General features: G+C 34.0%; 1 protein-coding gene and 2 long non-coding RNA genes across 4 annotated transcripts; 2 read left to right on the forward strand and 1 right to left on the reverse strand.

The window, feature by feature from the left end:
- Positions 1-14,179: 14,179 nt before the first annotated feature.
- Positions 14,180-15,043, forward strand: LOC150036247 (uncharacterized). The gene is made up of 2 exons (XR_016529882.1): positions 14,180-14,510; positions 14,602-15,043. It is a non-coding gene; the product is annotated as an uncharacterized LOC150036247 (long non-coding RNA).
- A 17,369-nt stretch (positions 15,044-32,412) lies between these two features.
- Positions 32,413-45,098, reverse strand: LOC120078335 (putative O-methyltransferase 3). 2 transcript variants are annotated; one of them, XM_039032576.2, is made up of 2 exons: positions 44,271-45,098; positions 32,413-32,988 (listed from the first exon to the last, which is right to left on the reverse strand). In XM_039032576.2, the coding sequence occupies exons 1-2, from the start codon at positions 45,042-45,044 to the stop codon at positions 32,689-32,691; spliced, it is 1,074 nt and encodes a 357-aa protein (XP_038888504.1). In that variant the 5' UTR covers positions 45,045-45,098; the 3' UTR covers positions 32,413-32,688. The 2 variants fall into 2 exon arrangements, with proteins under 2 accessions (XP_038888504.1, XP_090170353.1); XM_090314227.1 differs by lacking the exon at positions 32,413-32,988 and adding an exon at positions 36,473-36,991 and having other exon boundaries at positions 44,271-45,091.
- LOC150036248 (uncharacterized) lies at positions 32,995-45,087 on the forward strand. Its single transcript, XR_016529899.1, has 2 exons — positions 32,995-34,372; positions 34,476-45,087. It is a non-coding gene; the product is annotated as an uncharacterized LOC150036248 (long non-coding RNA).
- Positions 45,099-72,089: the final 26,991 nt, after the last annotated feature.

Here is a 72,089-nt window from a genome sequence, read left to right on the forward strand (position 1 = left end):
GCATAACTAATATGGTTTTCTCAGTTTTGGATTTTAGTTTCTCTTTGATTTCTCAATTAAATTTGTAATTGGCTCCAGTTTGATGAGCTTATATGTGTTCCCAAGAGTGTGTAATTTATTTGGATTCATTAGAGTTGAAATTAAGCTGTAATTCAAAGAAACAAGCGAAGAGTTTGAGTTGCAGATTCCAGATTTTCAGCCTTGGTTCATGACTTCGTTGAGCTTCAGTAGCTAAACGATCGTTTAGCTTCATGCATTAGATGATGTGAAGTAAAGCTAAACGATCGTGTAGCTTTGGGTGTTGATCAGTGAAGTGCTATACAATGGCGCTACACGATCGTTTAACTGTATTTGGGAACTAAGCGATGCATGGAAGTGTTATGCAATGGCACTAAGCTATCGTGTAGTTTCGCATGAGAACTAAGCGATTTTGTAGTTCTGAGTGGGAGCTAAGCGATGCTTGAAGCGTTAGATGATGGCACTAAGCAATCGTGTAGTTCGAGCGAGAGCTAAACGATGCGGTGGAAAGCTATTCGATTGCACTACACTATAGTTTACCTTTATACGGCAGCTATGCGATGCAGTGAAGAGCTATGCGATAGCACTACACGATTGTTTACCTCTTTGCAGCAGCTAAGAAATGCACCGAGGAGCTATACGATATCATTAAACGATTGCTTACCTTTATGCACGCTAAACGATCAACTTCAGACATTATATGATGGCACTAAGCTATCATGTATAATTTTCTGTGCTAGACGATGGAGTTGCACGATAGTGTTAGACACTAAACGATCGTGTAACATTGTCCGACACTAGACGATGACACTATGCAATAGAAGGCAGACATCGTGTACCCTTTTCAGGTGCCATGCGTTGGTGGTAAAGGATCAAGCAAACACTAAACGATCAAGCAAACGCATGACGATGGTCATTAATGCTAAACGATGAGCCTTAGCGAGATATTGAGCATGGAGCGAGGGCAACAGGTTCGATTGGTTCTCTTGGTGTTCGGTATGATTCAGCCTTAATGGTTTTTGGTTGGTTCAGTTCAGATGGTTCGGGTCCGGATCAAGCTATTTGAGTTCGTTTTGGAGTGGTTCGAACGGTCCAGATGCGGTTTTGTAATAATTAGGTTTTTTTTTTTTTTTTTTTTTGCTTATTTGTGCCAAAACTAAAACCATATAAGCTAGTGTTTAATTATTTATGCATGTGATATATGTTATAATTAAAAAAGTCTTGTATATGCATACAGTATGCCATATAAATTTAAAATCCCACCGTAGGAAGTATGTTACATGCATTGAAAGTATGTTATGAAATATTATAATATATAGTATGCATGTTAGGGTTTCTTTTGATTTAATATAATAGTTATATTACATATTGAATGCCTTTGTTATTTGTTGTGGATGTTTAGCGTGTCTAAAATTTTGTAAGCTGTTATAAAATTGGGTTAGACGTTTAAAATCCATAACAAAGAACAGTTGCATGTCATTTAGGTTAACCATTTGTTTTAATGGTTAAAATAGATCATTAAACTTATAAAACTAGGGTTATAAACTCAACCGATATATAATCCTGTCGAAGGCTGGGGGTACTTGAGTTGACAGTCTACGAAACACCTCCTACCTGGGGATTATGGTCAAATTATTGAGTGTTGGTAACCAATTTTATGAGTATACATAAGCGGTGTGAGGTAATTAAAACGGTTTATCACCTAGACATCGTAGATTTAAAATCCATTCATAAGTGTTATACTTGGATAAACCATCTAGACTTAGGGTTTTTTTTATTAGCTGAAAAGAACCTAAGTATAAATTTACCCAAACATTTAGAACACTTTAGTGGGAGATTAAAAGTTATTAGCTCTCACATCCTCAAGAGTTCACATCGTGAGATCCATGCTTGGCTTCGTGTCGATTTTACCTCGACTGCTCCATTTGGAAAGTGTTTGCATGGGTCAATAACAAGGTGAATTAGGGAAATCGTTCATAGTAAGTGGGTGAAGGAAATGTGTCAACATTGTCCTACGGTCTCCTCCATTAGTTTGAACCGTGAGATTCCTATATTGCATTTGTTGTCGTTTTTAGGCGACACTAGCTAGTCGTTAACCACGTAGATCTCCATGGAAGGTTGTAACATAGGATTCAGAACAACCCAGGCTTCAGTAAAATGAATAGGATTTTATAGTTCCGTCTTGGATATTGTCTTCAATTTTGGGGACGTACTCATACCGTTCTGTAAGATCTGAAAATGGCAGGTTTACACTTACAAGAATTACTAAGTGTTAGTAAAGTTCTTGACCAAAAGCGATAACTACATGACTATCGGAATATAAGTTATTCTGAAGATAGTATTTAGTCAAGAATTGTCTCACTTCTGTGAAGGAATTCTTGACTGCCCCTCGGTAGCAATTGTTCTAAATCACTTAAGTATCATTGCAAAAATAATGATTATGGGTACATTATCACTTTGCTAAAATTTGATTGGATTTAAAAGAAATTCACTTATAGAATTTGTTTATAATTTCATAATGACGAGTTCAATTATACAATTGTTGGCATCAGACAAACTGATTGGGGATAACTATGTGACATGGAAATCAAATTTGAACACGATACTTACGATAGACAATTTGCAATTTGTCTTAACAGAGGAATGTCCTCCCATTTCTAGCTCCAATTCCAACCGAACTGTTTTACAAGCATTTGATAGATGGATCAGAGAGAATGATAAAGCCTGTACTTATATTCTCGCCAGCTTATCTGACGTTTTAGCAAAAAGACACAAGAATATGAGTACTGCCAAAGAGATTATGAAATCTCTTAGAGGGATGTTTGGACAACTGTCCTTCACTCTGAGGCATGATGCTATCAAATACGTTCATAATAGTCGCATGAAAGAAGGAACCTCAGTTCGTGAACATGTCCTGGACATGATGGTCCACTTTAATGTGGCATAAGTAAACGGTACTGTGATGAACGAGAGAAGTCAAGTTAGTTTTATTATAGAATCTCTTCCAAAGAGTTTTCTGCAATTCTGTACTAATACATTGATGAATAAAATTGAATACAACTTGACTACTCTGCTGAATGAACTGCAGCTTTCCAGACTATATTAAGAATTAAGGATCTAGAATCAGAAGTAAATGTTGCTTCTGCTGAAAAGAGAAGAACGTCCTCCAAGTCTGATATTGCCTCCTCTTCGCAGAGTAAGAGTATTCCTACAAAGAAAGACAAAGCAAAAGGGAAGAAGAATCTTGTTCGCAAGAAAAGCAAGAAAACCGCTGCAGACAAAGGGAAATTTTTCCACTGCAACGAAGAAGGGCATTGGAAGAGAAATTGTCCTAAATATCTTGCTGAGAAGAAAGCAGAAAAAGCTAAACAGGCAACTTAGTTCCTGAGGACCGTTTACTCAACTTGACTAGTGAGAGAAGTTGCTACTGATGATGATGTTACTTGTTATTGTAATCATGTAATGAACATATTGTACATATTTTTGCTTTAGATGAAATGTTCATTTTCATAAAAATATATATGTTCTATCTCATAGCAACTCCTGTTAAGGATCAAATTGTTAAAAGCCATTTGTAAATATTCAGATATTTAAATGGCTGAGATCAAAGTATAGTAAGTTTAAAGATTTCTATGATTTGACTGTTAACAAGAGTTGTTAAGACAAGTCAGACGCATCTTGATCAAAGAGTTTAGAGTACCTCAATGTAGTGGGAGGAAAGTGTGCTTCCTTGTCATTATTGAGAATTAGATGCAATTCTGATATAGTTTAATAAGAAGCCTATTGTACTCTAATATGTTAATAATGATTCTCTCAGCTAAAGTGTTTGAGAATCATCTAGTAAGACTAGAAATACCAGATTAAATAACCTAGGGCAGGTGGGAGAAATATCAGGTATGCGATACTAAAAGGTAAACAATGGGTATGGAATGCACTAGTTTATTGTATTTATCTATAAAGCTTAGAGACTCAGTCTTATATATGGGATATATAAGTTACCAATGGAGTTTTAGTCCAAATAAAAATTTTTTAGGTTTTATGTCCTAAAACTTGAGGTTTGTAAACAGTAGAACTTATTCTGAAAATTCAATAAGTTGTTATTGAATATAGTGTTTTTTTTAAATCAAATAAACCTAAAGTCCCTTGACTATTACAGGAGTACTTGAACTTTATATGGAAACATATAAGTGGATCAGGCTCGAGTAAATAGTCAAAATGATCTATAATATATGAATAAGTTTGGGTACCTTATTCTGGTAACACTATTGGATGTGATCTGCAATGTAGTTGTTACAAAGAGTTGTAAAGTGCTACAAACGAAGTGATCCTAATTTGTTTATGTTGGGACATGAGGAGTAGGGGTGTCCTTATGCAAAAGGGTTTGTACAAGATCGAACAACAAAATCAGTCACTCTTAATTTATAATGTTCTTTACTATTTAAGATTGACTATTTCAAAGCGATGAACTATGTAACTTGACCTTAATCCTAAGCTAACAATAAATTCTTGTTTTTTCGGGATTATTATTTCATCTGCAAATGATGAGAGTAGACCAACGTCTCTGTTCAATAAGCCTCCCATTTTGGGAATAAGACCGGATGAATAGTTGGGGTCATAGCCCTGCAAGATGGAATTTACTCCTACCCGATTACGGTTGGTAGAGAGGTTGTTCCCTTTATGTACTGATTCTGGGTCTTGAACAAGAGGCCTCACCCTCTCATTGGCCCGAGAAGGATTCAATTTTTGGATTGGATCACAAATCAATTGTTCATTAGGGGTTCAGTGGGACTTGAGGAACAAGTGGTAATTTTGGGGGTAAAACAAAGATTCGACCGAGTCGTTATTACGAACAACCATTGAAGGGTTAACTTACTAATCATGGCTATACCGAGTGGACATAATATATCTACAGTGAGGGGAATTCAGTTATTAGTTAACGAATGGGGGTTAGTTCGGCCTAATGAGTTTAGCCGATTAATCTCGAATCGTTGGAGCCCATGATCTGTAGGTCCGCGAGGTTCCCCTACTAGCTCGTAAATGGATTAGCTCTAGAATAGCGTGATAAGTTAATTTGAAATGTTTAAATTAGAATTAAATGGAATTGGAGAAATAATATTTAAATATGATTTAAATATTTGAAGATGGAATTGTGTAAAATTAATTTAATATTTGATATTAAATTAATTGCTTATATTGTTTAAATAATTATTTATTAATTTTATTAAGAAAAATAATTTATGAAATTAATTTTGTAAAATTAATATAATTTTCAACTTTATAAATAAAATTGATATATGAAATCAATTTTGAAAAATTGAAAAAGAAAGAAAACAACAAAATGGAATTTGACATTTTCCATTACATCTTCAAGTAGCTCACAAACAACCCACCATCTTCAAGCTTTAATTACTCCAAGCATGAGCTGCATCTCATGCAACTAATCTCTTTGCATGATAGTCTGCAATATATTGAAGAGATTGGGGTAATTTTGAGGTAATACAATCGATAGAATTTTAGTTGAAAATTCGTGTGAAGACTGTGTTCTTCCTTTGGGTTGCTGCTGTGAGTTTGTCTCCAAATTCCCTTGATTCCAGCTTATTTTGAGTTCCACAACTCAATCTAGAGTACTAAGAGGATAGTAGGGAAGATCTTGGGGTGGTTTGCAACAAGATTTAGAGGAGATTTGCAACTGGAATTCAAGCTTTGAGGAAGTTCTACAAAAGTATGTCATGAAACCCATTTATTTTTGCTGAAGCATGCTTTAGTTTCTACCAAAATTAATGAATTAGAGTGCTTATGGATCCTGGTTTCTTCGGTTGTGCGATGGTATGTTCCAACAGTATATGTGACTTCCTCTCTTGATAATCCTTTCGTCAAAGGATATGCAATGTTCTTTTTTGACTTCACATAATTAATGAAAATCATTCCATTAGAGAGAAATTGCCTTATCGAATTATGTCTGCGCCTAATATGTCACGACTTTCCATTATAGACATTATTCTTGGCTCTCATAGAAGCCACTAAATTGTCACAATGAATACGTATTGCACTTAAGGCTTTAGCCACAATGGAATATTTTCAAGAAAAATTTGAAGCCATTCAGCTTCTTCTCCTACTCTATCAAGAGTATTAAAATCTGATTCCATAGTAGAGCATGCTATACACGTCTATTTTGATGATTTCCATGATACAACTACTCCATCTTAAGTAAAACTATACCCACTGGTTTATTTTCATCTCCATGCTATTAGAAATCCAATTAGTATCACTAAATTCTTCCACTATACGTGGATATCTCGTATAATGCAATCCATAGTCTAGAGTTTACTTCAAGTGCCTTAAAACTCTGACTAACACATTCCAATGATCATGATAGGAATGTGACCAAAGTCCCACATTAGTTAGATCATGGGTATATAAGTGAGGACAAAAATATCCATTGGTATGAGGCCTTTTGGGGTGGTTCCAAAAGCAACGCCATGAGGATTTATGCCCAAAATGGACAATATCATACTATTGTGGAGATAGTTGAAGGGTCGTTATCCCTATCAGATCATACCCAAGATTGTCGGTGTATCTTACTAACTTTCTTATTGAATAAGCAATATCAGGTCTTGTATAATTCATTATGTACATTAAGCTACCAATAACTCTTGAATATTCCAAAGAAGACACACATTCATCATTATTTTTATTCAATTTACAATTTGGATCAAATGGAGTAATAGTCGGCTTACTCTCAAAATTATGAAGTTTTCTCAATAACTTATCTATATTATGAGATTGAGAAAGTATGTATCCACTTGGATTTCTTATTATTTGAATTCCAAAGACAACATCAGCAAGAACAAGGTGTTCATATCAAAGTGTGATTTCAACATCCTTTTAAGTGCATTTAATAATACTTCTATTTGTGCCCATTACTAACATATCATCCATATACAATCAAACAGTGAAATAGTCTTGATCTACGATTTTAACATAGACACATTTATCACTATCTTAAATCTATTTGATAACATAGTGTGATCTCATGACATTGTTTGGGTGCTTGTTTCAACCCATAAAAAGACTTCACAAATTTGCAAACTTTATCTTATAAATCTTCATCTAAAAATGCAGACTTTACATCCAGTTGGTGTATTTAAAATTTTTGTAAATCTGCAATTGCAATTCATATCCTTATAGACACAATCTTTGTTATTGGAGAATAGATATCAAAGAACTCTAGCCCTTCTTTTTGGCAAAATCCTTTAGCTACCAAACGGCCTTTGTACTTACGAATACTACCACCAGCCTTTAGCTTTGTCTTAAAAATCCATTTTCTTCCAATTGGTTTACTTCCATGAGGTAAATCAACCAATACTAAGGTAGTGTTCTATAAAATGGATTTTTGCTCACTATTGATAATTTCCTTCCAATAAGGTATAGGAGATGATACAGCTTCTTGAAAAGTTTGAGGCTCACCTTCTATCATATAAGTTATGAAATAAGGTCCAAAAGAAGTAGCTTTCATAGCTCTTTTGCTTCTTCTAGATTTAGACTCAGTATTTTAATCGCATTGACCTTTTGAAGAGCTAGCCTCATTAATTCTTTTAGCACCATAATTTTATGTCCTTCTTCTTTTAAAGGAAATATATCCTCAAATAATTCTGCTTCAATAGATTCTATTATGGTATTATTAATATTAGATTTTTGTGATTTAATCACCACAAATCTATAAGCAACACTATGCGCTGCATAGCCTATAAACACACAATCAATTGTTTTAGGTTCAAGCTTGGTCTTTTTTTGGTAAAGGAACTTGTGCCTTTGCCAAACACCCCTACACTTTCAGCATTTTATATGACGGTAACTTTCTATTGCACACTTCATAAGGTGACTTATTAGTCTTCTTATTTGAAATTTTATTTAGTATAAAATTTTTTGTCAGGAAAGTTTCCCCTGCAAATTATGAGGTAAAAATGAACAATTTAACATGTAATTAACCATGTCCTATAAAGTTCAGTTCTTTCTTTCAACTACACCATTTTGTTATGGTGTAAAAGGTGTTGTAGCTTGATGGATTATACTATTAACTTAACATAATTCATGAAGTGACGATGATTCCTGTTCACCATCTGTATCTGATTAAGCAAGTGGATTTTCAACTTCTACTTATATGTTTTAAAAACATTAAAAGTTTCGTCTTTACTATGTAATAAATATACATAGAATATTTACTACGATCATCAATGAATGTGACAAGGTATCTCTTACCACCTCTTCTAGGAGTACTTTTCATGTCACATACATCACGTTGGATTAAATCAAATAACTATCAAATAACTCATTACTTCTTTCCATTAATGAAAATAACTTTCTAGTAAACTTTGATTCAACACAAAATTTTCACTTGTGTCTATTATCAATGCTAAAATTTGGCACTAGTCCTAAACATACCATTCTAATGAACAATAATTTACATGGCACAATCTAGAATGCCAAACATCACACAACTCAACAATATAAGCAGAAGAGTTGATATTATTAATATTCTTTGGCATTTGTGCCAGTACATTAAGTTTAAATAGGACATCACTTAGATAGCCTTTTTCCACATACATACCCCTTTTTCCATAATAAATTTATCCGACTCAAATACAAGCTTGAACCCATTTTTATTAGGTAAAGTACCTAAAACTATATTCTTTCGAATCTCTGGCACATGCCATACATCATTAAAGGTATTAAAGTATCTTTCTAGAAGTCCATTTTAGTAGGATATTTCCCTTGTCTTTCACAAAGACAGTTGAAGTTGATGCGTATAATTGTGGTGTGCTATGGTGTGAGTTTGCGATGATGTGTGTTATGCGGTGATCATGCAAGTTTTCCTAATAAGACCCAAGTATAAGCCTTCCTAGGTTTCCTGGTAAGTCCAGGGTCAAACACAGAGACTACTAAGTAGATATACGACAAACACATTGATTCTATTGCGGTAGTAAAAACAAATGAAGTGGATGGTGTTTTGATTAAGATTTTTCCAATGCGACGGAGTTGAACACAATGTGATGCAAGCGTAGAGTTACAATGAGTATGCGATGAAGGGGCTGAGAAAGGGTTTAGCTAACATTTCCTAAGATTGTGCATAAGTTATGCGATCATGCTACGCACAAATATTAGTACTACATTTCTCAATGCAGAATGCCATAATTCCTATTTCTAGGACATATGCGATGTGTATACAAAACAGTCGATAGGACTTATTTCTAAGCCTCTGATAACGGGCAGAAATGCACGATATTACAGTGCTAAGTTATTAAACAATGTAGGTTTGCGTTGATAAAATATATAAGATTGTGTCCAAAAAGCATTAAGTTCACAATATTACAGTCGCATGTGTTCATCACATGAAAATAGTTAACTTATGTATTTTTGTGTAGAATATGCGTTGACGTAAGGCGGAAAATGCGATCCAAAGAAATCAATGGCCGAGCGCATCAAAAGATCTCGTTACCACGAGGTTATGCGGTGTTTTGCGCTCGCAAATAACTGCTCAAGAAGGTCGCCGCAAAGAGCCGGTGCAACTTGGTGGGCGTATCCGGGTGAAAAGCGTAATAAATCACAATAGGATAGAAAGCTGTTGACGGTCGATTCTGAATTAAGTTGGCAAGCCATTAACGAACTACTGTAGCAAGTACACTTAACTTTTCGGTGACAAATATTCGGCGCATCAAATAGAGAATTAATGTCATCCCATCAGTGCAATCATAAGAGAGAAGAAGCCCTTCACCTCAAAGCTCTATAAATACCAAAGGCAACCTTCAGTGAAGAAGTTTGGACAGTTAGATAATTTTCCCTTGATAGAAATAGCCTTGTTTATAGTTTTTCTTTACTTCGAAGGCGGAGCGAGAGAATGGAAGAAATGCCGGAAGATCGCTCTGTTCAGCTCGAGAGAGAACCCAGAGGCATTGAAAAGCAGAGAGAGGGCCGACTCTCGCGAGAGCGAGACTATCTTTTGAGCAGAGTAAAGAAGAACAATGTAAAAGGCTTCAAGAGATTGCTACTAGGCTCTTTATTCTCATTTCGCATTGTTATTCTATATAATTCTATATCTATAAAATGCAACTTGCTTATCTACATCTGTTCACTCTCTTAAAAGCACGCATGAGTAGTTAAATCCATCGAATGGGTTAAGAAGAACTAAGCTAACATGACCTAGGATCCTTATTGCATGCGATCATCTTGTCTTATGTTGCGCCCAACACCCCTTTAGAGCTATTTGAGAGAGAGTCTAAAGAAAGAACCTAAGACTTGAGAGAGCTAGGTTAGAATCTAGACTCGAGAGAGCAAGATTAGATCTGCATAAGTAAGAGATAGGGATTTAGAGATAAGCTCTGTTAGCCAACATGCATCGCATGCACCCTAGAGATAGGTTATGATATTATGCGGTCGCCTTGTTTGTGTGTGTGTCATTTTTCATCGTATAAACAAGATTAGAGGCTTATGTATAGGTCCTATAGACTTTATCGCATATATCGCATGCGTTCTAGAACTAGAAGCCGTAGCATTTATGTTGAGAGATGATTTGCTATTGTATGTGTGTTGCATGATCGCATAACATGAACGCAATCCTAGGAAGTGTTAGCCGAACCCCTTCTCAACCCGTTCCCCACATATTCATTGCATCTTTCGTATTATCAACTCTTGTCTTACTTCGTCGCATACTTTTTATACTGCAAACAACAACCCAAAAACAACTCTTTGATTTATTGGTTATCGCAAATTCTTCTTAAAAATTATTACCGCATACTGTTTTCCTTAGTCCCTGAGTTCGACCCTGGACTTACCAGAAAACTCAGTAGGATTTATACTTGGATTCTGCTGAGAAAACTTGTTGCACAACACATTTTCCATCACCACAATTCCTTTTATAAAATCACCGCATAAAATAACGCATCAGCCTCTACTTTTGTCTATGCGATGATGAATGATGCATACATAAAGCAAGGTGCCCACATACAATCATTCCTATTTCTAGGGCGCATGCGATGTGTAAATAGCAATAGAACTTATGTCTAAGTTTCTATTTCTTGCTTATGCGATTTTAATCCAACTCTCTCAAGCCTAGATTCTAATCTGACTCTCTCAAGCCTAGATTCTATCTTTAGACTACTCTTTCAAGTATGTCCAAATGGTGAATGATGCATACATAAGACAAGATGATAGCATACAATATAAAATATTAAGTCATGCTAGCTAAGTACTTCTCAACCCATTCAGAAATTTAACTACTCGTGCATGGCATGGAGAGATTGAACATACATTGAAATGAGATTTCTATTTTCTGTAAATAAAGTACTGAATACAAAATATCAAATGGATTCGAGAGATAAAAAGCCTAGTAAGCAATGTTTTTCTTCCTGTGGCCTTTTACACTGCTCTTTTTCACTCCAACTCTGTTCTAGATATGTATTCTTGCTCTCGCAAGTGTTGACCCTCTCTTCTTTGTATCGCTTTCCGAAAATCTCTCGATTTGTCCGGGAATGATCTCTTGGCTTTCTTATCTCCTTGCTCATCTCCGTCCTCTAATTATATGTATGAGTATATGCGTGAATAGACTAACTGATTCTCTCTAACTCGCTAACTCCCTTTTACACTAGTGGTCGTGGCCTTCGGTATTTATAGATTTCAAGGTGAAGCAGTCTTTCTTGCTAATGATTGCAATGATGGGCAGCATTAATTCTCCTACTCTGATGCGCCGTTTAAAGGTCACCGAAAGTGGATTGTACTTACTACCGTGTGGCTTTTAACGGCTTGTCAACTAAATTCGGAATCGACTGTTATCAGCTTTCTGTCCCATCATGATTTATTATGTTCTCACCTTGATGCAAAGTCTTTATGCATCCGCCTTTTTAAGAAACTTCTCACGATCACATGACTTGCAATCACAATCCTCAAGCGTGCTGACGCATTGTGTCTTTGGATCGCAATTTCATATGTGCCATCGCATTGTTCCTACACAAAATAGGTAAATTAACTACTTTTATGCGATGAGCGCTTGCGATCCCAATTCTTTTTAGTTTAATGCTTTCAGACATGATATTGCTTATTTTATCATCACATTCTCTCATTATTTTACTTATTTGAGCTGTAATAACTTGTATTTCTACTAGTTATCAAAAGCATTTCCTATGTACAGCTTATCACTGCCATCTTGCTTCTCATATGTAACGAATAATGACTTCTCCTTATAAATGTGCGCACCAGTATCAATCCATCTTGCTTCTCAACATGAAGTTTGACAATGTGTGATCCCATCATGGTAGAAGTAGCGACATTGGTGGAGAAGTTTGTAGCCATCAATTTAGATATATTAATCGTCTTTAGATTTTTGGGGGGAACTGATATATATCTACATACACTAGGAAATTGATTACACCTCAATTACTTGAAACAATACATTCAATGTATAATATTCAAACTCAAACAAAAGTCAGATGGTGTAACAAGACTTAGATATAAAAATAATCAAAGACTTGAAAGAACCTCAAAACCTTTAAAGACATAAAACACAGTCGACGCACGCTTCTGGTAAGCGCTATCCTGATGACAATTATTCACTCTACACGGGCTGCAAGCAGACTACAATGATCATCTCAGTAGGATACAATGACTAATTCCAATAGAACTGCAACCTTGAACTAGTCGGATCTGGAAAAACTCTTGGATATTTACTCTCAACTCAACTAAAGAACGAAAGAAAGAAAGAAAGAAAGAAAGAAATGAGATAACTCTTAAATTTGGTATGGGATGCTACAAATGAAGAACCAAGTTGCTATTTATAAGCTAGAAACTTAGAAACTCTAAAAAATATAAAATAAAATCAACTAAGTAAATAAATTGAATCATTTGTCAAATTTAACTCAATTGTGTTGTTACTTGACTAAAATAAAAAATAACTCATTCAAATGGAAGAAACTAAAATTTTAACTTTCATACATATTAAATTTGTACATGAAACTTCATCTTAATTTGATGTTTCAATCTAATTTGAATGTTTTAACTTTGATTTTAATCTACATAATTAAATTCTTTTATTTATGTTTCAATATTCAAATGATTCACTTACTTTAACAATAAAAATCCAACAACTTGTTATTTGCCAAAGATGAATACTCGTAAGTTTAGAACTAATTTTAAATGGGCTCTACAGTCTTTCCTCACTAACAATGAAGAACCCAAGAAATGGGTACCAAAATCTTTTAGTTGAGCTTTCTTTGTAGGTATGATTCAAGAAGCAATTGTTGCTTGGACTTTAAATTAGGAATTAATAAAAATTGAAACAACTACTATGGCTTTGCTTGAATCTAAGAAAGGAAACTTTGCATATTTGATAACCTTTATTTTTTTTAAAAAAAATATTGAGATAATTATGCTTCTAGTAATTTTTATGAAAAGTATATCTTGAATTATTTGAAAAGTTTGAATTTGATTTCTTGCATTGTTATTTGATTTAATTTCATGAGGAAGCTTAGAAAATCTATTTTTGGCATTTATCTATATTACCTATTATTGGGCTTTTTGGTCAATTAGATGCTTGTATTTTCATAAAAATTCTTAGTAAAAGGATAGAACCTTGCCAAAGATTGTCATTGTTTTGATGGTTAAGATATGTTGTTTAATCTCTTGGATGAATTTGATTAGAGTTTATTAAATGCCCTTTTTAGCATTAGTTATGCATATTATATGACCTCCATTGTTGAATAGCAATCACTTTTAGCATATGTGAATTGCTATGTTGATTGGAAAAGTTGTTAAATCCTTTTTGCATAAGGGGAGTATTTATAGAATTAATATTTTCTTCGATCCACCTCTTTGTGACTTGTTAAAGATTGGTATAATCCTTTTATTTCTAATGCTATAATTTTCTCTTTGTGCACTACAAAAAATTTGGACTTTAACGTTGGTTCAAAAAATTAAAAATGGTTGTACAATGTTGGTTTCTTAAAAAAAAAAAAAAAAGTAGATCTTCAATATCGATTTTAAACAATATTAAAGATGAGTCTACAATGTCGGTTTAGAACAGACATGGTAACTTTTCATGTATTCTTTTTTTTCCTTTTAAAAAAAAATTTGTCTTCATTTTTCTACCTTGCTTCTCTCTCTTTCCAACAAAATCTCCACCAAAGCCCTCTCGCTGCCACTTTCCTTCACCATTTTTCACCACCATTGTCAGTCTGCCTCCGTTGTCAATACTTTTAGATCTGGTTGTCGTGCCGTTCCGTTTGTCAGCGTCAGCATCAATGTTAGCGACATGCAGATCCGTCAACCATGAGTCAAATCCGCTCGTCGGCACTGTGCATATTCGTCTGCCAGCGTCAGTGTCAGGGTCGATGTTGCGCAAATCTTCAAATCCGTGCAGATTTGTCGGTCGCGCAGTCAGATCCGTCGGTCATGTGTCAGAACCGCTCGTTTGCGTTTTATTTAAAATCCCTATAAAATCCCTACATGTAGACAACCCACAATTTTCGTTTTATTTTAAATCCCTTTCCCATTTCTCTTTTCCCATTTTTCATTTCTATATTTTTGTTCTATCAACAGTACACACAAAAATATATATCATAGTAGAAGATCAAGAAATTAAAGAGAAAGGAAGAAGAAGAAGAAGCAATGGGTAAATGATGGGAAGGCCATCTTGTTGTGATAAAGGTGGTGCGAAGAAAGGGCCATAGACTCCTGAGGAAGATATCATCTTGGTTTCTTACACTCAAGAGAACATGGGTGGGGCAATTGGAGATTCGTTCCACCTTGTTGTGACAAAGTTTGTGTTTGGAAGTTTGGAAGTTTGTAAGTTTTATTGTTTAGGTTTATGTATCTTGTCCAATTTATTAAATTGTAGTATTTTTTCTTTGCTTTGATAAGTATTAGTTGCACTTGGGTCGATAAGCTGTTTATGGTTTGTCGATTACTATTGAACCATATCCTTTAGCTATTGTTGTTAATGTTACAAAGCTTTAATACTCTTACTCTTATTATTGTTGAATGATGGAGTCATGCCTTTTATTGTTGTAAGCTTTAAAAATATAGTCACTACAAGAAATTCGGGCTTTAATGACGGTTTTAAACCGACATTAAAGAGCTTTAATGTCGGTTGACAATCGACATTAAAGATAGTGTGATTAAAGCCCTTTAATGTCGGTTTCCTTTAATGTCGATTTTAAACCGACATTAAAGGGCTTCAATAACACATCCTTCCATGTCGGTTGCAACTGACATTAAAGGTCTCTAATGTCGGTCGCAACCGATATTAAAGGTCTTTAGTGAAATTTCCAACCGACATTAAAGCCTTTTTTTTAATTCTTAACCGATATTGAAGCCCGAATTTGTCCGTTTTTTTTTAAATTCCGTTGCCGAATCCATTTTTTTGGTGAAAAAGTATAACATGACACATCATCATCGAACATTGTGGCTATGACATATTATTTATGTATGGATTGCAAATCTATTACATTTAATCCATAAATTCTGCTATAAAATTATAATTTAAAAGGCCGTATAATTCAGCCATTGAAAATATAAATTACAAGTAATACAAACATTATGAGTTTACTGTTCCTCTCCACTTGGTAAGTATAGATCCCTTCATAATTCTTCTTGAACAGACTCCCCCAGCTTCAGCAATGTCTGGTTATAGGCATCTTTGTCTGACCACTGTTGTTCAAAGGATCACAAACAAAAAAGGTTTAAGACAAAGGATTGAAAGTGAAAATGTTATCAAAATTCATATTCAACTAATCGTGTTTATTGGGATATGTGTATATATGGTACATTCAAGGCAAAATTCTTTATTAGAGTTCCCCAAGAAAAAGCATAAAGAGGTTGCGATACCAAATCTTTACTCCTTTGTTGCACCTGCAAAACAAGAAAACTCAATAGTTAAATAAATGAGAGAATCTTCTTTTTAAAACTGTGAGTCGTCAACTAAAACTTATTAAAACTGTGAGTCAAACATTCTTTTAGTATATTTAATTAGCATAATGCACATATTCTCAAGCCAATCAATCGTTTAGTTCATGCATCTATCGCTTAGCTCCAATGGCCCATCGTGTAGCTCAATCGTTTATAAACGATTTCCCGCATAGGCTATCGTTTAGCTACCGCGCCCATCGTTTACCTCCATCATTTAGCGTTGACGCCTTATCGTCTAACACATACGCCTATAGCATTGACCCCTTATCGTCTAACGCATTTGCCTATCGCTTAATGTCATCGCCTATCGCTTAGCATTCTGCTTATCATGTAGCGCATCTGCTCATTGTCTAGTACAGCATGGCTATCGTCTAGCGCTCATGCCCATCGCATAACGCCATCATGTAGTCTATCGCTTAGTGCCCGTGCATCTGCTATACGATCATCCAGTGCCCGCGCATCTGCTATACAATCGTCCAACCCGCCTACACGATTGTTCAGTGCCTGGCATATCTACACGATCATCTTACGCATCGCTTAGCTTCGCGCATCTGCTAATGATCGTCTACCTCATCGTTTAGCTCCCCGCATTGCTACACGATCGTCCAGCGGCTACCTACACGATTGTCTACCTCATCGTGTAGCACTACCCATTTGCTACACGATCGTCTATCCAACGCCTTACGCTCAACATTTCTCTTTCACTACTCTTACTCACGCAAACCCAACACAGGAGCAACTTTTGGCAACGCCTCTTGCCAATACTTCAACAAATGTATCATATACAAAAAAACCATTAATCAAATATAATTTCAAAGGCCATAGACACATAAAAAGTAGGCTCAAATCTAGGAGCAGAGAGACATATTGAAGTGAAACCGCAGCTGGCTTTCATTGAGACATTTACACAAATAGTTGAGAGGCGTAACATAAGAACAAAAATTTCTATGAGTTCAAGAAAGGAAAGAGAAGAAGAGCATACTCATCTGGACGAATGACGAATGGCAAACTTTAGATCGAACGACGAATGGTGGCACACGGATCAACGCGTCTGCTCATCATCTAGTGCAGCACGGCTATCGTCTAGCGCTCATGCCGATCGCGTAGTGCCATCGTGTAATCTATCGCTTAGCACCCATACATCTGTTATACGATCGTCTAGTGCCCACCTACATGATCGACGATCGTCCAGCGCCCGCGCATATCTACACGATCATCTAGCACTAAGAGGAAAGTTGAGAGGTGTAACATTAAGACATTTACACAAACAGTTGAGAGGCGTAACATAAGAACAAAAATTGATGTGAGTTTAAGAGAGGAAAAAGAAGAAGAGCATATTGATCTGAACGAACGACGAACGACAAACTTCAGATCGAATGACGAATGGCGGCACACATATCCGGGCAACTTCAGATCTGAACTTCAGATCCAAGCGACTGGGTGCGGTGGTGCAGGTTGCACGACGAACAGACTTGCATGGAATTCAGATCTACACCACGACAGACATGCACGGGTTGCACGGCGGCGCAGGTTACGCTACCCATTGGCAAGAGTTTGGAAGAGAGAAGTGAAAAAGAAGAGGGTCTGAAGAGGAAAGTGTGAGAATGAGAGGAAAAAGAAAATAGGGGGAGAGTGAAGAGGGAAAAATTAAGCGGGTCTTTAATGTTGGTTTAAAACTGACATTAAAGATACCCCTACAATATCGGAATAAAACTGACATTAAAGATCCACATTTTGAGAAAAAACAAAACCGACATTATACATCCGATTTCACTTTTTTCAACCGATATTAAAGGCCAAAATTCTTGTAGTGAGTACAGATTTCTAAAATCTTGAATATTGGAGTCATGTCTTTTACTGTTGCTTTAAATATCTTAAGTTTTGTATTAGATTCAGTGTTGGATTGCGATGACTATCCTACCACTATGGTAGTCGTAGCTTGGATGTTTATGGTTTCCATTGTATGGTTTATGGTAGTGGAACTTCTTAGGCATCCTTTGGTTATAGAATAGAATTTAAAGAAATATAACCGACGTTCATATTTTTCTGTTTTATTTACTGCGTTGGTGTATTTTTGTTTGTAGTTTTGGTTACTTTCTGTATTACTATTGGTGAATTATGTAGTCTTTTATTTTATTTTTGTATGGAATTTTGTTTTCATTCTCTTGTTGAGTATTTTTTATTTTTATAAGTTTAGTTGCTTATAAGTTTTTTTTTCTACGTTTATACATTATTTGTCTAAATGAATCCAATTGCACTATGGTAGTCTGTAGGTTATTAATGCATTGTGGGTTAGGCTAGTTCTTCATTATCATCATCTAATCTTTTGTTCTCTCTTGTTAACCATTTTTTGTGTATCTTCGTCAATTTGGATCTAATTCATCTTTGGAATCTTGTTTGAATAATTTGGGATTGACTATCTTCATATTAAATATTGACCCTTGATAGAATCTTTTTGTTGGAGATGTTTTTTATGGTTTCGTTTGATTGAACTCTTGTATCCATTTATTTAAATGCTTGAAGTTCTGTTGTTGCTTTTAGGGCGCTTTTTAATTTCTTGAAACTAAGGTCCAACTTATGAAATAATTTGGTGTCTTCTACATTTTTTAATATTAAACAGCAAATACTTTTGGTTCTTCCACAAAACAAAAGCTAATATAATATTTCTTCACGTGCTGAGCATCGGTGGAGCTACACAATGGAATTGCAATTTTATGCATCCAAACAAAAAGAAGTATAAAATTCAAAACTGTCTTTTCATCTAAGCTCTATTCTCCTTTATCAAACGTTACAAAGTTAAGCTAAAAGAGAATATATGTGGAATCGTCCCTTTAGCTTATTTAACTTTTCAATTTAGTAATGTATAGTGCTTAACATCAATTAACCTTTTGGCATTGTCGCAACCACTAATTAAAATCTATTTCTTTTGTAGCTCTCTTGTCTTCATCCTTGTTCTGGAACCGTTTAACTTCAAAACTTATTAATTATTTATTGAGTGCAATACTGATAAAGCTTATGCTTTTCTTGAATTCTATAGGTTTGGATTGAAATTTTAATCACTAGTGTAGCATATGATTACCAGTCAGATTGCTTGATCTTATTTTTGGTTGGCCAGGTATCTTATGAATCCCCAGTGCATAGAAAAAAAGAGAAATATTATTGATTTGAATGTGCATAAGCATATATATATATATATATATACTATTTTCCAATAAGTGAACAATGATAGATATTTAATATCAGATAATTATTGACAAAAAGTAGGTGAAAAACCAACATGAAGATAGATGTTCAATGTCAGTTGAAAATTGACACTAAAGATGGTGTTCTACATTGGTCAAAAACCAACATTAAAGATACATGGTATTGAAATGTTAGTCATATATAATGTCGGTTAAAAACCAACATTAAAGATAATCGACATTGAAGACCTTTTATAATACGATCTTCGATGTCGGTTTTCAACCAACATTGTACCCTGATAATGTTAGTTTTAAATCGACATTAAAATCCAGTTTTGGAGTAGTGGTGACATAATAGGTGATAATGTTGAATTTCTATTACTTGGTATCATTTGTTTTTCAACAATTGTTATTTATGTTATAATATTTGATATTTTGGTATCTCAATTGTCTGAATTACTTGAATGAATTTATCTCCTTGGCTTTAATTGGTATTTCTTATTAGAAGGAGAGTGCTTGATTTCAAGGGGAGTTATATACTCGTATATGTGAATTTCATGTTAGAATGAAATTAATTTTTCCATATTCCTATATTGTTTTGTACCCCCTTATGCATATTATTGTTTATCCTTTTAGGCAGAGTTATTATATTTGGAGTAAAATAATGTTTTGAAAATGTATTTGAAATTTCTACCTTCAAGTTGAATTATGTGCTAAATATTTTTTGTCCCTTATTAAGGGTGAGTGTTCAATTGATTTTACAATAAGGAGAAATTTGTGAAATTAGTGTTAAATAGAATTAGTTTGAGCTTGATTGATTTCTTAGGATGAATTTACAATGTTACTTATTTTTAGAAGACATGTTGCAAAATTTTGAGATCATGTTTTAAGGAGAATTTTCATGTCTTTGTTTATTTTTCTTAATTGTCTTTTTTTATTATTATTATTGATTCCAAACAGAGGAGAGGTATTAAGAAAAATGAAACCATGTTGTTATTGATTATATTATTTGTGTTCAAGTTAATTAGAATCATATATGTCTATTGATTGTGATTCAAGTTCATATTTTATGTCACATACCTATTTGGATTTTATTTTTATTAAGTTGTTTGTCATTATAAAAAATGGGAGATTGTTGGCCTTTTAGCCCTTAATCTCAAACTAATTAATTAATTAATTAATATTTTGCTGATAACAAACCTAAACTAATTTAAATTTGAGCTTTTTGAAGTGTCTATTGCTTAGAGCTTTTTATAATAATTCTAGCGAAATTTGAATTACTCAAATCAGAATTCAAATGAAGAAGATATAGTCGAAACAAACTTAATAGAAAAATCTCGAGTTTGATGTGGTTGATTTTATTCATCAAAGTGGACCAATTGAAAGATGTCATTTGGAGCAATAGAGGAGTGATACATGGTGAGTTTTTTTTTTAAAAAAAAAAAATTTTTGGATTGGTTTGAAAAGAAAATGAATTCAAAAAAGAAACTTAACTTAATATTATTTTTTGTTTATGTCTAACGACGAGTTGAGTTTAAATCTCCACCATTGAATTCTTTTTACCAAGATCCAATAGCCCAAGTTGAATTTGATTTTCACGTACTTCCATCTCATTTTATACCCTTCATCTTCTCCAAATTTTTTTTTTTAAAGAAACACATTTTTACAGTCCTAAAAGCCACCATTATTTGTCTCTCCAAGCTTCACTATTTCTTCTTTTCGTTTAATTCTTCAAAGAGATTTATGTATTGTGAGGATTGATTTGTTGTGAGCTTAAGATTTATAATTCACACTCTTTTAAAGAGTTTCTCGAGTGTGTTCTTTAATTTTTCTAAACATTTTGTAAGGGTTGCTCTTGATGCCGAAAAAGAGCAGTTGTAACGGTTTGATCCTAATCCGTGGAAAGAATTGAGTTTTCTTTTGAACTCGCAAAAAGAACAATGTAGCGATTGGGCTCTAATCTGTGAAAAGAGTCGGTGAAATCCTTATTCAAAATGTGAAGAGGAGTTTAGGAAAATTGATATAGGTCGAGTTTGACCAAACCACTATAAAAATTTCCATTGTTAATTTCTCTATCACTGTACTACTTTAATTTTACAATTAATGTGTTATTATTCTTTATTACATGAAATTAATTGTAATACTTGTTCTTCAAGTTAATTGCTCATATTTGTATATTATAATTGATAGCTCTTAAATTTTTATATTTGTTACCAATCTTGTTATCAAAATCAAATAGAGTATTTTAAAGTATTATTATTAATTTTTTTGCTTGTTTTCAATTGAATTTGTTTGCACGAAATATTTTTTAAATTACTTGTTACCAAAACATTATTAATTATTAATTTCTTGCTTGTTTTTTAATTGAATTTATTTGCACAAAATATTGCTTAAATTACTTGTCACTAAAACTTTATTAATATGTTTCATTGGGCCCACATTAGGAAAGGGTTTTCATTAATTTAAATATACCATATTCACCCTTTTAGGGCTACCATGCCAATCCTATATGGATTTATTTTCTAAAGAAAAGTGAAGCATTTGAATATTTATGTCTTGGTAAAAAGTCACATGTATTGTTATCATTTAATGTTGATGTCTTTTGATGTCTTTTTTACTAGTATAAATATATCACTATAATATTTTGGGCCTTTTCTGACGATGAAAACCGTCGGCAAAAGTTCAGAACACCATCGTCCAAATCTTTCCCGACTGTCCTTCAATTGTTGGCCAAGTCGTCGAGACACCTTCATCGACGGATGGAGGATGGAGGGTTTTCCCGACCCTAAGACAACCGCCAGGATAAGCTACCTTATCCCGATAATCGTAATTTATAGGTACCGTCGGGAGATAAAACTTCTCCCGACAACGCAAAGACGCCGTCAGCATCAACTAATATCGCCCGAAAGTGACAAATTATTGTCACCGTCAGGAGATATTAGTTTAGGCCGACAGTGTCTTCGTGTCATCGGGAAAAGTTTTATCTCCCGACTGTCCTTATAAATTACAACCATCGGGATAAGCTAATGATGCTTCCATGGGCAAAAATTATATTGGAACTATTTTAGCGTGCAATTATATTTTTTCCAACCCCCTGGACCGTCAAGGGTTGGTTACTTAGCATTGGGAAAAGCTAAAAAACACACAAAAAATTTTCTTCATTTTCTATATTTTATTTATGTTTTTGTTTTTTTTTCAAATGTCATATATGTTTGAATCTTATAAATATCAAATAAACTAAAATAAAAATTGTCAAAATCAAGTAGATGTCTACAATAGTAAATAATATATAGAAAATATATTTGAATCTCAAGAGTTTGTCAAGTAAACAACTTACTAATATTATTCGTCTGAAATATATAGCATCCACAAGTCCTTAACTCCAAAATAACATTACATGATAATAAACTACACATAAAATACGATTATACAATCTAACTACGCTTGTCGGGAGATGCATCTTCAACATGAATTTCGAGAGACCTACAAATTGCAAATTTAAATAAGTTTAATGCTCAATATATCATATACCAATCTCAAAAGGAATATAGAATTTAAAACTCAACTAAGAAGATTAATGAATTGAAACAAACCAACCCCCCTTTAACTTCAAACCAAACTCAATATAGAACTTGAAGTTCAACTTTTAATCATAATTATAAATTTATCCCTATACCAACTTTAAAACCAATATAAGAACATTAACAAATAAAACCCACTTTAACTTCAAACCAACCCGTATTTACACATTTTGAACTCAAACTCAATCTACACACCACCCCCACCTATTTTAACCACATACTCAATATAGCATATACCCATCTCAAAATTATTCTCAACAATATAAAACTTAAAACTAGAACGTTAAGAATTGAAACAAACCAGCTCATATCTACATATTTCAATCTCAAACCTAATATAGAACTTAAAACCCAACGTAAACTTAAACATAATTATATGCCCTTTACAAATTTTAAACCCAACATAAGAATATGAACAAATTCCCCATATTTTAACCACAAAATCAATGTAGCATATCCCCACCTCAAAAGTATTCTCAATCTTAATATACAGATAACTCAAAATTCAAACCAACCCGTATTTACACATTTTAAACTCAAAGTCAATATACAAATAACAATGTCAACATAATTAGAAAATCACCACTTATTTGAACCAAAAACTCAAATTCAACTTTAAAACCGAAGGTGAGATATAATGTCAACATAATTAGACAATCACCACCTTTACTAATTTTAAACCCAACATAAGAATATGAACAATTTCAAATGAAGTTTATTAAATCCCCCCTTCCCTTCCATTGCCCTCACACTTATTTTTAGCTCAAATCCAATATAACATATACCCCATCTCAAAATTATTCTCAATCTCAATATAGCACTTATAACTCAACTGAAAACCCCACTTATTTTAATCACAAACTCAAATTCAAACTCAACTTTAGAACACTAACTATACTTTACATAACTATACGTTTATGTTGTTACCATAACTGCAGGATAACAACATACACAATCGTCTGATTAGTTTACAATGAAAGTTGAAAAATTCATGCCTAGTTTGATTTATCTCTCATGAGCTGTAAGATCATAGCATTCATATCATCCATCTTAGCTTGTCTTCTTTCTTCCAGTTCATCCAATCTAGCCAATCTAGCCTTTAAGGATTCTATCTCTTGTTGTTGTTCCTCTATAAGTTTCGATGAGGATGCACTGGACAATGATTTTTTTTTTTTTTTGTTTTTTTTTTACCCTTTGGTGTGCTACCAAAGCTCACTCCTGTTCTCAACACCTGCTTGCATATTTCTTCTTCCGATATTGGTTCAGACCCTTCTAGGGTGGAGGCTTCTCTCTATTCGACCATCTGACTCTACATCAATAATTAGGACTAATTATTGTATGATAACTATATATAAATAAAGTTACATTGTGGAATAAAAACTTACATATGCATCACTAGTGGCCTGATTAACAAACGAGTTATCACTCTTAAAGTGCGTATCCTTAAATAAGTCTACTCGATCCATTGTTTGACTGTCAGGTCCTTTTGTAAAACAATTCACATAGAAGATATTAATAATAATTTCTTAGAAATAAAATATAGAAATACTTTTATTTTTACCATGGAATATATTATGCGTATGAAAGTCTTAGAACCAATTGTATGAGGGAACTTTACTACTGACCGATTCCTTTGATTAATCTATGCCTCTTTCTAAGAAAATGAGAAATTTAGAGGAAATGAGTAATTGAAATGTAAGTAAAAAAAAAAAAAAAAAACACACACACACAAAAGTTCTTATTTTCCATTCGGTGGATTCAAACCTGGTGCATGAAAAGTGTTAGTCTTTAAGTCGATCAAGTAGGTGTGTTTGTGCCTCTTCAGGATTTGCATATTTTTATAGTGTTTTTGTAGTTCACTCCTTATACTCTTTAAATGAATTTTTCATCTGTTCATCGATGAAATCATTGACCAGTTGGTAAGACAAGTCAAACACAAAATGGGTATGAATTAAAAAGAAAAGAAAAACTAATTAGTATCTATGCAAACACACATATATATAATTTGTAAAATATCAAATAACCATCTTACCATTAGTTGACTTTTAACTAGCTCTCTAATTTCTATTGGTACCTCTCTCCATGTTCCATAACGAACAGAAAAAGATTCCCGAACGTTGGTACCAATGGTATTCTAAACCTTGTTGCATTGCTGCAAATTGGTTTCTCCTATATAGGGTCAATCTTGATAGGAATTCTCCAAAATGCTTGGACATATTTATCCAAATCAACATTTCGAGAGTATCTGCGTCCCATCTTATTAGTCGTACAACCAGGCTCTAGAGAAATTATATGTCATTAATTTAATTAAACATTAATTTATATACAATTTATCAATTATGGATCTAAAATAACCTGAATTATCTCCCACAAAGGATGATGTGCCTATATGCTCGGACTTTAAATACTCCATTATTGCCTCATCATCAGTGTGACCTACCATTATTCCTGTTCAAACAACAATATATATGTTATACAACAATACATAAGTTATGAAATGAAAAAGAAGATACATATTTACATATACTTATTCTGTATCACTTTTCTTTTTCCATATTCAATTTTGTACGAGATTCACCACATACTATACACTATTGCAAATCGAAAAATTCTTTCCAATATAGGATGCAATCTGAATAGACTCATAACCTAGTCCTAAGTCACGCAATTTTCTTTTAGCTTCATAAAATGAACTAGGTATAGATGCTCCAACGAAAAATGCTTCTTTTAACAATTCAAGTAACAAATCAAACGACTTATTAGTCCAACCACTAAGAACTTTAATATTCATCAACTTCACTAAGAACAACAACGAAGAGAATTTTGTACAACTAGGGTACAACTGGTTACGTGCTTCATTTATTAATTCTTCAAATAAGCTTGAATTGTTATCTCTTTCTTGGGCATTAGTGTGCATCTCATTCTCATTTTCTAATTCATTTACATCGATAATTGGATACTGTAGATCATTTATAATATTCAAAATTTCATTTTCTTCATCTATAACATTTATCTCTGTCATACTTAATCCATCATCATATATTGATTGAGATGTGTGATTTTCGTATCCCCTAGACAAGTCGACTGGGTCTCCATGACATACACGTTGATGATATAATGGAGAAATTCCATTAATGAATAAATTTCTTTCACCTCCATCTATTGGCTCCCACATTGCATTTATATATTTTCTACATGGACATCTTGTTTTTCCAAAGTTATTATCATGAAGTTTTGCAACCTAAAGGAATCGATGTACTCTTTCTACATACTCAGATGATAACTTGTTCCTAATCTTAATCCACTCTTTATCCATTCTTAATTATATATGCGATAAGTTGAATCTGTATGATTTAGACAATTAGTTATATTAAAACACATAGTTTTAATTTCTAACTTTTAATTTCATTTCATTTCTTTCTTGTTCGTGTTTTTTTTTTTTTTTGTGAATTTCCCCAATCATCCTTGAAAATAAAGTTTTCCTGAGAGATTAACAATCCATTTCAATCCAATCGAATACTTTGTCGAAAGGCACTATCTCCCAACGCCTTAATTTTAGATTATCAAAACGACAATGTAATAACATCAAACAAAACTTTAACTTTGAAAATAGAGAAAACTTAATTGAACATATACTTTTGATCTTTTTAATTTTTGTGTCTTAATTGAAAGAAAAAATAGAAACACCATTGAAAAAAAAGGAATGTATACCAAATAAAAGGTTTGCACGTTACTCCTATTCTAGGTCTTGGAATTTAGTGGTGATAAAATCTAGAAATTAGACTCTATCACACATTTTCACCCCTCAATTACACTTCAAATTATGTAAAATAATTGATATAAACCATTCACATTCAAATTCATTCACATAAACCACCCCACAACCACATCTCTCCTTAAAGAAGAAAAAACATAAACCTACATTCTTCCTACAAAACATTTCAAATTCATAAATTAAACCAACCTACTAAATATTTCAAATCTTGTGAGTTGATATAAATCAATCACATTCATCCACATCCCTCTCTACAGAAGAAAAAACTGATGGAACACGAGACATACGCAGTGGAAAAATGATTTAATTACACTCTAATTGCTTTTAATTTAAAGGAAAAAACATGCAATTTGAAGGAAAAAACAGTAATTAACTTACCTTTGAAGCTCCCGAAAACCGCTTTTACTCGCTGAATCTCGACTCAAATTCTTTCGGACCATCACTAGAGTTGACCTACTATCCTCTGGACTCAAAACCGGGTTGTGGGACCCGTTGGATGAAGAAAACCGAGAGAGAGAAAGAGATGGAAAATTAAGAATGAATTTTTGGGTTGGGTTTTTAATTTTTCTGCCCATTTATGAAAACTAATTTTTGCAAAAATGGCCAAAGTCTTTAATCCATAAATGAAAGCCCATTTTATAGAAAAAACCATGCAACATTTGCATGAAACAAATCCATAAAAGTCCAACACCTAGAATCCACTATCTAAGTGTGCTTAATGTCTCCACTATAAGCCAACACCTAGCCCACTATTTTGTTAGTGTAATTATCCAACAAAAGTTTGGATTTTCCTACTAACTTTAGTCAAAGGGCAAAATAGTCATTTGGTCAAAGTCAAACTTTGACCAAAAAGTCAACATTTTTACTTTTTATGATTTTTTCCTTGTTGATTAATTTTGACCTCCTAAGTATGAATCCGCATTCATTTCCTCGAAATTCAAATCACATTTGAATATAAAGCCGGTCAAAATTTGACTTTTCAAAGAAAAAAGTCAACTCTTTGACTTTTTACATCTTTGACCATTTCCATTATTTCTGAGCTTTCAATATGAACGAATTCATATTCTTGATATTTAAATCACATTTAAATATTAAAGTTGTATCTCTAAACTGAAAAACCGACTACTATATCACATAATTTGAACAATTCGAATTATTCTATCACACTATTCTAAGTTTATTCCATATGAGCTAGTAGGGGAACCTAGTGGACCTACAGATCATAGGCTCCAACAATCCGAGATTAACCGGTAAAACTCTTTAACCTAATTAATCAACATTTGTTAACTAATGGGTCATTTCACTAAAGTCCCGTGTTGCACTCCCCTCACTATAGATATATTTTTGTCCATCTGATATAACCATAATCAGTAAGCTAATCCTTCACAGATTGTTCGTAATCTCGGCTGGGTCATAAAACTATTTTACCCCCAAGACTACATATTGTCTTTAAGTTCCACTGATCCTCTAATGAACAATTGGTTTAAGATCCAACCTATAAACCGAACCCCTCTCGGGCCAAGGAGAGGGTGGGACCCCTTGTTCAATACATGGATTCAGTACTAAAGGGAACAACCTATCTACTATCCCTATAAAGGGTAGAAGTGAATTCCATCTTGCACCCTATGTTCCCAACTATCCACCTGATCTTACCCCTAAAATGGGAGACTTATTGGGCTAGCGATGATGAACTGCCCTCACTTATGAAGATCTAAGGATAATTCCGAGTGAACAGGAGTTCATAGTTAGCTCAGGATTAAGATTAAGTTACCTAGGTAATCAATTAACGAAATAGTCAGTTTTATACATAAAACGGCATTTAAAATGTAAAAAGTGACTATTTCATGGTCCAGTCTTATGAAAACTCATTGCATAGGATGCGCCCACTCACATATCTCTATATGAACGATTCAAGATCACATCGTTTGTACTAACTACAAAGTGGGTCGCATCCATAGTGTCCCCAGAATAAGGCGCCCAATCTTATTCATATACTATAGACCATTTTGGCGATATATTTGAACTTGATCCACATTTATGTCACTATATAAAGTTCAAACTACATTAAATAGTCTCAGGACCTTAGTTTATTGGATTCAAGATTACAATTTCAATAACAACTTTATCGAAAAACAAAACGGAATATGTTTATTAATTTACAAACTACGAGTTTTAGTACATAAAATCCAACAAACTCCCACTTAGATTAAACCTCCTAGTGGAGTATCACCATATTGAATTTAAGTGAGAAACATATGAGTACGATAAATATATGAATACAATAAACTATGGTATATACCAAAAAAAACATTATTAAAATTGAAGAAAAAGAATGAAAACGAAAAACAAAGAACAAAAACGAAAAAACTTAGAGACATACAAGTTTTTCCATTATCCATCTTCACATTTTCCATTTCCTCTTCTTCATTAACTCTAAGCATGAGCTGCAACTCATGAAACTCTCTTCCTTGCATGATGATCTGCAATATATTGAAGAGATTGGAGTGAATTTGAGGCATGCAATCAATAGAGAATTTTAGAGAAAATTCATACTGAAGAAAGTGTTCTTCAACAAGATTGCTACTGTGAGAAATTCTGCATAATCCCTTGATTCAAGCTTTTTCTAAGCCCCACAACTCAATCTAAAGCACCAAGAGAATAGTATAGAAGATCTTGAGGTGGTCTGCAATAAGATTCAGAGAAGATTGCAGTTGGAACTCGTGCTTTGAAGAGGTTCTACAAAGGTATGTCATGAAACTTACTTATTTTCTGCAAGAGCGTGTTTTCTATTTTGCCAAAATTAATGAATTAGAGTACTTAAATGATCCTTATTGCTTTCGTTGTTGCTGATACATTCCTATAATTATAAAGTAAGAGTGACTTATTTATTGGTCCGATCTTATGCAAACTCATAGGACGCCCTCACTCTTCATGTTAATACATGAACGAATCTGGATCACTTCGTTTGTAGTATCTTTACAAAAACTTGTAACAGCTATAGAGTAGGCCGCATCCAATATTGTTACCAGAATAAGGTATCCAACCTTAATCATGCACTATAAACCGTTTTGGCTATTTACTCGAACTTGATCCATCACAATGTCTCTACATAAAGTTCAAGTATTCACATAATAGTCATGGATCTTAGTTTATTGGATTTAGACTTTTACATATGCAATTTATAGAATTAATAATAAGTTTATTGACTATAGAATATGCTTAACTTTAACAAACTACGAGTTTTAGGACATAAAGCTAATAAATATGATTCATATTAAATTCCATAAAGGAGAAAAAGAAATATGGTTTATAAGTTGCATATGATGTAATATTAAAACTATAGGTTATAAATATAATATGATAAATTAGTTATTATATTTTTTTTGTAATAATTAATTATGAGATAATTGATTTTCTATTTCTCCAATAACCACCTTAGTGGGTGGTTTTAGATAGTTTTGTGGCTAACCGTGAGATAAAGAAGGAAAATGGTTTCTCATTATTTATTCCACGCAAAAAGGATCAAGAAAAACGATAGCTTGTTGAGAGAGTAAACGATAATTATCAAGTTTTCTATATGATGGAACTCGTTTACTACACGATCGAGGATCAAGTCTATGCGATAGATTGATATCTTCTACATGATCGTTCTGTCCTTTACTTGATCGTTTACTTCTTCCTCTATCCTTCTATCTAAATCCATACAGAGCCCACAACTCCTAGATTCTCACACCGAGAATACCAAGGTAATCGAGTGGTGGTGTCCAGTTCTGTTCCAGGATCGAGGATCGAGTTATACTCGCTGGTGATCGAGGATTTTCTCGTTCATGTTGTTCAACGTGTTTGAGTTTGATCTAGGGAAATACGTGAAGAAAGGGTTCTTCAAAGGTATTGGTGTTGCATGAATGACCATAGATTTTTTATAGCACTATTCACAATCTTTTCAGTGCCCTTGGTTTCATTCTTATATTTTCTCCCTTCAAGGATTAGGAAATCTTTAGTTACCGTGTTGGTGATACTCCGCACCATGTCATGAGCGCGTGTCACTAAATCCTTGAATGTACAAGGTTCTATTCCTTGTAGGATGTAGAGAAGCTCCCAATCCATACCTTGGTACACATCTCTACTACAGATAATTCAGTGAGTCTATCTTTACAATCCAAACTTAGATCTCCCCATTAGTGGATATAGTCGATGACCGACTCTTCTTTCCACTGCTTGGTGCTTCTTAGCTCCATCATGCTGATGATACGCTTAATGCTATAAAAGTGGTTGAGGAATTCTTTTTCCAACTATTACTAACTACCAATCACTATCGGCTCTAGTTCAATATACCAATCAAAAGCATTTCCTTTCAAGGTATGAACGAACTACTTGACTAGTTGGTCTCTTTTGGTACCTATATTTTCACAGGTTTCAATGAAGTGAGTAATATATTATTTCGCATTGCCTTTTCCATCAAACTATTGGAACTTTGAAGGCTGATACCCAACTGACATTCTCAGGTTGTCGATTCTCTTGGTGTACAATTTGAAGTACATAAAAGAAGATTGTGACGATCCTCCATACTAAGCCCTTATGAAGTTTGTAATTATATCCTACAGTTGTTGAACTATTAGAGAGGTGATAGAGGTAGATTGTTGCTTTGCTTTTCCTACAAGATAATCTTTTCTTTGTCATTGGCTTTGATAGCTGGAACTTGACTCATCTCATCAGTATCTCGAGCATGCATTTGGTTTTTTAGGGCCACGATTTCATGGTCTCGCTCCTCAACAACTTTCATTAATAGATTTATCTTCCTCTCCATCTCTGTCATGGCTGACTCAACCATTACATTAGCCATCATGACAGATACTACATCAAAGTGTGATTCTTTTCCTAATCGCTCAAAAATAGGTACATAGTTGTTGAACAAGGGATTTTCTCTAATGAAAGTCCCACCTTTAGAAGATTTCGTCAGTTGTTCCCAGATTTTTTTCGCGATAACAGAGCCTTGTTCTTGCTCATGCAAGATCCCCTTCGAGTGTCTTTGAGTGACAGGCCTCGTGTAAGTGTTGTTTGCGACGGTAGCTTTGGATGCGGCTTTCTTTGGTACATTTTTTGATTTGTTTATTTCGATGACGAGAGAGAGATGAGAGGTAGAGAGGTCCTACTAGGCGTGTCAATTTGTTCTCACGGGGTTTCGAGAGAAACTTGCTTTGTGGAGTTGAATTTGTGTTTGTGTTGATGTTGATTTGATGTGGATATGGTTCGATCTCTAGTACTTGAATCTCTGATTCTCTCTCGGTTGAATGTGTATGCTTGATGTATGGAAGCAGAGTGTGTGGATGTTCTTGAGCTTGGAGTCTTAGAAGAATGCTTATATCTCCAAAAGACTTGAGTCATCAAGTATGGTTAGCTTCAGGAGTGAATGAGTATTTTGATTGTAGAGAATTCTCTCTAGGCTCTCCTAGAGTCTAAAATTTCTGACCCCCACAAATGAAGAGACCTCTGTATCTAAAGAGTTCTCAAGTGGTCTCATAGGCTTAGGCTTGTTGGTCCATGGACATGGCCCTTGGACCCAACTAATAGGATTTAGGCCTTATTTGACATTTGGATCAAATTAAGCCTATTTTTAGGGTCAATACAAATTTAGCCCAAATAATAATGTCAAACTAGAGCAAATTGATTTTATTCAATCCAACAATCATGAAGGAAACATGTGATATCATCAGAATTCACCAATTTATATCTTCAACTTTAATTTGGGACACATGTCAACTTCTAATTAGTCTCAAATTTAATTATTTGGAATTTCGTCAATTTAGTAAATGACATGGCAATTTGCGATTGGTCCAAAATTTTTCATTCAACAATGTCAACAAAATTTTAATATATTTAATAAGCATGCCAGACCATAAGAGAGTTACTTAAAATTGGAACAACTCATCTTATTTGTAAATCAAATATACTTCCTAATACATTTCAACAACAAAGTCTCCATACTAATAAGCAAATTAGTTTTACCAAACTTTGATCTCAACAATCAACACACTTCCTACATTACAGCCAAAATAGATACTTTATTTTTACTCTAACGATCCACACTTAGATTGACACAAATACTTTATTCAATACAAGGAAAAAAAAATTGTTTAAATTCAAATCAACAGTGGGAGCTTATTAAAAAAGAGAAGTGATGTCATGGGTAAATCTCTATAAGAGATCTTAACCCTAAAATAGGGAAAATTTTGTAGGCACCAAATCCAGCTTCTTTAATCAATTTAGCCCACTCTTTTTCTTCTCTCTCTTTTCCACTTGTAATAGTCATCATCAACATGTCGTAGAATAGTTGAGTCTCAATTGAGTCTTCATTTTTGGTATTAAACACCACCAAATCAATTACCATCACTTTTCCTTTTTTACCATTGCTTGTAATTGCTTCTTTGCACTTCTTCAGAATCTTCACACATTCTTCATCACTCCAATCATGTAATATCCACTATTTTGTCACCATCAAATATCATATTATTACACAAATATTAGATTTTATTATATAAGCACAAATAGTAGATTTTGTTGTATAAGCACATAGGAAGAATCCTTTAAGAACATTAAAAAAATGATGTGATTGTATTAGAGTTGTATAAATAATGGGAGCATTTTTTTCTAGGCTATAAATATGTGCAACTTGTGATCTTTTAACTTCACCTTTTCTGAAATCCTTTTCCTCATCAATTTAGCTGTTTTCATTTTTGCTTCATGTCACGTTCCAAAAAATTAGACTAATTTTAGAATAAATTAAACCGCTTTATCTCCTTCAATCCTTTAATTTTAAATTATAGGACTTCTTTGTTGTCGATTCTAATTTGTAAAATTGGAATTTTTGTTTAATCTCTTAGTTTAACTGAATTAAATTTCTTAAACTGGTGGAAAGATAAGTTTTTTTTTTTTTTTTTTTAATTAAAACCTCTCATTTGAGATTTTGAAGTTTATTATTAGAAAATTTCTTCAAATCTTTTAAGCCTTTATTTATTATTCCCTTTTTGGAATAAAATCATTTGGTATATTTTGGAATTTAAGAGTCTTTGCTTTCAAGTGTGACTAATTTTTTTTTTTTATAAATTAATTATTTTGGAAAAAGGGAAAAGATAAAACAAATTAAATTAAACCCAAACCTCCCCCTCCCTTTTCCTCTCCCTCTCTCTCTTCCTCCTCTCATCGCGAAACTTAGTCGCCACACAACCCAACATTCTGGCGCATTTTCCCTCCGACGACACCACAGTGCAAACGACGACGATTGAAGATCGAAACAAGTTCAGCCCGACGCGAAACCCACCAGCTCTAGCGGCGACTGTTCTCTGATGGCGTGACTTGTAGGTGCAAACAAAAACCCACAATCGGCGACGCCTGCGAGCAGTATCCAGAAGCACTTGTGCGCGACCTCAGTGGCGGACGTCGACTCCCCTGTGCACGAAATTGAGTGATCCCACATTCGATCACGAGCGATCCAGCGATGGTGACGGCGTCTGGCAGAGGATGAAACGGCGTTTGGCAACGGTGGCGACTTTGTAGCAACATCCACGCGGTTGGAACACCCTGCAACAACGGTTTTCCCCTTTCCGTAAGGTTTGGCACTTACCCATGGAACTTCTACACCGGATTCCAGTTATCCATTGCTTAACGGCTTCTAATATACGGGTTTGAGCGAATTCGGGCACCAACCAGCAAGACTTGGAGTCGATTAAGTAAGTCTTGGTGGATAAGAATGCTCTGAATTCTTTTTCTAAGTAGATTAAGGTTCTTACAATATGTCTCTAATGCTTCAAAGCTCTTAATTGTAAATTCGGAATAGTTTTGGGATTATTTGGACGATTTTCAGTGAGGTCCCAAAGTTGTCTCCGTGAGCTTTAGGCATTATAGCCCTATCTAGATTCAATCGACTTTAATTTAGATGTGATAATTTAGTTCAAAATGCTTTTCAGTGAGGTCCCAAAGTTGTCTTGGAAAGACAAGAAAATCCAATTCGATTTGAAAATACTTAGGATCGTCGATGATACTGAATTCTTTAGATATTATATAAATGAATATTGGAAACTCTAAAGAACATTTTGCATGGCAAAAAGGAGGTGATATCGAGGCTGATCAACACTCCTCCAACCAACTCCCCCCGAACATTGAATTTGAGGAGTTTAATCACGATGAGGCGACTGTGGGACATGGTGATCGTGATGAGCACCAGATGACCAACTCCCCCCAAATTCGTCAGTGTCATACAGAGTAGCTTGACACATGTAAGAAGAGGCAGGTTGAACATGTAGAAGAAACACACAAAATCCATACAAAAACAAAAGAAAAGCAAGACTTATACGTGAGGAACTATCAGGAATTCGCAGTGATTTAGCGAACTTAACTAGCATGGTTCGTCTGTTGGGTGAAGAGCTAACAGAAGTTCATAAGCTCTGCGTCTAAAGTTTAAGGAAGGTAATAATTGTGTGTTGGGTTATTTACTAAACAATCGTTTAGATTTATCTAGATGATCATATAGTAAACTCTAAACAATTGTTTAGATTTATCTACACAATCATTTAGATTTGGATAGATGATTGTGTATCTTTATCTGGATGATCGTTTAGACACACTAAATGATCGTATATCTTTATCTATATGATCGTGTAGACATGCTAAACAATCGTTTAATGTTTCATTTATTTCTATCGGTTAACCCAAATCATGGTGCCAATGATGATTAAGATGATGAAGGAGGTAATAATGGAGGGACTGGTCATCATGATCATGGTGATGTGAGTGACCAAACAATTGATGGTGATCAAATAGTTGATGACCAAACAGTTGATGGGGGAGATATTGGACGAACCCCCTCCACGATTAGTTCATACCTAATAACGACGAGCAGCCCATGTAACCAATGCCCATGGACGTAGCTATTGAAGGCCAAAGAGTCGATGAAGAACGAATGATCGATGAACCATCAATTGGACCGATCGTTGAGGTCGATGAACCTTTCATAGTTATTGAAAGTGTAACATTTGAAGAACATACAGTTGATGAACCATCAATTCGACTGATCATCGATGAAGGTCAACTTCCTGAACAACCATTCAATGAGCGGACCCACTTCGACCTAAATTCTTCCATTGAGTTACAAGCTGATTCTGAAGGGAGTGCAACATAAGAAGAGGTCACTCAAAAAAAGGTATGACCGTAGTATAAAATATTGGCACACTCAAAACACCATAGTCACGAACTAAGAATCTAATTGCAGGAGGAATTTGAATGCCCTGAGTGCCGGAAAAGTTTACATTTGAAGATGTGAAAAGGGAAAAAAAAGAGGTTGAGTCTCGAAGAGCTCAACCAACCCTAGATATCCCTAGATTACCCCAACCACTTCTAAACGAGCCTCACCCACCTCCAAGGGAATTGAAACCACCCACAGGTGTTATAAATTTGAACCCATTGGTCCTAGTTTCTAACTTTTCCACTAGGATGGTTAGATCATATGTCTCACTATTCCCGATCTTAGATGTTCTATGGTCGGCATACAAGACATGGAGAGCCAATCCAGAAACAAAAAAACGAAGAGCGAATGGTGGTGTATACCTTCTGAACGAAGGATTTCTTCAAAACACTCAAGAAGAACACATGAGTGCTTGGGGATGTGAGTATTTAATAGTTCATTGATCATTTAGTCATAAACGATTGTGTTGTTGGTCATGTACGATTGTATAGAATTATCTACACGATCGTATAGATTGATCAACATGATCATGTTGTTATTACGTAGACGATCCTGTACGTAATCTACACGGTCGTATAGATTGATCTATATGATCTTATAGTTTGATCTACACGATCACATAGATTGATTTACATGATCGTATAGAATTGTCTACACGATCATATACATTATCTAAACAATCGTACATAATTAAGTACACAACCATTTATAATTAACTACACAATCATTTAGAATTAACTGCACCATTAATTATTTGTATTATGATATGGACGTTCTAGCGATGCACGTCCATCAAAAGCTGTATACAAGACCTAACCTCTGCCAATATTGATTCATAGTAGTGGATTCGAGCTTCATAGTATAGATTATCCAATTTTAGTTACAATTTGAATCATGGTTATAAATACAATCTAGTATATATTTATCTTTAGGATGCCATTGTGGAATCGGAAGGTAATTCGACAAATATTCGTGTAGATGGTTTGGTAATAAACGACGAAAATGTGGCACTCTGGACGAATTAAGAAGAACATATGAAGCATTGGGCGAGCAATGAATTCTTTCTTGACTATGTGCTTGGTGCATTTGAGGAGTACAAGCCTGGATGGAATAACGTGGAATTTGTCTTCGGGCCAATAAATATTAGACAACACTGGTTGATGGCTTCCATTGACCTATGTAATGCAAGATAAAGGTCTTGGACTCCATGCCGAACTACATCCTTGATGAAATTGTGAATGGTTATCTGCAACGGATGGCCAGATCAATATCGTCAATGTTGATAGTTGTTCGCCATGATCAAGGTCATCCAAACTTCCATACAGTATGTGGGAAGTGAAACGATCAAAAGTGGTCTTCTAGTCGGGCAAATCTTTAGATTGTGGTATTTATTGTGCAAAATTCATTGAATATCTTGTAACGAGAAAAGATAGTAGTAGCTTGCAACAAGGAAATATGCCACTATTTAGGAAACAATATGTTGCCCAATTGTGGGCTAATGAATATTTATGATAATTTAAAATTCATTGCATATTTCACATACGAATATAATATTTATGGTAATTTAAAATTCATTGCATATTTCACATACGAATATAATATTTATGGTAATTTGAAATTCATTGCATATTTATATACAAATATAATATTGATGGTAAGATGAATTTAATTGTTTAGATCATACTAATAGATCGTTTAGGTATAATGACACGATCGAGTTAGGGTTGGCAAAATTCTCCGCGGGGAATCCTTGGTTTGACCGGGGATGGGGTCAAACCGAGGAATTTTTTCGGGGCCCCGTCCGGGGACGGGGATGGTATACCCGACCTCGACCCCGACCCCGACCCCAATTTTATATATTTATATTTTTAATATTTATAAATATATATTTATAATATATAAAATAACTTATTTATATGTATGTTTATAATGTATACTATAGACTTATAGTGTTGTGAGCCCATATTGAATATATAAATTATAAATTTAAGCTCAAAAGTCAAGCCCAAACTTAAACAATTAAAAGAAAAAAAATGAGGATTCCCACGGGGATCTAATAGGGGATTCCCCACGGGGAATTAGTAGAGGAATCCCCACGGGGAAACGGGGAATGGGGCCCCGCGGGGACCCTGTTTCCCCGATGGGGAATCCCCGCCCCTGTCCCTGTCGAATTTTCCCCACGGGACCGGGGATGGGGGAACGGTCTAACATCAACCAACACTTGCTACCTTTTGTGATGGTAAATTTTCGAAGTTGTTAAAGTCTGACCGTCAAGAACACATTCAACAGTAAACAACTTTGCACACAAAGTTTGAGCATTTATATGCCACAGTGCAGCCGTAACAATTGCATGCGAATAAGGAATCTCTAAACAATTGAATTCCATGCAATTATACGTATTTGCATGAAGACCCACCAACCCCCTGAATGTCCATCATCTACATTGATTACATGCATGTCAACCAGGGAAACATGATACATTCTAGATTTCAAATTTTTAGCCTTCGGAATATCAAATGCGTAATCAGAAACTATGTTTGTGCATGCAATTATGTTTGTCGACGAATGTAGAACCAACCCTGTAACCACTCACGTATATGCTCTAACAGTTTTGTGATGGGGAGTTCTCGAGCATCCTTTAGTACTAAATTAAGGCATTCTACAATGCTTTTGGTCATCTTGTCATACCTACGGTGGACTTGGTAAACTCTTGCTCACCATTCTACCCCAATTCTTCGAGATATCTCATTACACTAGGATTCTGTTGGAGCTTGGCCTAATAAATTTCACAATCAGACATCCTATACGCTTTGGCCGCAAGATAGAAATGAGGGATTATATCATCGTTTTTTAATTGGGTCATCAAATTATTCTAAATGTGATATATGCATAGTGCATGAAATGCCTCGGGGAATATAGATGCAATCGCTTTTCCAATTGAGATATGACGGTAAGATATAATGACTAATTCCATAATTTCTCCGATTAAAACCTTTAAATTAGTCATGAACCAGGTCCAAGCTGCATTGTTCTCATTGTCCACGATACATAATGCAATTGGGTAGATGTTGTTACCGTAGATGCATGTTGCTATTAACAACCTTTGTATTTCTCATGCAAGTGGGTCTCATCAAGCATAATGACGGGACAAATGTAGTTCAAGAATCCTAATGCCATGAAGACATATTTAAAGTATTGTTCATCTTCTATTTCAACCTGAAAAAAACACCTAGATTTGCAATGTTTCATCGAATGCCTTACCCTGCATATGATCCTTCAGGCGACCTCGTGCAAATATCAATGCATATTTTCTTGTGCAGTAAGCCCGTTCGTAGCTTATATTCACTCCATAATCTCTTCGAACACCTTCAATTATATCCTTTAGGTGATATGATCGTATTTGGACTTGATTAAGTATTCAATGACCCAACTCTTAGTCTGTTGATGATTACCACTCCTTATTTAAAGTGTGTACGTATGTATGCTCAGATAATTTACCACCTTAAAGGAATCACTTCCTACCATTTTTTTTTGCACGGATGCACCACTTACATTTCTCCACTAAACACCATACGGTTTATAAGCTCTTCGTCGACTTCTTTACATAGTAGTAAAAATTCTTTTTTATTGCAAGCATTGACAATTTAACAAATAAATCATACTTGAAAAGGAAAATGTAACGAACGTTTATATCCTCTTTATTTAGAAAATCACGAGGTATTGCGATAAGTTCATCATAAGATGGGCAATCAGATGCTCTAGGTACATCTACGAATGACTGAATATGAGCATTTTGTTGTATTGGATCTGAGGGCATCACGGATGGTGGGATTGGAGTAGGTGGGGTTGGATCATGAATAAAAGGTGTTGGAACTGATTATGGACCTAGAGGTTGTATGTATCCATATTCAACATAAGTCTGTGAGGTGCATCTCATTTGGATGTTGTGACCCATTCAAGTTTCATTTCCATCATCTCCCATGTTACATGGTTCGATACCCCATTGGATTTTTAGTCCAAGTTGGAGTTTGTTAGTTTGTATGTCCTAAAACTCGCAGTTTGTAATCTTTAAACATATTCTATTTGCAATAAAATTGTTATTAAGGTTTATTCAATAAAGTTGTTATTGAACATGTAAATTTCACTTGTAAAACCTAAATCCAATGAACTAACGAACCCCTGGCTATAACATGAATACATAAACTTTATATAAAGATATAAAAGATGATCAAGTTTGAGTATATAGCCAAAACAGTATAAGTATAAGGATGAGATTGGGTACCATATCCTGGGGGCACTATGGATGCGGCCCGTTTTGTATTTTATACAAATAATGTGACCCCGAAATCGGTCATATGGAGGCATACAATTGAGGACATCCTATGCAAAAGATGTTTGCATAAGACTGGACCATGAAATAGTCACTTTTCTTTATAATACCATTTACTATTAAAACTTACTATTTCAACTCGATGACCTAAGGTAACTCGATCTCAATCTTGAGTTAACAATGAACTCTTGTTTATTTGAGATTATCCTTTATCTGCAATGGTGAGAGTGACTCAACATCTCTGCTCAATAAGCCTCCTATTTTAGGGATAAGACTGGGTACATAGTTGGGGACATAGTATTGCAAGATGAAATTCCCTTCTACCCGTTTTCAGGGTGAACAGATAGGTTGTTCACTTAAGTACTGACTCTTAGTCATAAACAAGGGCCCCGCTCTCTCTATGACTAAGAGGGACTCGGTTTATTGGTAGGGCCATAAACCAATTGTTCATTAGTGAATTAGGCAGAGTTAAGTAGTAAGATGTATTACAGAGGTAAAATGGTAATTTTGACCCAACAATAAATATGAATAACCTATGAATGATCGACTTACTGATTATGGTTAAATCAAGTGGAAAAAAATATATCTACAGTGAGGAGAGTGTAACTATTGGGCTTTAGTGGAGTAGCTCGAAAGTTAACGAATGTTGGTTAATTTGGTTAAAAGAGTTTAGCCAATTAATCTAGAATCATTGGAGCACATGATCTGTATGTCTATTAGGTCCCCATACTAGCTCATAAACAGATTAAACCTTAGAATAGTATGATGAGAAAATTTAAAACGTTTAAATTCAAATTAAGGAAATTATTAATTATATATGATATAATTAAACGTTTAATGATCAAATTAAACGAAATTGGAGAGTTAGAAAATATTTAAATATGATTTAAATATTAATTACATGAATAGAGATTCATGTTTTGAATAGGTGTTATTTTAATTTAATATTGAATATTAAATTAATTGATTTAATTAATTATTAAGAATTAATTTTACTTAAAATTAATTATAGTATTAAATTTGTTTAAGATTAATAAATTTTATTTAAATATTAATTATTGAATTAATGTTTTATAAAATTAATTTTTCAATTTTAATTTTTGAAATTGAAAATTGAAAATTTGAATTTGAATTAAAATGAAAAAAAAAATTGAAAGTGAGTGGGTTATTCCCACTTCTTCCACTAATTACACCTATTTTCCACTCAAATTGAGAGAGGTTTTGGTGTCTATCTCTTCTTGATTTTCATTTGCATGTGTTGATATGATCAAATGAAGGACAATATAACAAAAATGTTTTTATGCTATTTGTTGAATTGATGAATAAATTGTTTTTCATCTTTTATACACCAAAAACCACCCATTTCTCAAATTCTCTGGAATTACTTCTCATTTTGGATTCTGCCATCCAATCAAAAGTCAGAAGATAGTAGGAAAGACACTTGTAGTAGACTACAAGCTATTAGAAGGGAGATTTCAACTGGAAATTGAGCAATTTGAAGAGTTCTTCAAAGGTAAATTTCTAAAACTCTATTATTTTATTTGAACCATGCATGCTTGTTAGCTTAAATTAATGTAATTAGAATGTTTAAGATTCTGATTACTTCCATTTATTAAATATCAACTCCATCATTATGTGATTATATTATTATTTGTGATTTAAATTGTATGTTCTGGCGATTGTTTCATATATTGGATGCCTAAGCATGCTAAAAATATGGTAATACTATTGTGATATGTTTATGAATTGTGGAATGTCTCATTACATGTATTTCTTGCTTATTGAATTGGTCAGAGAATATTGTTTAGAAATATGTGATAGTTATGGATTTTCGCTAGTTTGTGTGAGGAAGAAATTAGCGAAATTTGTGAGTTTGTATAGAAAAGGAAGGGAATATCACTTGCCTCGGGTGAAAATGGTCGAGCGTGGTATGCCATTGTTGGATTGAAATTAGCATCAAGACCTTGGGTAAAAATGGTCAAGGATTAGTGTGCGGTTGAGACCTTAGGTAAAAATGGTCAAGGATCGATGTGTAGTCGAGACCTTGGGTAAAAATGTTCAAGGATTGGTGTGTAGTCGAGACCTTAGCATCAAGACATTGGATAAAAATGGTCAAGGATTGGTATGAAATCAAGACCTTAGGTAAAAATGGTCAAGGTTGATGTGTAGTCGAGACCTTGGGTAGAAATGGTTAAAGTTGATAAGTAGTCAAGGCCTTGGATAAAAATGGTCAAGGATTGATTTGTAATCAAAACCTTGGTTGAAAATGGTCAAGGGATGTGCGTGAGACCTTGGGTGAAAATGGTCAAGGTCGGTGAATAGTCAATGCCTTGGGTAGAAATGGTCTAGGATTGATGCGGAGTCGAAACCTTGTGTGGAAATGTTTAAGGGTCGACGTATAGTTTGATGGCTTTGAGTAAAAATGGTCAAGGGTCAAACATTGAATATTGTAGAGAAGTGTTGAGTCCTTAAGTAAAAGTGATCAGGAGTCAATGTAACTCGAAGGAGTTGGTCTTAGAAATCTTGATGTGAATCAAATATGTGTTGATGAACTCATTGAGGTTAGGAAGAGATTGGAAGAGCATGTTTTAATGTGTTGATGTATATATAACATGTTTTAGTTTTCATGTTTCTCCTATGTATAATAAGCATGTATTGTTGATATCTTTAGCATGTTATATGTTATGGATGTTATTTGATGGCTCTTCAAGGTGTGAGCCACTTACCAGTATAAATGTGTATTGACCCATCACCAAATTTTGTAGGCACTGACGGATATTGTGATCTTGGTGATGCTGAGAAAGAAGCTTGAGAAAGATCCGCTTTTAGATTTATGTTGTGATTCTTCTTTTTAGGAATTTATCTTATTTTAATTTTTGAAACTTAGGACTTTGTTTTAGATTTAAGCATATCTTCAGTTAATTTGTAGTACGATTTTGTAATAAGTTTGATTAGTTTGTTTTGTTGTGTTTGACATTAATTTGAGTTAGGTTTTGGTAAGATTGGTTGAGTCTAATTAAGTAGTTGTATTGATTATTAGTGTTCTGGAAACTCTGGCACTTATCTGGAGAAGAAGATATTGTTTGATTGTTGTTGGGAGTGTGTTTATGTTAAACAAGTGTTAAAAGAAAATTTTGGCTTTTGTCATGGTAGTGTCGTTATGCTACCAAAATCCTTCTAAAGTATAAAAGTATAGTAAAGTTAGTTTAGGTTAAATGTGTATTGAAATTTGGGGTCTTACATTTCATCATTATGAGATGAGCCCTTTTCAGATGTGGGATAGGAAGGATTAACTTTCGTTTTTAAAAAAGAAAAAAATTGTAAGAATATGACTGTTTTTTAAACTATTTGAAAATATAAAGCACCTAATAGATTATGTTCATATACTAAAACTAAGTGTATTTTTCAACTTATTTTTAAGTTTAAGAGTAGAAATTTTCTAAGGTTCAAAGGTATTTTTGATATAAAATATAAATGGTTTCTATCTAAAACTAATGTTAAGGGTATTTTTAAAATTATTAATTTAAGAGTAATTTTGAGATTATATTATATACACACGTGTGTGTCTTTCTTATTTTCATGCGTGGGCCGCAAATTTCTCTCCTCCCTTTCTACACGCATTTCTCTTTTTCTCTCCTTCAATCATGTCTTCCCCTTTTCATTTTTCTTGCTTTTCAATTTTTTGTATCATCCTTTTTTTATTCTTTTCAATTTAATGAACATGGTTTTTTTTTTTTTTTTTTTCCTTTTTTCCTTGATGGATATCATTGTTCAATTTTAATTGTCTCATTACCAAAGTTCAAAATCATACATTAATAAGATGTTCAATAGGTTACTAATTAATGGTTAAAAGTTTCAAATTTTGTCAAACAATTTACGGATTAGTTTAACTAATCTAACTTATGTAAACTAACATTATTTAAGATGAATTAACTAGAGTGAAATATTAACGTTACATACCAAATTTGAATATATAATTATTATTTTAAATTTTAGTTGGAAGCTGAAATTACATTAAATCCTAAAAATTATTTATATTACTTTTATATTTGATTTGTGATTACTTCGAAAAAAAACGACAAAAATAGTTATCATAGACAATTATATTTTGTTTAGTTCTTAAAAAAATAACGCGAAAAACAAAAAGACTTAATCAAATAGAGCCATATAAAAACCAAAAGAAATTAGGTTTTACCTTCAACAAAAGCGCATCAGCAGGAGGAATAGTATTAAACATATCCCCTTCAACATATTTGAAGTTTGGTTGATCAGACTTCAAGTTCGCCACAACTTGAGGAAGATCAAGCACGGTGCATTCAATTTGTGGAAAAGCCTTTGCAATGGTTTTGGCCATTGTTCCAGTGCCCCCACCAACATCAACAAGAGACTCAACTCCCTTAAAAACGTCTTTATGTTTCCCCAATAACACATTCATCACCAACATCGCATCACTCGCCATGCCTGCATTAAAAACCTCTCCATGCTTTGGCTTCTTCCTCATTTGCTCCCAAAGTGGCATTCCGTGAGTCGTCTCAAATGGCATTCGATCGTTAGTTTGAAACCAAGTTGAGAGAAACTGCCATGGCTTTAGGAGAGTTGGTTCAAGCATGGAAAGTACGAAAGGAGATACAGCATAAGGGTTGTCTTTAAGAAGAAGGTAAGATGAATTGGTAAGCATATATCCTTCCTCTTGTAGAATAAAGAAGCCAGAGTGAGTCAATAAACGCATCAAGCGGTATATGAATTGGGTTTTATTAGGATGGAGTTGGAGAGATGAAAGAAGAAGAGAGAGAGGCATAGGGTTGGGGCCATGACTGTGGATGGCGTCTGGAATTCCAAGTTGAATGGCGCATTTGAGAGCCATAGAGTTGATGAAGTTGAAGATATGATTCCATATGTGAGATTGAGCTTCCAACAACTCATCCCCTCCCATTTCTATCATATTTCCACCCTCCAAATTCATATTCATAACAAAGAAGAGAAATTGTCCAAACACTTTATGTGGTGTGTCCAAGTGCGATCTGGTTCCTTTCATATATATACATATTCATAGGCATTTTTATAAAAAAAATAAATAAATAATTGATATCAAATTGGTTAAAAATAACATTTTAATATTAAGTTGAAATGATTAATTTTCTTCTACCTAATTTTACAATTATAATAATTTAGTTTATGAATTTTAATAAGTATCAATTTTAGTCTAGTTATACTTTACCATCTGTGTCGTGAAAAATATTATTACAATTTCTTACATTTGTAGATTGACAAATTGATTATATCAAGTCAAGTTTTTTTATAAATTAAGTCGTTATATGATTAAAATTAATAATTAAGTTTGACGAATTTTCTCATGAGAGACTAAACTTTTGCAATTCGAAACTACTAAAATCCATTCATTACAAATTAAAATTATGTACTAAATCATTATTTTCGTGAAAGTCTATAATTTTAAGTAAACTCTTCAAAATATAAGAAGTGAACTCTATTATTTATTTCTATAATATGAATGGAAGAATCCAATACCTCAAAAGTTGATAGTACAAGTTTACGTCAATGTTGACACGAAATTTGTTATTTATAATTTATTTAACAAGATAAGCTTTATAGAGGTTTTAAAAACTATGAAAATAGCTAGTCTTTAATTTATTGTTTGTGATTACCGTTTGCCATCTCCTCGAGGATCTTTTTATTGTTATTTTATGTAGTCGGTGACATGATAAGTTTAAGAAACTTTGATTAAAGTTTAAGAAAAGTTCCAAAATAGGGAAGTAGATTACGATATATCTTACTTTTTTTTTTTGGTTTTATTTTTTTCATTTTATAACAACGTATATTAATTTATATTTTTTTAAGCACAATAAAAAAATTTGAATCACATATTTTATAATTTTTAATATATCAATTAAATTATACTTAGTTTGCATATATTAATTTACATTGCTCCATTATATTAATGATTTCATATGAAAGTTATTATATGTAGTAGCAAAATAGTTTGATTTAGTTGCATTTTGATTAATATGCTCAACATTTTTAACCTTAAGGTTTAGGGTTTTTTTTTTCACTTTTTGTTTAATTTGTTTTCTGTTAATGTAACTAATTGTATCACCTTTTTACATGGATTACTCTTTCTATTACAAACTGATTTAATATGCAAAATCTCATGTTATCTAATATTGTATCAGAGTTATAAAGTCCAGACAGAAATTCAGATAAAATAAAAATTGAGATTTGATCATAATAGTGAATCCCAAGAGATATCTTCTTGAGGAGCATGTTGAAGATTATCCCACATTTGAAAATTTAAGGGAATTCACAATATGTGTAAGATTTATGGCTACTTCTTCCCTTGTCAATTGATTTTGAGATTGAACTTAATCCAGGGGGAAAAGAGGAGAGAAAACAAAAGAAAATATGATGGACATGGAGATAATAAAGCATTTCCCATACCTCAAGGTTTTAGATGTTGAGTTTGAAAATGCAAGCAACCAAATGCAGTCAAACTAACATCAAGTTGAATAGATTAGTACTTGCAATTGCATAGAGATAAACCTTTTTTTATACATGAATTCAATAATATATGGAGTCGAAGGCTCAAATTTCAAGCTTCTTGATCAATGATATATAATTTATTTTAATGAAGATATTCTCATGTTATCGAGATTAACTTACCTTTGATATTTATATTATAATTTACATTTGATATTTAGATTATATACATGATTGAGATTAAGAGAAATTCTTATAAATAAAAAAATCCCAACAATATTTATATTTTATAGTAAAAAAATTGCAATAATGTTTTATACTTTTGAAACTTGTAAATATTTTTAAATATTTTTTTTATATTTAAAAAGATCCTGTTGATGAATAATAATTAATAGAGCTCCTCATAAACATTTCTTAAATAGTTATAAGTGCCACAATTAACAATATGGTAAAGCTCCAACTGAATGTGAGTCATATCAAAGTTAATTAATTTAGTTCTTATATATGCATAATAAATGTCAATTATTAATTTATTTTCCACTACAGCAATATCCTATAGTAAAAGTTTTCTAACAAATAAATAAACAAATAATTATACAAATCTAAAGGGAAAAGAACAGAAAGGACAGGACAAATATCATGAGAGCAAAATCTGCATTTTGTTTCCCTGGAAAAAGTTATTTTATTTTATTTATGCACATGGCAAAATGGGTAACAACAGGGCATAAATTTTGTGGAATTGTCCAAAAAAAAAATCCTTCCAAATAATATACAGAATCTACCTCCATTGTACAAATGTGTAAATATCCAAACAAATTAGTACCTTTTTTCTAAATAATTTTCAATCATGGTTTTGTTTTGTTCGACAACATAAGATGGGAGGATTTGAAACTCCTGATTCAAAACTCCAAGAGATAATCATATAAATTCTTTGGTCTTTCATTATCATTCTCAAATTTAGTGAAAATTTGTTATTAAAATATAAAGATTAAAAACCTATATGATTACCATGTATGTATTAGGATGTGCAAAATTCTAGTCTTAAGTTTAAATACGGGTATTGCATTGTGATTGATTGATTTTATTAAAGGATTGCAGTATGCATGACTAATTTTATTGTAGGAAAAATTTGAACAACATGTCAAAGAACATTGTAATAAACATTGTTGCATATCTGACAACAGATTCTGCATAATATCTTTTTTATATCTTTTTGCGTGATTTACAAATTTTTGTATCTGTCTTCCTTATTTTCCTGCAGAGAATATTTATTTACTCTGAAAAAATATTCTCAAAGCTAACCTTATTGTTGCGAAATCGATAATTAAAGAACACAAAAGGAACGTAGAGTAGAGAAGATCGACACACAGATATACGCGGTTCACTAACAGTGTGTTAGCTACGTCCACGGGCAAAGGGAGAATAATATTATTTCGAGAGAGTTTTCAGAATTACATAAAAAAATGGCGCCTCTAGGTTAGAGAGTTTATATATCGCACTGCTCTAAACCCTAGGATCAAAAAACGTAAATAAATGCAACTGCTCTAAACCCTAGCGAGACCCCCATACTAGGTTGTTCGAAGCGCCAACAAACAAATTCAAGGCATTTCAATACTTATTTATATTGTACTCTTATTTAATTTTAGGGTCAGCCATCTTATTCGAAAAGTGAGTATTGAGAGTTTTGAGCTTAGCTCTAAGCCTTAACCTCCATGTATTGTTATTGGAAATTTGTGTATTTGTTGTTAAGAATTTTGGTTCAGCAGCCATTGTAGAACTCAAAAGGAGTTTGATTGGATATTGTATTTAGGGGGAGTCGAAGTACGTTGAAGATTATGAAACTCATATTTATGGGGTACCTAAATATGGTGAATGTGAGGGGATCTCACTCTTAGAGGGAACCTAATTATGTTGTATAGAGGGGATATCTCATACAAAGCTTGAAGAAGCATTATTATGGAAGTGATGGGAGCTCAAATTTAGGGCAGCCTAAGTTGAAACTGAAGCAGGAAGTTATATGTAAGTCACTGAAGAGGGAGTCTATCAGATAAGTATTTTCGTTGTAATTGCTAAACTCTTTGTATAGTAAAGTTTCGTTCCACCAAGCACACAACCCTCCAGACATAGGTGATTTTACACCAAACTGAGTTACCATCCTCTGAACCGCTATTTTTCTACTTTCTTTCGTGTTACCCACTTGTTATATATATTATTGCATGTTAGATTCATCCTCTATTTTTCAAATACTCTTCATTATGATCTCTTCCATATGTAGCAATAAAGATTTAAACTTCTAGTCTTTGATAAGCTTATGATACCATTGTTTGAAAGATAATTTAAAAAAAATTATGATACCTTAATCATGATATGCGATTTTTTTTAAATAACCATGATACCAAAAGTTGAGAAACTTTATTTTCTAGGTTTAAAATTTACTTTCTGGTTCCTAGGTTTCAAAATGTTACATTTTAGTTCTTAATTTTTGAGTTTGGTTTCAATTTAGTCATTAGATTTCAAAATATGTTATATTTTTACCCTTAAGATTTGAGTTTTGTTTTCATTTGGCACTTAAGTTTCAAGATTTACCTTTTTAACTTCGATTTTTCACTAAATATTCACTTTCCACCTTTAGTGTTAATGTCAATTAATTAATTTTAATAAATAAATAATAATAATTAATTAAGTTTCACTATTTTTTTCAACACTTTTAAAATTTTACTTCGTAATAATTTTAAGTTATCGGATAGACAATAACGCCAAAAACTGGAAAATAGTATATTTAGTGAAAGTTTTAGATTAAAAATATACATTTTGAAACTAGTGACCAAATTGAAAAAAAAAACTCAAATCTTCAAGGGAATTTGTAACATTTAAAATCATAGGCACTAAATTAAAATTAAACTTGAAAGTTAAATTATTACATTTAGAAACCTAGCTAGGAATCAAATGGAAACTAAACTCAAGACCTACCGATGAAAAATATTTTTCCTTAATTATTTTAGGAAAAATATTTTTTCTTAATTATTTTAGGAAAAATACCAATTAATACTCATGAACTTTTGGAGTTGTATCAATTTAAGCCCAAACTAATAATTGTACCCATTTAAATCTACGGTTGTATCAATTTAAACCTCAAGCTAATGATTATATCAATCTAAACCCTAAATTTTGATCATGGGTGTCTCATTTTAAACGTTCTTTCATATTTAGTTTATGCAAAATATTTAATATTTTAAATTGAACTTACCTACGTTTAGAAGTTTAATTGATAAATTTATATTTATATATCACACTATGTCTATCCAAATAAAACATAAGGAATGGTTTAAATCGACACATTTATGAATGTTTAGTGTTAAATTGGTAAAATTTCTTAAATTCAGAGTTTAAATTAAAACAATTATTAATTTAGGGTGTACATTGATATAACTCCCAAAGTTCGGGACTAAATTGATCAAATTATTAGTTTAAGATTTAAATTCATACCTTTATTAATTTAGGATTAAAATTTACATTCGTCCATTATTTTATATAATTGAGATAAATGATGAAACTCATTGTACATGTTTCCTCATATGCTATTAAACCGCAATATTTTAAGGTCCAATTGATGTGAATCAACTTTCCGCCAAAATAATAATAATAATAATAATAAATAATAAATAAAGAAAAGAAAAAGGAAAGGAAAAAGTAGTTTGGTGGGAATCAGAATAAATCTCCTTTCAATTTCAATTATAATGTGGAAATACTAAGCAAAGCTATATGCCTGCAAATTGTATTTAGTTTATTATCAAATAGGGGAATATTATATTCACCATGTGACTAAACTAATAAGATGCACTAACCTCCATTGTTGATAATCATCTCTTTATGTTTTAGAATTTTTATTAGCTTTAATTAATTATTTAATTATGAACTAAGTCATCACTCACGTATACATAAATAATATGTAAATAAATGTGATATTGTTATTGTTCATTTTTCGGCTGATCTTGAGATATAAATAATTTGACAATATTATTATGGAGGTTTGCTAACTATTGTTTTTAGTTTTTAAAAAATTGAACTTATGAATACTCATTCCACTCAATTTTTCTTATCTTGTTATATGTATTTTTACCAATTTTTCTAATAACCAAGTCAATTCTTTTAAATCTAAAAAAAGTAGATTGTGTTTAGTACCGTTTTGGTTATTGGATTTTAGTCTTTTAAAGTTAAGTCTGTAAAAAGTTATTCAACTTTTAAGTTTCTTACTTTTTTTTTTTTTTTAATCTACATTTTACTAATATTTTAAAAAATTAAGTCAAGTCTTGAAAACTAAAAGACAGTTTTTAGAAGTTTATTTTTGTTTTTGAATTTTGGCTAAAAATACAACTCTTGTACTTAAATAAGATGCAAATCATGGTAAGAAATTGAGAGGAAATAGATTTAATTTTCAAAAATAAAAAACCAAATCACTACAATAATTTGGACATTTTTCGACGACAGAAATCGTTGGCAAAATTTTAAAACACCGTCGACAAAACCTATTTCGACGGTAAACCAATTGTCGGGAAAATCGTCAAGAAAGCATCATCGGGAAAACCTTTCTCGACCCCAAAAAGCCTTGTCGTAGAGAGAAAAAGGTCTCCCAATGTATCAAGGATGGGGCCTTTTTACCGACCCTAAATGAAACCATCGAGATAAAGCATTTCTCCCGACGATAAGAATAAATTACAACCGTTGGGAGAAGTCAGCTTATGTCAACGGTTCGTTTTGTGCACTGGGATAAGTCATTTCTCCCGACGATAAGAATAAATTACAACCGTTGGACAAGTCAGCTTATGCCGACAGTTCGTATTCAGCATCGGAATATTGTTACTTATCCTGATGCTTGCTCTACAATGCTACCGTCGACAAAAGCTATCGTGGAACTATTTTAGCGTGAAATTACATTTTTTCCGACCCCTATACCGTCGGGAGATGATTACTTATACCGATGGTAATCTATTTTAGTGTTGAGAAAAGTAAAAAAAAAAAAATGCATGAAATTGCACTTTTTCCCGACCCCATGTACTATCAGGATTATATATTTAAATGCAGGAAATAACTTTTTTCTTTATTTACTGAATTATTATTATTATTATTATTATTATTATTATTTACAAATGTTATACTTGTTTGAATATTAAACATATCAAATAAACTAAAATAAAAAGTGCCAAAGTTAATTAGATGTCAACAATAGTAAATGATGTCTACAAAACGTGTCTGAATCTTAATTATTTGTCAAATAAACAATTACAAATACTATTCGTCTTAAATATAACTCAACATCCAGAATTCCTTAATGTGAAACCCGGATTTCAATTTCCCTACATAAACAGGTAGTTAAGAGAATTAACTAAGCATAAGGTAAATCCTAAGTTGAAAATGAGGGAAACTCTAAGTGTTTGAATAGATTTTCCTTGAGCAGTTTGAAGATAAATCTTAACTAGTGGAATTTGGCTAAGTGTGAAGTCGAAAGAAATTATGCTTTGGATGTTAGAAACATTAACGGATGAGGTAGGCTAAGTTGAAAAGAGTTAAGCATTGAAGACAAGGGCAACCATGCGTAGAGATGGTGAGGTTTGAATGCAGGTTGGCCGAATCATTGGCAAAAGGCATTGCCAAGAGTTGCTCATGCGTGAAGAATACGTGAGCGAGAGTGGAGAGAGCAAGATAATAAGTATAAGATATTAGATGGATGATCGTATAGCTATGTACAAGCGTTGAGTGCTAGACCCTTGTGTAGCTGTAGGCGGCACTAAACGATGTGAAATGATGCGCTAGACAATAGAGCTGCACAATAGGCATTAAGCACTGTACGATCAGTGTAAACGCAAGACGATAAGCGTGAAAACTAAATGATAGCACTATACGATAGCGCTAAGAGATGAGCGGGAGCTAGACGATAAGCTGAGCACTAGACGATGCGTAGGCGCTGAGCGATAACACTACACAATAACGCTGTTGGGGTTGATGCCCTAAAGTCTCGTGTCTTGTAGTTTGTAAACAGTTTGTATGAACGCTTTTGATATATAATATATGATATTTTACTTCACTTCTTGATTTTGCTCAGTTAAATGTTTTATTTTCTTTACCACAAACCAATAAACCTAAAATCCCTGGTTATCTGGATGTAACTTAAGCATGTATAAGGTGACATACAAGTGGATCATGTCTTAAGTGATAACCAAAATGGTCTATAGTATATGGATAAAAGAGGGAAATCTTATCCTGGTAACACTACGGATGCGGCCTGCTTTGTGGAATGGTCACAAGTGTTGTGACTTGTCACAGATGTTCTAATCCTAATCATTCGTATAGGGAATATGCAAACGAGGGCGTCCTATACAAAGAGTTTATATAGACCTGACCACGAAGTGTTAACATCTCGTTATATAACACCGTTTATGACAGAGACTTCACTTCACTAGGTGAACGTAGGTAACATGACCTCAATCCTGAGTGAGTTAGGAACTCCTGCCATTCAGGGCGGTTCTTTGATTTGCATGGGTGTGAGTGGCCAGGTCGTCGACTTAAACCTACTACTTTGGAGATTCGTCTGATTTCGGAGCTGGGAACTTCAACTACACAAGATGGAATTCACTCCTTCCCCAAAGTAGGGGCAAGTAGATAGATAGTTCCCTTAAGGGCTGATTCTAGGGTTTGAAAGATGTGGCACCACACACCTTCTCTTGGCTCGAGAGGTGTTCACACATAGTTGGACTATGTTTTATTGTTCATTAGAGGAATCAGTGGTACTTAAGGAGTGTGATATAACTATAAGAACTAAATGGTAAATTGTCGCAGCTGTACTTACTAGCATTTGTGAAGGGTCATCGTACTCATGATTTTTTATATCCGATGGACACAAAAATATATATGTGGTAAGAAGAGTTCAGTTGTTGGTCTTTAGTGGAATGTCTGGCAATTAACGGATGGTGGATCTTGTGGTTAAAGAGATTAGTAAGCTATTCACGTATCGTTGGAGCTTCGAGCCACAGTTCCATAAGGTCCCCTTGGTACCTTGGATAAAGTCGAGAATAAGTTTTTGTGTCAGTTTGAAATGTTCAAATTGACAAGAGATCGTTCGATTATATATGATATAATTAAACTGGTTAATTATATATGATATAATTGACTAAATGTATGAGATGCATTATTTTGGAGGAAATTGGATATAAATATGATTTATATCAAGTAGGAGAAATTACTATAGTAGATATATGATATCAAACTATAGGTTAGGAATATAACATGATTATATTCATTATTTAATTAAATAGGCGGTTGTGAGATAATTGTCCGAGAATTTCTCCGGAATCGTGCAAAAGTGGGAAAATTTAATTCGGTTATTGTAACTGAAGAATAAAATAAAAATTGGTTTCATTTTGTAAGATATGTAGAAATTCGCTCATAGTGTGAATCCATACGATTGCTAAACGTTGAAAGCCTATACGATAACGCTCATCGTTCTAAACGATCGCACACCTGTGCACTAAACGATCGCACATGATTTTTAAATGATCACTTACCTTTTCTAAACGATCACTTAGTTAGCTGAGCAGACCTAAACGATTGCTTAACATTTGTTAGACAATCGTTTAGTAAAACCTACACGATCGTGTACCTTTTCCTAAACAATAAGCACCCGACTATACGATAGGCATCTACTATCTTCCACTTGCTTGTTCGATCTACACAATCGTCTTTTCCTCCTCCCTCTACCAATTCCATCAAACTCCACCCTTTGGATTCCCACTCTGAGAATCCTGAGGGCTTTGAGTGGTGGTGTCGTCCCCAGTTGCTGTTGATTCATGTACTGTCGATCGTATAGACGACCGTGGTGCTGGTAGGCGACTATTTGCTGGGCGATAAGAAGCGTGGAGGAGATGCTTCTGCTGGACTGAGTACGAGTGAAGATTTTCTTCAACTGGTATGTTTACTCAGTCTTTTGTATTTTATTTGTTAAAGTATGCCTATAATCAGTGTTACAATGCATATCTATTTGTTATAATGTATGTGTGGTAATTCGGTCACAATGAAATCGAAAATATCTACATGCGCTCATGGATACTCTTGTTTAAGAGTTCCTTCAGACGCTAAACGGTGAGCGTTTGCACTACACGATAGACAGAGTGCTAAACGATGGGCGTTGCGCCTGGTGTTGTGATTGGTGTCCTAATTCTCCCGGAGTCTCGTTGTTTGTAATTATACACATTGTTTTAGGAATAAAATAACTGTTATTTCATTCTGGCATTTACTCATATCAAATAAACAAAGCTCCATGGTTATCTTACGTAAACTTAAGCATGTATATGTGATATACAAGTGAATCATGACTTAAATGATAACCTAAATATGTCTGTAGTATAAGGATTAAGGTGGGATATCTGATTCTGGTGACACTACGGATACGACCCACTTTGTAGAGGTTTGCAAGTGTTGTAAACTACTACAGATGGTAGATCTTGACCATTAATGTGGAGTCGTGCGAGCGGGAGTGTCCTATACAAAGAGTTTGTATAAGACTGGACCACGAGATGACTAGACTCTGTATATAACGCTATTGATACTAGAGACTTACATCTCACCTAAACGACCATAGGTGTCACGACCTCAATCATAAGTGTTTTGGGAATTTCTGCCTTTGAGGGGGGTCCTCTGATTAGTATGGATGAGAGTGGCTATATTTCCAATTCAACATGCCTACTTTTTTGGGGACTTTTCTGATTTGAGAGCTGGGAACTCAATACACAAGATGGAATTCACTCCTTCCCGAAGCAGGGATAAGTAGAAAGATTGCTCCCTTAAGGGCTGATTCCAGAGCATGAACATAGTGGCCACAACTTCTCTTTGGAAGAGAGAACTCAGTCATAGTAGGCTATGTCTTATGTTCATTAGAGGATTCAGTTATACTTAAAGAGTTAGATGTGACTATAGGGCCATAATGGTTATTGGCCGAGCTGTACTTACGAGTGATCTATGAAATATTGTCACACTATTGATTGGTTAAGATGGACACATAATATATCTATGGTAAGAAGAGTTCAACTATCGGTCTTTAGTGGAGTGACTGGCAGTTAACGGATTGTAGATCTCGTGACTAAAGAGTTTAGTCAATTATTCATGTACCGCCGGAGCTTCGAGCTACAGGTCCATGAGGTCCCCTTGGTAGCTCAATGGATTCAATAAAAGATTAGTTCTTAGTGTTGATTTGAAATGTTCAAATTGACAAGAGGTAATTCGTTTATATATAATATGATCAATATGATATATGAGATACATCTAGTGGAAGATTAATGTAAATGAGATTTATATTAAGTTCCATGGAATAGAAAAGGAGCTATGGTTTATGATAACTGACATAAATGCCAATTATTATGAGTCTTTTATTTAGAATTATGAGGGCTGACAAGTAGAAAATGCGGTGATAATACTTAGAATTTGTGAAAATTTGAGTTTTGCGTTGATTAGCACCTAAATCCTTACTGACCCAATATTATACGTTACTCTATGCCAAAGTGTCTATTTTTGTAGCCATCGCAGGAATCAAACACATACGTTGGAAATAAGTACTTGCAATCAAATGCATGCGCTGAAGCTAGGCGAACACAAAGACAAACGTATGCACTGAAAACCAAGCTATTGCATAGACAAATACATGCGGTGATCAAATGCGTCCATCACAAGGAAGTTACAGTGATCAAATGCACCCATTGCATGGAAGTTGCAGTGATCAAGCGAATGCGGTGATCAATTGGAAATTTCAGCCACGAAATGACAACCATAAGAGAAGGACGATCGCAAGATGGGTAGAACGTATTGATACTTCAGCTGAATCAAGCTTGGACGCATACCTTGAGAGTATCAACAAGATAAGACGATGTGACATTGTTTATACCGCGACAAAGGCAGCAGTGAGACATAATGCAATCATGATAGTTGTCGGTGTTTAAAACCTATAAATAGCCCCTTCGTCCTTTATTTCAAAGCATCCAATCTTCTGCCTCAAGGCAGAGGTTTGCGATCACAGATGAGAGCTTGAACAATATTTTCAGTGAGAATTCTTCACCTCCATAAACCAGACCGAGTGACGACCGAAGCTTTTGTCGGAGATAGAGCTCTAGAGAGACATCTCCACCATTCATCCATGGCACCACCGGCAGCCTTGACGCAGAGTCCTTCATTTCTCTTCTAACCTCTGTATTGTATTACATTTTAGCTTAAGATATTAAGACATTTTGTAATCAATGCATATCTTGATTCCTTCATTTCCATCTTCTTCATCATCTTTATCTCTATCATTGTTTATCTTCAGCATTTATTTATCAAAGTCGATCGCATACTTAATTGTGTAGCCTAGAGATAGGACACATGTAGCAACCCACCGAGAGGTGTGCGTTGTGCGAGTATAGTGAGTTAATCTTCTTTGCTTGGTGAAAGGCTGTAGCAACGCTTGTCTATGGGATGTTGCAATAGTTGTCTATAAGTTAAATAGCCGCGTCTAACTGCCTGAAAAGGTAAGAGATGGAACAAATTAAAGCAAAGTATGCATTGTTCCTAGAGATAGACACAATCTTATGCTCGACGCAACCATGCACTATAGAGATATAGTCATGCGGCTGACCACCGAGAGGTATGCGATGCGTTAGTGTGACGAGTTGGGATTACTCGGGCGATTTAAGATAATAAACATTACTATGCGTTAATGGTTGTTGAGTATCTACCTATTCTCACTGCAAGTCTTCTATTGCTCAAACTGTTTAGTTAGGAGTAGGAGTAGTGTGAATCTATTAAACTTTCTTCGTTTTATTTTTATTCATCACCTCAAACGCATTGCTTCACAAGCATTATTGAGTGACAAGTCCCTGTGTTCAACCTCGAATTACCAGAGAAACTTGCGTTCACGTTATACTTGGCGTGAGCGTAAGAAAACTTGTGATAGAAATGCGTGGTCATTGCATACTGGATTAGCGCATTTTCATTCAGAAGCATGACCTTAGACGCATGGGCGTAAATGCATAGCTTAAGCCATGTCTAACGCATGATTGCATGTACAACCCCATCCGTCCCTAATTTTCCTTCCAAATTAGGCAGAAGTTCGGATGCTTTGAAATGAAGGTCGAAGGGGCTATTTATAGGGTTTAAATGCCGACAGCTATCATGATTGCATTATATCTCACTATTGCCTTTGTCGCGGTATGGGCAATGTCACATCATCTTATCTTGTTGATACTCCCAAGGTATGCGTCCGAGCTTGATTCAGCTGAAGTATCAACGCGTTCTACCCATCTTGCGATCGTCCTTCTATTATGGTTGTCATTCCATTGCCGTAATTTCCAATTGATCACCGCAACTTCCATGTGATGGGCATATTCTATCACCGCAACTTCCATGCGATGGACGCATTCAATCACCGCATGCATTCGTCTATGCAATAGCTCGATTTTTAGCACATGTGTTTGTCTTTGCGTTCGTCTGGCTTCAGCGCATGCATTTGATTGCGAGTACTTATTTCCAACACATGCGTTTAATTCCTACGATGGCTACAAAAATAGACACTTTTGCACAGAGTAACGAATAATATTGGGTCAGTGAGGATTTAGGTGCTAATCGATGCAAAACTCAATTTTTCACAAATTTTATGTATTATCATCAGGTTTTCTACTTGTCAGCCCTTATAATTCTAAATAAAAGGCTCATAATAACTAGAATTTATGCCAGTTATCAACCCCTAAACTTAGAATCATGCTTGTCCTCAAGCATGCGTCATACTTAAGAAATTCTTACCTCACCTTCCGTCATTCCTTTGCGATGACCAGTCTTTCATAATATAATTAATTCATACCTCTAACCATGGTTGCAATGCTCTCCTCTACTTTGGCTGCTTCTTCAAAGAGATCTTTTCTAAGTTAAAATTCAGCAAGCCTTTGCTAAAAAAATTTTTATTCATTCTCTGCAACATTGCGTTCAGCTCATGAGAATGCGTTCGTTCAAAACAATTCAAGATTATGTGATTACTTATTCGAATGCGGTGTTAAACCTGGTTACGTTCTTCATTTTGACTTACCCCCACGTGTGTCATGCGGCATCCAACTTCGGTTGCATTCCATATTCAACTCAACTCATGTCTTGTTTAATTTGGCTTGCGTCCGACAGAGAAGTTACGCTTATGCGTTGATCCTAGCGACTTACCTTCATTTTGGTTTGCCCCTACGGGTGTCATGCGGACATCCAACTACGAGTAAATGCCTTTCACAACTTAACTCTTATCAACATGGGTTTCCCCATTGTGTTGACAGTGGAGTTGTTATTTTCAAAAGTATTTTTTTTAAGGGAATGACCGCAAAGTAATGAACGTAATTCTCCGAGACCGCAGCCACCCCCAAAGTTAAAGGGTGGCAGCGTTCTCACTGCAAGCTAAAAACAAACTCAACAGGAATGTGATAACAAATGTTTGAGCAAGAGTTTGCACACAATAAAACTATAGACTTTCACAATTTGAAAAAACTATTAAAAGTAAGGGGCGCCTTGTGATGCCTAGTTAGCGGATGCAGTGAATTATGTGTACCATCATAGATGCATCGCAAAGGACTGCAATCATACAAGGAGAATTCCAAAAGGATAATACATAAAAGATAACAAGAAAAGAGCCTTAAGTAGAATAACGCATGCGACAATGCGTTAGAGTTCATGCGATTGAAGCCATGCGTTGAAGGATGTGGAGGATTCTTCCATTGTAACTGCGCACCGAGGAGAGTTATTATCGCACCTACAAAGAGCAAATGCACCACAACCAAGAAAACAGCCGCATATCCAAAATAAAAATAAATAAAAATAATAAACTAAGCTAAGAAAGCAACGTAAAGATAGAGTAGAAGACGTCCCTGGAGAAGTTGGAGTGTTGTCACCGCAAGGAGTCACCCATGTAGGAGATGGCTCTCAACTGTTTGGGTCAAGGGGCTCGCCTTGACCATTGGAGCTTCTAGCAATTGTTGGATGCATGATGGTTGACATGCGCCTAAAATTGCTTCCAACTCATGCGACAGATAGCCTTTCTATCTCGAGGTCAATATTGGACTTTCAACGCATCGTCTATACTTCAAATATTTTTTGCAACTTGGTCGCACAATCTATAATACGCCTAAGATTGAAAGGGGTGCCTACGAAAACACAAAACTTCACAAAACATTAGCTGCCAAGTCCCCAGCAACGACACTGAAAACTTATTGGAAGGAAAATTAGGGACGGATGGGGTTGTACATGCAATCATACGTTAGACATGGCTTAAACAATGCATTTATGCCCATGCATCTGAGGTCATGCGTCGGAATGAAAATGCGTTCATCTAGTATGCAATGACCATACGTTCCTATCACAAGTTTTCTTACGCTCACGCCAAGTATAACGTGAATGCAAGTTTCTTGGGTAATACGAGGTCAAACACAGGGACTTGTCACTCAATAATGCTCGTGAAGGAATGCGTTTGAGGTGATGAATAAAAATAAAACGAAGAAATTTTAATGGATTTACACACTACTCCTACTCCTAACTAAACAGATTGAGCAAAAGAAGACTTGCGATGAGAATAGGTAGATACACAATAACCATTAACGCATAGTAATGTTTATTATCTTAAATCGCCCGAGTAATCCCAGCTCGTCACACTAACGCATCGCACACCTCTTGGTGGTCAGCCGCATGACTATATCTCTATAGTGCATGGTTGCATCGAGCATAAGATTGTGCCTATCTCTAGGAACAATACATACTTTACTTTAATTCGTTCCATCTCTTACCTTTTCAGGCAGTTAAACGTGGCTATTTAACTTATAGACAAGCATTGCAACATCCCATAGACAAGCGTTGCTATAGCCATTCACCAAGTAAAAAGGATTAACTTACTATACTCGTAAAATGCACACCTCTCGGTGGGTTGCTACATGCGTCCTACCTCTAGGCTACATGATTAAGTATGCGATCGCCTTTGATAAATAAACGCTGAAGATAAACCATGATAGAGATAAAGATGATGAAGAAGACGACAATGAAGGAATCAAGATATGTATTGATTACAAAATTTCTTAATATCTTAAGCTAAAATGTAATACAATATAGAGGTTAGAAAAGAAATGAAGGACTCTACATCAAGGCTGCTGGTGGTGCCATGGATGAATGGTAGATATGTTTCTCTCGAGCTCTATCTCCGACGGAAGCTCCGGTCTTCACTCGGCCTGGTTTGTGGAGGTGAAGAATTCTCACTAAAAATCTTGTTCAAGCTCTCATCTGTGATCGCAAACCTCTGCCTTGAGGCAGAAGTTCGGATGCTTTGAAATGAAGGTCGAAGGGGCTATTTATAGAGTTTAAACGCTGACAGCTATCATGATTGTGTTATGTCTCACTGCTACCTTTGTCGCGGTATGGGCAATGTTATATCGTCTTATCTTGTTGATACTCGCGTCCTAGCTTTATTTAGCTAAAGTATCAACGCGTTCTACCTATCTTGTGATCATCCTTCTATTATGGTTGTCATTTCGTGGCAGCAATTTCCAATTGATCACCGCAACTTCCATGCGATGGGTGCATTCGATCACCGCAACTTCCATGCGATGGACGCATTTGATCACCGCATGCATTCGTCTATGCAATAGCTCAGTTTTCAGTGCATGCAGTTGTCTTTGCGTTCGTCTGGCTTCAACTCATGCATTTGATTGCGAGTACTTATTTCCAACGCATGCATTTGATTCCTGCGATGGCTACAAAAATAGACACTTTGGCACAGAGTAACGCATAATATTGAATCAGTGAGGATTTAGGTGCTAATCAATACAAAATTCAATTTTTCACAAATTCTAAGTATTATAACCGCGTTTTCTTCTTGTCAGCCATCATAGTTCTAAATAAAACGCTCATAATAACTGACATTTATGTCAGTTATCAGTTTATATGTTTCACGAGATGAAATATTAAAACTATAGGTTACAAATATAATTGAAGAAAATCGAACACGAGGATTTCTATGAGTAGCGGAATAGATCATTCCAAATTACAATCATGTATGAACATTACAATTACAGTCGTAAACAAAACAAATATTTATGCAATCAATACAGAAATTACAGCATGAAACAACAACTGAACAAGGAGAAGAGCTACGAACGTTTGTCGACTCATTTCCATGCTCCATGCTCACGAACGCTCAAATATAGCAACCTCAAAGGCTAAAAAACATGACCGCTCCGTAGCATGAACATCGCGTACTCGTCCTCTGCGACCTCCTTGGTCACGAACACCCCAACAACACGAACGACCTTCACAGAACCTCGACGTTGTCGAGTTGAGTATGACACCACCAAGAAAGCTACCTTCATATTCTCGGTGTGAGAATCCAGAGGGTGGGCTCTGTGTGGACTTGGTATGAGGTAGACGAAGGAAGATTCAACAATCATATAAACGATTAGACAAGTGGGAGAAAGTTGAACCTACCGTATAGGTCGATGCCCAATCATTTAGCAAAAGCTAAGTGATCGTTTAGCAAAAGCTAAGCGATCATTTAGCTAAGCTTAGTACTGTGTCTGTCGTTTACAAAACACTACACGATCGTTTAGCTCACTCAAGCTGTCGCTTAGTAAATCAGTATTTACTTGACAACTTTTGTTCCGTGAGATTTTTTTTCGAGAGAAATCTCAAAAACATTTTTGCCAAAAACTTTCTAAAATTAGGAAAACAATTTTCCTTTATAGAAAAAGATTTAATTATCCAATAATTAATATTATTATAAATATAAATGATAACCAACTTATCATACTATATTTATACCTATAGTTTTAATATTTCATCTCATGAAGCATATAAACCATAGTTCTTTTTCTATTCCATGGTACTTAATGTAAATCTCATTTACATTAATCCTCCACTAGATGTATCTCATACATCATACCGATCATATCATATATAATCGAATTACCTCTTGTCAATTTGAACATTTCAAATCAACACCAAGAACTGATCCTCAACTGAATCTATTGAGCTACCAAGGGGACCTCATGGACCTGTAGCTCGGAGCTCCAACGATACGTGAATAACTAATCAAACTCTTTAGTCACGGGATTCAGCATCCGTTAACTACCAGGCACTCTACTAAAGATCGACAGCTGAACTCTCCTTACCACAAATATATTATATGTCCATCTTAACCAATCAGAAGTGTAAAAACCCTTCACAGATCGCTCGTAAGTACAGTTGGGCCAATAACCGTTATACCCCTATAGTTACATCTAACTCCTTAAATACCACTGATCCCTCTAATGAACAGAAGTCATAGTCCTACTATGACCGAGTCCTCTCTTCCAAAGAGAAGTTGTGGCAACTATGTCAAGCCCCAGAATCATCCCTTAAGGGAGCAATCTCTCTACTTATCCCTACTTCAGGAAATGAGTGAATTTAATCTTGTGGATTGAGTTCCCAACTCCCAGATTAGACAAGTCCTAAAAAAGGTAGGCATGTTGAGTTAGTAATCTAGCCACTCTCACCCATACTAATCAAAGAACTGCCCTCAAAGGCAGGAGTTCCCAAAACACTCAGGATTGAGGTTGTGTCACGTATTGTCATTTAGGTGAGATGTAAGTCTCTAGTATCAATGGCATTATATACAGAGTCTAGTCATCTCGTGGTCAAAGTCTTATACAAACTATTTGTATAAGACACTCCCGCTCGTGCGTCTCCACATGAATGGTCAGAATCTACCATCTGTTGTAGTTTACAACACTTGCAAACCTTTACAAAGCGGATCGTATCCGTAGTATCATTAGGATCAAGTATCCCACCTTAATCCTTATACTACAGATCTATTTAGGTTATCACTCAAGGCATGATCCATTTGTATATCACATATACATGCTTAATTTCACATAAGATAATCAAGGAGCTTTATTTATTGGATATGAGTAAATGCTAGAATGAAATAATATTTATTTTATTCATCAAACAATGTGTATCTTACAAAACAACGAGACTCCAAGAGAATTAGGACACCAATTCCAACAATAATATGGTAAGTTAGTTATCATTTATATTTATTATAATCATAATTATTGGATAATTAACTCTTTTTCTCTAATCACCAATTGATTGGGAGGTTATTGGTGGTTTCATGGTAACCGTGAGATAAAAGAAAGAATGTTTTCCTAATTTTAGTAAGTTTAAAAACCTTGAGATTTTTTGAATTTGAGATTTCCTCCCTCGGAAATATTCTAAATGGAAGTTGTCAAGTAAATAGAATTTACTAAGCGACGGCTTGGATAAGGTAAACGATCGTGGATTGTTAGTAGGCGACAGACACTTAGCTAAGCGATGAGCTAAACGATCACATAACTTTTTCTAGACGACCTCTTAGCTTTTGCTAAACAATTAGGCATCGACATATACGATAGGTTCTGCCATATCCCACTTGTTCAATCGTTTACAAAATTGTGTTTCCTTCTGCTTTCTACCTTAAACCAAGTCCACATAGAGACCACCCTTTGGATTCTCACACCAAGAATACCAAGGTAGCCTTCTTGGTGGTGCCATACTCAACTCGACACTGTCGAGGTTCTGTGGAGGATGTTCGTGTTGTTCCGAGAGTTCGTGACCAAGACGATCGCTTAGTTCAAGTGCAAGGTGTTTGTGCAGTTTAGTGGTCATGTTGGACGAACGTTCGTGGTTGCTGTGTTGCTGTGATCGAGCGTTCATGATCAAGGAGCTTGGCAATAAGTCTACAAAAGTGTGTAGCGTTTGTCCTTGATCTTTTGTATATCATGCTATAATTTCTATAATTAATGCATAACCATATGTTTCTGTTTATGACTGTAATTGTAATGTTTATATATGGCTGTAATTGTAATGTTTACATACAATTGTAATTTGGAATGATCTTTCCGCTGCTCATGGAAATCCTCGTGTACGATTTCCTTCAGCTAGGCAATGGAGTTGCACGATAAGCAGACGTTACACGATGTAGCTAAATAATAGACGCAGGAGCTATGCAATAGGCTATGCGCAAGATCGTGAGTTTGCTAAATAATGAGTCATAAAAACTATAAGATGGTTGGGTATGATACGATGTACCACACGACAAGGATCTGAGACCTGTGGGCTGGAAAAGTTAACCAGACATATGGCGATCAAAGGAAATGCCTGAAGACTATGCAGATTGAGTTGAGCAAAGGGGAAAACATGAAAAACGACTAAGTTAAGTTGGAAAAAGAGGAAGGATGCACTTCAAACAGGAGGTGACAAGGTTGGACGTTGGCAGATTGAAAGGAGAACACCTGGACATGCTCAAGGTGGAGGTGTCAAGCTAAGGAGAGGGGTAAAGCGCCTAAAAATATGGCAGAAGGCTTCACTTCAATTCAGAAAACATTTCCCTTCTGAGAGACCACATAAAAAGAGTAACTGAGAGTAGAATAGAAGAAATATGTGCGTTAAATGGAGGAAAAACAATGTTGATCTGAGCAGTGATCAAAACAGTGGTGGTGGGCGGAGCAGAGTGTACGGACAAACGCCTGAGCCAAGTTCAAATGAGAAGTTATTCCAAATTACTCGTGCATATCAGATGATTTTTAGACCAAAAGCTTTAAAATTCAATGTAGTTTTGGTATGAAGGATGCTTTGTTGAAATTCTAACTCTAAGGCTATCAAATTTAAGGAAAATCGAGAGATGTTCACCAGTGGGAAGACAGCCGGGTCGGGTAGAGTAAACTTGAGACTCCGAACTTTCAAGAGAAAATCACATGACAAAACTTTAAGGTAAGCTAGCTAAGACATTTTTAAAACATTTTTGTAGAAGGAAATGTCTTGAGATAAGGTCTGGAAAGATGAGTAATCTAAGCTTGAGATTGAATCTGAAATAGGATTCAACATGTGATCAAGGGAAACTGGGTGAACTGGGAAGGAAAAGCAATTCTAGCAGATCACTGTGAGTGGTTTCTTATTTTAGTCTTTTAGCATATTTTGAGTTAAAATGCTATTGTTTATGAATGAAATCTTATACCATGAGGTGAGCATGGGGCTGGGATAGTCAAGAGGTCAATGAACCTAGCGCCTAAGCTCAAGATGAGATCTTACAAGACAGTCAAGGGACCAAGAAGTCTAGTTCTTGAGCCTGTGGGGGAAACCTTTCATGGGATAGTCAGAGGGCTGACAGACCTAGCTTCTGAGTGTTGGATTAAGAAAACATGCAGCGGAAGTATCAAGGATTCATAAGCATTCAAATTCACTAATTTTGGCAGAAACTAAAACATATTCATCTAAATAAGAGGGTTTTAGATCATACCTTTGTAGAACTCTTCAAGAACTTGATCAAACAACAACAGTCTTCACCAAAGATAACCGTGAACCACCTCAAGATATTTTCCACTATTCTCTTGGAGCTCTAGATCGAGTTGTGGGATTCAAGAACAACTTGAAGAGATGTAGAATAGAGAAAAGCTCATAGCAGCACACTTCCGAAGAACCTTTCTTCCAGCTGAATTTTTCTCTCATAATTTCTGTGTAATGCATAACCTCACTCCAATTTTCTTTATTTATTATAGATGAACATGAAAAGAAGAGATGTGCATGACTTGCAGCTCATGCTTGGAGTTTAATCAAGAAGAGGAAGTTGACTTTGTGTGAGCATGAAGAAGATGATAATGGAAAATCAAGTTTTTCCATTTTGTGCATGCAAACTAATTTTCTACTTTTTCTTTAAAACCAAAATTTGATTTCAAACATCATTTTGATTTTTAAAACTGAAAATTAATTTTCTAAAATTAATTTCATAAATTAATTTAATATCAAATATTAAATTAATTTTTGCATAATAATCATCTTCATAAATTTAAATCATATTTAAATATATATTCTCCTAATCCGTTTAACTTGAACGTTTCAAATTAATTTCTCAAGCTACTCTAAAGCTTAACCATTTATGAGCTAGTTGGGGGACCTCAGGGACATATAGATCATGGGCTCCAATGATTCGAGATTAATCGGCTAAACTCATTAGTCTGATCTAACCCCCATTCGTTAACTAATGGGACACTCCACTATATCCATACTTCAACTCCCCTCACTGTAGACATATTATGTCCACTTTATAACCATAATCAGTAATTCGATCCTTCACAAGTTGTTCGTAATCACAGCTAGATCAAAATTACTGTTTTCCTACTGTGAATACATCTTGTTCTTTAAGTTCCTACTGACCCTCTAATGAACAATTCTGATTCATAATCTCTATAAATCAAATCCTTTCTCTATCATGAGAATGCGGGGGCTCGATTGTTCAAGACCTAGAATCAGTACTCAAGAGAACAACCTATTTGCTAACCCTAAATCGGGTAGGAATGAATTCCATCTTGTAAGGCTATGTCCCCAGCTATTCATCTAGTCTTATCCCTAAAATGGGAAGCTTATCAAGCAGTACTGATGGACTACTCTCACAGTTTGCAGATCAAAGGATAATCCTAAACAAACAGGAGTTCATAGCTAACTCACGATTAAGATCGAGTTAACCTAAGTTATTTGATAAATGAAATAGTCAGTTTTAACAGTAAATGATCGTTCTAAAGAAAAATGACTATTTTCGTGGTCCAGTTTATATGCAAACTCATTACATAGGATGCTTCCACTTACATGTCTCATTATGAACGATTTGTGGATCACATCATTTGTAGCACTTTAAAACTTCTTGTAACAACTACAAAGTGGGTCACATCCAATAATGTTACCAGGATGAGATACCCAATTTCATCCATATACTTATTAGACCATTTAGGTTATATACTGTCAATTTGATTCTGTTTATGTCACTACATAAAGTTACAGTATTTAGACTAAAGCCAATGATATATTTATGGGATTTTCATAATAAGATATAAAATCAATGAGTCATTATTATTGATAAATAGAATGTTTAACACGAACTGCGAGTTCTAGGACATTTCCAACACTGAGCCTATGAAAGGAAGGACTGTGTGCGTATAAGTTAATGAATATTTATAGATGTGAAATGTTAACTATCTACCATATGTGTAGGTGGGTTTATGAAAAGCTTCATTAAGATGAAGGTTTGCGTAGTAACCTCGTGTTATAATGTTATAAGTTGAAATAGACTTATAATTATGATTCCACTCACTGGGCTTCAAAAGCTCATGTTTTATTTTCGTGTTTTCCTTAAAGGTAGCAGAAGAGTCCAGATTATAGGAAGTGGTCGAGGTTTGCCATAAGATAGAATTATTACTAGAATAAAAGTTTGTAGTCGGGATGGGGCTATAATTGTAAAATATAGTTTAAAAACTTGTAAATTGGTATCCTAAACAAAGTATGTGATTTCATTTATTCCATTAAGTTTTCCACTGTAATAATAAGTTTTTTTTAGAAGAAACTAGTAAGAATCGGCAATAGGCGTCATGAAAGAGTAATATATGTTGTCTTCATGCCTCCTTCCACGTAAAAAAGATAAGCTTGGGAGGGGGTGTGACACTTAACTCCAAAATAACATTACATAATAACAAACTACCTATAAAACACAATTCTACAACCTAACTAAGCTTGTCGGGATATGCATCTTCTACATAAATCTCGAGATACCTACAAAATACAAATTTAAATAAGTTTAATGCTCCATATATTATATATCAATCTCAACATGAATATAGAACTTAAAACTCATCTAAGAACATTAATGAATTGAAATAAACCAACTCAAATTTACATATTTCAATCTCAAACTCAATATAGAACTTAAAACCTAACTCAAACTTAATCATAATTGTACATTTACCCCTATACCAACTTTAAACCCAATATAAGAACATTAATAAATAAAACTCACTTTAGCTTCAAACTAACCCGTATTTATACGTTTACTCAATATACAAGTAAAATCTCAACATCAGTATATAACTAAAACTCAACTTAAGCATAAACATAATTAGACAATAACCCCCAACTTATTTCAACCACAAACTCAATATAACATATACCCATCTTAAAATTATTCTCAATCTCAATAATATAGAACTTACAACTCAACTGAGATCATTAAGAATTCAAACAAACCAACTCATATCTACATATTTCAATCTCAAACCCAACTTAAACTTAAACATAATTATACATTCACCCATTTACCAATTTTAAACTCAATATAAGAATATGAACAAACTCAAATGAAGTTTATTTCCACCTTTAGTGTTAATGTTTATTAATTAATTTTAAAAAATAAATATTAATTATTAATTAAGTTTCACTATTTTTATGAACACTTTTAAAATTTTACTTCATAATAATTTTAAATTATCAGATATATATTAACGCCAAAAACCGGAAAATAGTATATTTAGTGAACTTTTAGGTTAAAAGTATACATTTTGAAACTAGTGATCATATTGAAACGAAACTCAAGTCTTCAAGGGAATTTGTAACATTTAGAATCCTAGGCATTAAATTAAAATTAAAATTAAACTCGAGAGTTAAATTACTACATTTAGAAATATAGATAGGGGTCGAATGAAAACTAAACTCAAAACCTATCAATGTAATATATTTTTTCTTTATTATTTTAGGAAAAATACTATTTATAGCCCTGAACTTTTGGGATTTTATCAATTTAAGCCCAAACTAATAATAGTACCCATTTAAATCTATGGTTGTCTCAATTTAAACCCTAAGCTAATAATTATATCAATTTAAACCCTAAATTTTGATAATAAGTGTATCATTTTACACGTTCCTTCATATTTAGTTTGAAATAACATGCAAAACATTCAATATTTTAAATTGAACTTACGTACGTTTAGATGTTTAATTGATAGATTTATAATTATATATCACATTATGTCGATCAAAATGAAACATAACGAATGGTTTAAATTGATACATTTATGAAAATTTAGTGTTTAAATTGATAAAATCTCTTAACTTCAGAGTTTAAATTAAAACAATTATTAATTTAGGGTGTACATTGATTTAACTCCCAAAGTTTGGGACTAAATCGATAAAATTATTAGTTTAAAATTTAAATGGTAGTAGTTTAGATTTAAATTTATATTCGTCCATTATTTTATATAATTGAGATAAATGATGAAACTCATTGTACATGTTTCCTCATATGCTATTAAACCGCAATATTTTAAGGTCCAATTGATGTGAATCAACTTTCCGCCAAAATAATAATAATAATAATAATAAATAATAAATAAAGAAAAGAAAAAGGAAAGGAAAAAGTAGTTTGGTGGGAATCAGAATAAATCTCCTTTCAATTTCAATTATAATGTGGAAATACTAAGCAAAGCTATATGCCTGCAAATTGTATTTAGTTTATTATCAAATAGGGGAATATTATATTCACCATGTGACTAAACTAATAAGATGCACTAACCTCCATTGTTGATAATCATCTCTTTATGTTTTAGAATTTTTATTAGCTTTAATTAATTATTTAATTATGAACTAAGTCCTCCCTCACGTATACACAAATAATAAGTAAATAAATATGATATTGTTATTGTTCATTTTTTGGCTGATCTTGAGATATAAGTAATTTGACAATATTATTATGGAGGTTTTCTAACCATTGTTTTTAGTTTTTAAAAAATTGAACCAATATTTCTAATAACCAAGTCAATTCTTTTAAATCTAAAAAAAGTAGATCGTGTTTAGTACCGTTTAGTTATTGGATTTTATTTTTTAAAATTAAGTCGGTAAAAAAGGATTCAACTTTTAAGTTTCTTACCCCTTTTTTTTTTAAACTACGTTTTACTAATGTTTGAAAAAATTAAGTCAAGCCTTGAAAACTAAAAGATAATTTTTAGAAGGTTATTTTTATTTTTGGAATTTGGCTAAAAATACAACTCTTGTACTTAAATAAGATGCAAATCATTGTAAGAAATTGAGAGTAAATAAATTTAATTTTCAAAAATAAAAAAAACCAAATCATTAGAAAAATCTGGACATGTCCCGATGATGGAAACCATATGCAAAAGATTAAAACATTGTCGACATAAGATGACTTCTCTCGACGGTTGTAATTTATTCTTACCGTTGGGAGAAATGATTTATCCCGATAGTTTCATTTAGGTTTGGCAAAAAGCTCCCATCCTTGACCCATTGAGGGATCTTTTTTCCCTACAATAAGGCTTTTTTGTGTCAGGAAAGGTTCTCCGGACGATGCTTTCTCGACGATTTTACCGATGATTGGTTTACCGTCGGGATAGGTTACTCATGCCAATGGTAATCTATTTTAGTATTGGGAAAAAGTAAAAGAAAAGCATGAAATTACACGACCCCATGTACCGTCGAGATTATATAATTAAACATCGGAAATAACTTTTTTCTTTATTTACTATATTTTAGATCTTGTTTTTTTCTTTTTAAATGTCATACCTGTTTGAATCTTATAAATATAAAATAAACTAAAATAAAAATTGTCAAAATTAATTAGATGTCTATAATAGTAAATAATATCTACAAAACATGTTTGAATCTTAAGAATTTTTCAAATAAACAACTACCAATACTCTTCGTCTTAAATATAACATAACATCCACAAATCTTTGACTCTCAAATAATATTACCTAATAACAAATTACATATAAAACACATTTTCGTCTTGCGTCAACGCATATTCTGCATAAAAATACGAAAATCAACTGTTCCTATGCAATGAATGCATGTGACCACAATATTATGAATTTGATGCTTTTTGGACGCAATCTAACATCTTTTATCAACGCAAGCCAGCATTGTTTAAGAACTTAGCACTATGATAATGTGCATTTATACCCGTTATCACTGTCGCATAAAGGTAAACGATCGCTTAGTGTTATCGCATAGCAACTCAACGCATCGCTTAGCTCCCGATCAAAGGTAAATGATCGTGTAGTGCTATTGCTTAGCTCCCGCTCGAAGCTACATGATCATGTAGTGCTATCGCATAGCAATACAACGTATCGTTTAACTCCAGCAGGTACATGATCGTCTAGCGCACAACACCTAAACGATCAACGCCCGAAGCTACAGTATCGTTTAGCTTTTTCTTTACATCGTCTAACGCATGAAGCTAAACATAGCTTAGCTATTGAAGCTCAATGACGATATGAACAGAGTCTAATCATCTGGAATCTGTAATTCGGCCTCTTCGCTTGTTTCTTCGAATCACATCTTAATTTTAACTCTAATGACCCAAATAAATTACAGACTCTTGGGAAGACATATAAGCTCATCAAGCAAGAGTCAATTACAAATTTAAACGAAAAATCAAAGAAAAATTAAAAGTCAAATCTTAAAACATCATATCAGTGCAGCAGTTTCATATTTTCATATAAAACACCCACCAAACTAAAACTAATCGGAATTGATTGCTTATATGATGCTCTGATACCAATTGTTGGACAGGTACTAGCACGTAGCGAAAGAAATTAGGATCGACAAGCACTCTAATTGATTAATTTTGTCATAAATAGAAACA

This window comes from Benincasa hispida, chromosome 5 (assembly GCF_027475165.1).
Source record: "Benincasa hispida cultivar pf3 chromosome 5, pf3_genome.v1.1, whole genome shotgun sequence".
Taxonomy (NCBI): domain Eukaryota; kingdom Viridiplantae; phylum Streptophyta; class Magnoliopsida; order Cucurbitales; family Cucurbitaceae; genus Benincasa; species Benincasa hispida.

Bases quoted from the DNA above. Each gene is read 5' to 3' on its own strand.
- LOC120078335 (XM_039032576.2), bottom strand. From the start codon at position 45,044: ATGAATATGAATTTGGAGGGTGGAAATATGATAGAAATGGGAGGGGAT. The intron at 32,989-44,270 runs GTAAAACCTAAT...GTGACAAAATAG, and splicing joins CTGATGCGCTTTTGTTGAAG to TGGATATTACATGATTGGAG.